The sequence below is a fragment of the Phyllobates terribilis genome, unplaced genomic scaffold (genome assembly GCF_046119375.1).
Source record: "Phyllobates terribilis strain yellow unplaced genomic scaffold, ASM4611937v1 Scaffold_10__3_contigs__length_209671492, whole genome shotgun sequence".
Classification (NCBI taxonomy): Eukaryota; Metazoa; Chordata; class Amphibia; order Anura; family Dendrobatidae; genus Phyllobates; species Phyllobates terribilis.
This window is the reverse complement of record NW_027362770.1, coordinates 72,818,888-72,890,976: the sequence shown is the minus strand read 5'-3', so window position 1 is coordinate 72,890,976 and position 72,089 is coordinate 72,818,888. Positions and strand designations below refer to the sequence as shown.

At 47.0% G+C, this 72,089-nt stretch overlaps 2 protein-coding genes across 2 annotated transcripts; one reads left to right on the top strand and one right to left on the bottom strand.

The window, feature by feature from the left end:
* Positions 1 to 25,810: 25,810 nt before the first annotated feature.
* On the top strand, positions 25,811 to 35,817 carry CDKN2AIPNL (CDKN2A interacting protein N-terminal like). Its single transcript, XM_073649596.1, has 3 exons — positions 25,811 to 26,042; positions 35,387 to 35,486; positions 35,566 to 35,817. The coding sequence occupies exons 1-3, from the start codon at positions 25,870 to 25,872 to the stop codon at positions 35,572 to 35,574; spliced, it is 282 nt and encodes a 93-aa protein (XP_073505697.1). The 5' UTR covers positions 25,811 to 25,869; the 3' UTR covers positions 35,575 to 35,817.
* Positions 35,818 to 40,321: 4,504 nt separating this feature from the next.
* On the bottom strand, positions 40,322 to 60,243 carry UBE2B (ubiquitin conjugating enzyme E2 B). Its single transcript, XM_073649595.1, has 6 exons — positions 60,041 to 60,243; positions 48,273 to 48,353; positions 46,683 to 46,708; positions 43,201 to 43,290; positions 42,043 to 42,131; positions 40,322 to 40,764 (listed from the first exon to the last, which is right to left on the bottom strand). The coding sequence occupies exons 1-6, from the start codon at positions 60,082 to 60,084 to the stop codon at positions 40,636 to 40,638; spliced, it is 459 nt and encodes a 152-aa protein (XP_073505696.1). The 5' UTR covers positions 60,085 to 60,243; the 3' UTR covers positions 40,322 to 40,635.
* Between the last annotated feature and the right edge of the window lie 11,846 nt (positions 60,244 to 72,089).

Below are 72,089 nucleotides of genomic sequence, written 5' to 3'. Positions count from 1 at the left end.
AAAATGTTTTGGAATCGTTTTGAGTACCGAAATGTCGGTTGCATCAATTGCTGCTTCAATCCCCAAAACATGTTCGTGTATTCTTACTTTCAATTGTCTGGTTGTGAGTCCTACATATATCTTGGAACACGGGCATGTGGCATAATAAACCACAGATTTGGACGTGCAAGTAACAGATTTGGTGATCTGATAAGTTTTGGAATGCTGGGAATCCATAAAAGAGGAAACGTATTCTACATTTGGACACGCTACACATCTTCCGCAAGTTTGCACCCCATTACAGGAGAAGATCTTTCCAAAAAATTACAAGTTGACTCCGGATAGTAGTGACTCCTCGTGAGGTGATCACGAAGGTTTCTGGCTCTCCTGAACGTGATTTGTGGTCTTTCAGGTAAGTATTGAGTTAATATGGGATCGGCCTTCAATAAAAGCCAGGATTTGTAAATACATTCTCGTACCGCAGATGCTTGGGAATGGAAATCTGTGACAAACTGTAGTGTATTCAATTCTTTGATGGGTTGTGTGGAATATAGTGATTCATGACGTGTGGTATGTTTAGCTCTATGAAAAGCTTTCTTAATAGCATGATGGCTATATCTCCATTCTCTGAATCTCGATGTCAGATCTTTTGCTTGCATGAGAAAATCGGCCTCGGTGGAACCCTCCCAGTCGAAGAAACTGACCCACAGGGATGGTGTTCATCATATGCATTGGGTGTCCTGATGATGCATGTAGTAATGAATTCACCGCCGATGGTTTGAGGTGAATTGTACTTTGTAGTGTGTTAGTGGCATCTCTTGTTACACTAACATCCAAGAACTCAATTTTATGTGGGTCAGCCTGATATGTCAGATGAATATTAAACTCATTATCATTGAGTCTCATCATGAAAGAATTTAATGAGTCAAGGGTACCCTGCCAGATCAAAAAGATGTCGTCGATGTACCGCGCCCAGAAGAGGACGCGGTCCATCGACGGCATCCGATCAGACAGGAAGAGGTCCCTCTCCCACTGCCAGGAACAGGTTAGCATAGGATGGGGCTAAAGGTGCACCCATCGCTGTTCCCTGGAGCTGCAGGAAGAAGAACCCCTTAAAAACAAAAAAATTGTGAGAAAGTGAAAATTCCAGTAGTTGAACAATAAAGGAAATCAATTGAGTCGGGTAATTAGATGTTTGTAAATAAAAATGAGTAGCCTTAATCCCATCAACATGTCTTATGTTGGTATAGAGTGACTCAATGTCACAAGTGACTAATAGAGTGTCATTCCCAACATGTATCCTGTAGCATCGGCGTCTCTGCCCCCTGACAGGCAGATACGCCGTCCCCCTTACAACCGCGCTCTGGGCCCGGCGTCTTCCGGCTCTCCTGCTGCTGCTGCCGGCGCGTGCAGCTTCCCGGGCACTGTGCTTAGGGCGCGCGCGCGCTCCCTCCCTCTTAAAGTGGTTGCGCGCGCCGACCTAAGGAGTCCCCGGCCAATGGCCAGGGACTTCTCATATAAAAGGCACCTCCTCCAAAATGGAGGTGCCCGTGCAAGGTTGTAGCTCTGTGTACTTACTCTGCTTCAGCCCTCAGGTCCCGCTGCCAGCCTGACTACAAGTCCAGTCCGCCAGCCTGACTACCAGTACAGTCCGCCAGCGTGACTACCAGTTCAGTCCGCCAGCCTGACTACCAGTCCAGTCCGCCAGCCTGACTACCTGTCTTTGCCAGCCAAGTACACTCTCCAGCCCAACGGTCTGCCTACGGTCCAAACCCGCCAGTCTGTCTATGGACCAGGCTTGCCTGCCTACCCGGAGAACGTACCAGTTACCTGCCGTGCCTACCAGCCAGCCTACCTGGAGGCTCCTGCCAATTACCCGTGGTGTCTGCCAGTCTGTCTATCTGGATCACCCGTCAGCCTGCCTGCTGTGCTCTTCTGCTGTACCTGTCAGTCCCTGCCTTCTGACTCGTGGGAGTCACCTGCTCTCATACAAGGACTGGTTCAGAGTAGCACCTGGTCCCTCTGCTCGGTCCTTCCCTGTTTCATGGAGTTGATTGAGCCGCCATGCGACCTTGGTCAGTCCGAGTTGATACCTAGTTACGCCCCTCTGGTCCCTCCTTGCACCGCAGCACAGAGGTTCCACCACACAGATCCGTAACAGTTTGCACGGGCCATGGAACCCGGTGGCCCCCAGGCTCCTTCGCTTGCTGACCTGTACCAGGAGGTTTCTCGTCAGAGATCCCAACAGGAAACCATCCTGACCTCCCTGCAGTCTGTCAGCTCTCGCCTGGACACGCTGTCCGTCCCACCTGTGTCCGCCTCGAGCCGAGCGACACCCGCTCCGGCGGCGCCTCTGCCTACCAGTACCACGGCATCCAGCTCTGGACCCCGGCTCTCGGCGCCTCCTCGTTTTGGGGGTGACCCCGTCTTATGTCGTGGTTTTCTGAACCAGTGCACGCTGCACTTTGAACTACTGCCACATTAGTTTCCCTCCGACCGGGCCAAGGTGGCGTTCATCATGTCTCACCTCACCGGGGAAGCATTGGCATGGCTAAACCCTCTATGGGAGAGAGGGGATCCCCTGGTGTCCGATCTTCCGGCTTTCCTCACTGCCTTCCGGAAGGTCTTCGATGAGCCCGGACGAAGGACTTCTACTGCCTCCTCATTGCTCCGTCTCTGCCAAGGGAGTCTCACCGTGGGCCAGTATGCTATACAGTTCCGTACCCTCATCGCTTCTGAGCTTGCCTGGAACAACGAGGCCCTGGTGTCCACCTTCTTGGAGGGTCTTTCCGGACGGATCAAGGACGAGCTAACCGGCCGGGACATTCCTACCACCCTGGATGACCTTGTGTCACTAACTACCTGGATTGACATCCGTTTCCTGGAACGAGCTAAGGAGACTACCCGGGAGAGAAGATTTCCTCGTCTTGCTCCTGTTTTCCAGAAACCTGCCTCCCAACCAGCAACTCCCTGGGCACACTCGCCCGAACCCATGCAGATTGTACCCCTTGTCGCTGGCCGAAACCCGGGCCATGTCGGAGTACATCGAAGAGACTCTGGCTAGGGGATTCATCCAGAAATCTACCTCCCCAGTTGGTGCTGGATTCTTCTTCGTAAAAAAGAAAGACGGTTCACTACGCCCCTGTATCGATTATAGGGGACTCAACCAGATTACTATCAAAAATAAATACCCCCTGCCGCTCATCTCAGAGCTGTTCGACCGCCTTAAAGGCGCGAAGATATTCACCAAGCTCGATCTTCATGGGGCGTATAACTTGGTCCGGATCCGCCAAGAAGACGAGTGGAAGACGGCATTCAATACCCGGGATGGCCACTATGAATACCATGTGATGCCCTTCGGCCTCTGTAATGCTCCAGCCATCTTTCAAGAACTAGTTAACGACATCTTCCGTGACCTCTTATATTCATGTGTGGTGGTATACCTGGATGACATCTTGGTCTTCTATCCGGATCTACCCACACACCGGAGGGATGTTCGTCAGGTCCTGCTTAGGCTCAGGCAGAATCACCTATACGCAAAATTTGAGAAATGCCTCTTCGAGCAGACCTCTCTTCCGTTCTTGGGCTATATTATCTCTAAGACTGGTCTACGGATGGACCCCGAGAAGGTCTCTGCCGTCTTAAAGTGGCCCCGACCGGAGGGGTTGAAGGCGATTCAGCGATTCCTGGGCTTTGCTAACTATTACCGCCTCATCATCCCCCATTTCTCTTCCCGGACTGCACCCATCTCTGCGCTCACCCGTAAGGGAGCAAATCCTAAGGAATAGACGTCCGAAGCGGAGGAGGCCTTCCTCTCCTTAAAACAAGCCTTCTCTTCTGCCCCGATGCTGCACCATCCGGATTGCAACAAACAGTTCTTTCTGGAGGTTGATGCTTCCTCTTCCGGAGCCGGAGCGGTGCTCATCCAGAAATCTCCGTCTGGGAGAATGGTAACCTGCGGCTTCTTCTCCAAACTTTTCTCCTCGTCCGAGCGCAACTAATCCATAGGAGACCGAGAACTGCTAGCCATCAAATTGGCGCTGGAGGAGTGGCTTTACCTGCTAGAGGGGGCTCTGCACCCGGTGGTCATCTACACTGACCACAAAAACCTGGCATATCTACAAGATGCCCAAAGACTCAATCCGCGTCAGGCCCGGTGGTCTTTGTTATTCGCCCGTTTCAACTTTACCCTACATTACCGCCCTGCGGACAAGAACCTTAAAGCCGACGCTTTGTCTCAATCATTCCTCTCTTCCGATCAAGAGGAGGAGCCTATGCATATCATCGATCCCTCCAAAGTGACGAATGTGGCTCCCTTGGGCTTGTCTCGTCTCCCACCCATTAAGACGTTCGTAGCGGTTCCGGATCGTAAGAAGGTTCTTCACTGGGGTCATTCATCTAAACTAGCCAGCCATGCTGGCCAGAGGAAGACCATCCTGCTCATTACCCAGCATTACTGGTGGCCTTCCCTGCGCAAGGATGCTGTAGACTTCGTCACGGCCTGTTCATCCTGTGCCCACAATAAGGTTCCCAGACATCTTCCAGCCGGCCATCTCCTGCCTCTTCCCATACCTGCTGCCCCGTGGCAACACATTGCTATGGACTTTATTACTGATCTCCCTGTTTCTGCCGGTTGTACTGTCATTTGTGTGGTCGCTGACCTCTTTTCTAAAATGGCCCACTTTATCCCTCTGCCTGGTCTCCCATCTGCATCTGTGCTGGCTAAGGACTTCATCCATCACATCTTTCGTCTCCACGGCCTACCCCTCCACATTGTGTCTGATCGAGGGGTCCAGTTCACTTCGCGCTTCTGGAGAGCTACGTGTAAGCTGCTGGATGTCTCCCTGGATTTCTCCTCTGCTTATCATCCTCAGTCCAATGGCCAAGTGGAGCATATCAACCAGATCCTTACCAGCTTCCTCCGGCACTTTGTCAACGCTCACCATACCGATTGGGTAGAGCTCCTACCATGGGCCGAGTTCTCCTATAACAACCATGAGAGCGAATCTTCTTCCAAGTCCCCGTTCTTTGTGGTTTACGGTCAACATCCCCGGATTCCGTTTCCCATCTCCGCTTCAGTGGACAATCCTGCCGTGGAGTCTCTGGTCAGCGAATTTTCCACCATTTGGGAGGACACTAGATCCGCACTTTTTCAATCCTCCGAGCGGATGAAAAGACATGCCGACAAGAGACGTCTGGACCCACCTCAATTCCATCCGGGAGACAAGGTATGGCTCTCCTCCAAACATGTTCGTCTCAAAATACCCTCCTATAAGTTGGGTACACGGTTCATCGGTCCATTTGAAGTCCTCAAGCAAATCAATCCAGTGGCCTACAAGTTAAAATTCCCATCCACCTTACGGATTCCGAACTCCTTCCATGTATACCTCCTCAAACCGGTTGTTCTTAATTCTTTTTCCGACGAGCCAGGTACCTCCCCAGCTCCGGTCTCCGCTGAGGACATCTATGAGGTAGAGAACATTCTGGCCACCAAGTGGGTAAGAGGAAAAACCTTTTTTCTGGTTGATTGGAAGGGGATTGGCCCAGAGGAGAGAACTTAGGAACTCAGGGAGAACATCCATGCCCTGCTTCTTCTTAAAAAAAAAATTTCAGGCCTAAAGAAGAGCGGGCGTAAAGGGGGGGTACTGTAGCATCAGCGTCTCTACCCCCTGACAGGCAGAGACGCCGTCCCCCTTACCACCGTGCTCCTGGCCCGGCGTCTTCCGGCTCTGCTGCTGCTGCTGCCGGCGCGTGCAGCTTCCCGGGCACTGTGCTTAGGGCGCGCTCCCTCCCTCTTAAAGGGGCCACGCACGCCGTCCTAAGGAGTCCCGGGCCAATGGCCGGAGGACTTCTCATATAAAAGGCACCTCCTCCAAAATGGAGGTGCCCGTGCAAGGTTGTAGATCTGTGTGCTTACTCTGCTTCAGCCCTCAGGTCCCGCTGCCAGCCTGACTACCAGTCTAGCCCGCCAGCCTGACTACCAGTCCTGCCCGCCAGCCTGACTACAAGTCCAGTCTGCCAGCCTGACTACCAGTCCAGTCCGCCAGCCTAACTAACAGTCCAGTCCGCCAGCCTGACTACCCGTCCAGTCCGCCAGCCTGACTACCTGTCTCCGCCAGCCAAGTACACTCTCCAGCCCGACGGTCTGCCTACAGTCCAAACCCGCCAGTCTGTCTGTGGGCCAGGCTTGCCTGCCTACCCAGAGAACGTACCAGTTACCTGCCGTGCCTACCAGCCAGCCTACCTGGAGGCTCCTGCCAGTTACCCGTGGTGTCTGCCAGTCCGTCTATCCGGATCACCCGTCAGCCTGCCTGCTGTGCTCTTCTGCTGTACCTGTCAGTCCCTGCATTCTGACCCGTGGGAGTCACCTGCTCTCATACAAGGACTGGTCCAGAGTAGCACCTGGTCCCTCTGTTCGGTCCTTCCCTGTTTCACGGAGTCGTTTGAGCCGCTGTGCGACCTTGGTCAGTCCGAGTTGATACCTAGTTACGCCCCTCTGGTCCCTCCTTGCACCGCAGTACAGAGGTTCCACCACCCGGATCCGTAACATAACCCATCAATTTTTCTAAGCAAGTCACCTTAAGTTAATTATTAAGTCTGCACTTTACCCATATAAATTCTATTCAGCAGCTTACATTGATGGATGTCTAATGAACTTGTATATATTATACCTGATGTTATTTATTGCACCTTCTCCACTGGTGCCCCTCCACTGCTTTGTTTTTAACATTTCCTGTGTTCTGTGATTCATCACCTGTGCTTGTCAAAACGTAATAAATATATTTCCATGATATACTTGACCATATTTCGAAGTGTGTTTCTCTCGTTCCTCAGATCTAAGTATCTGTACATACAGACACTGCTCAGTACCACTTCTCCTGTCCTGTATATATACACTGCAAAGTACCACTTCTCCTGCCCTGTATATATACACTGCACAGTACTACTTCTCCTGCCCTGTGTATATACACTGCACAGTACCACTTCTCCTGTCCTGTATATATACACTGCACAGTACCACTTCTCCTGTCCTGTATATATACACCGCAGAGTACCACTCCTCCTGTCCTGTATATATACACTGCACAGTACCACTCCTCCTGTCCAGTATATACACTGCACAGTACCACTTTTCCAGTCCTGTTGTCGGAGAGGCATTAATATTGGTTTGGTATTTTCAATATTACTATGGCCAAATAAAAATAAATTTTGGAAAACCTGTTTAAATTGATTATCCCAAGTAATCTCCTCTCCTCGTCCAATCGCTGGAGATCCGACTGTTGGGACCCCCATGATCCCGATAATCGGAGCTCTGTAGAGCACCATGTAAATGGAGCTGTGTCTGATCATACGCACTGTGGCGCCATTCACATGCGGCTCTTCAAATAACTCCTTTTAGGAGAGTGAGTGACACGACAAAGTAAAGCAAAATTTACAGAACGGGGGTAATGAGTGTTAGGGTGCATGCACACGATCAGTAATTGCTGCGGATTGCATGCAGCGCACATGTTAGAGCATAGTGGATGGGATTTGTAGAAGTCCCATGTCCACTATGCGTCTCCGATCACCTGTGGACACGGATATGTGGAGCGTCTTTCCAGACCGCAGCATGTCAACTTCTCTTGCGGAGACGCTAGTTTCCACAAGAGAAATTATATCAGTGCAATGTATAAGATGCGGTAACTCCGCATGGTTCAATGAACACATGTGGATTCACCTGCCTGCAGCCCTTTGGACACAGCATAAAGTATGCTGCGTTAAAAGCGCTGCCAATACCGACCGTGTGCACATACCCTTACATTATGTGGGCTGGTGGGGTTTGTGTGGCAGGGCTGCTTTTTTGACCCAGTCCAGCCCTGACTCCCACCACCCAAGTGTAAGGGCTCATTTAGACATCAGTGATTTTTCTCATACATTACAAAAAAAACATTCTGAGTTTCATCAGCGTTTTTGATCAAAGTGTCATCAGTGACAGCGCTCTCCTCAAGCGACGCCAGTCGCACACACAAGCGTGTTTTTCTGGGAGTTCCATATCTAAAGCATTCAGGTACTCTCCCTTCCCACCCCCTCCCACCACTCTGGAAATCCCCCGGAGATCTCCATGACTGAAACTTGGGACGTCTTGTGACGCTCACAGCCCTCCCTGGGAGATGGGGGTACTCGGAGCCGGGTCAGATGTTTGGTGGGTTGTAGCCGTGGCCTGGACCCGTTCCGTGCCCAGGGCCATCACATTAAAAGGGTGGAATGGGCTTTCAGAGTTGGTCTTAATCGAGTGGTTGTATTGACTACGCCACCTGTGGTTTCCGGTGATCCTCCACCAGCACTGCGTTCAGCCCTCTGAGGCGGGATGTAGCGGCAGCAGCAGATGGTACTACTCCCCACAGGCGGAGCAGGGCCTCAGGGCAGAGAGAACAGGAGGATGGGAATAGTAGCGGGAGATGTGGTGCGGTGTTGTGCGGTGCCGCGTTGCAATAAGAAACCGGAGGCCATAGGGGTAGTCTTCCAAGCTTTACTCACGGTAGAATGCACAGCTGCAAGGCTTCTCCCTGCTCCTCACGGCGTGCTGCGGCCACCAGGACCAGGGGTCCGACAATCCTCCGGGTAGTTCAGGTGCTTCAGTCAGGACCCCGCACCAGAGTGTTCCTAGACTTTCCCACTAGGTCCACTCCTGTCCGTATGTGGTGCGTGTACTAAGGCCGGGTCTCCCTCTGGACTATGCACAGAAAAAGGGTATGGGTGGCGACTCCGCTCCGTCCGTTGCCCGGTGGGATCCACTGAGCCTCCGGGCTTCTCCGACTAAGACTTGAAGTGACAGAGTCAGATATCGGGGGCCGGTACCCCTCTCGCAGCAGGAATCCCTCTGACTAGGCCAGAATAGTGAGGACAGGTGGCGTATACCGCTCCGTATGCATCCCCCTGGGATCCTTTTGCCTGCGGAGCTTTACTCCTCCTCTCCCCTCCAGGCCCTCTTAAGTAAGGACCTTGACCGGGTAGAGACAGCCGTTAACTCTTGCCCGTTCCTCGACCAAGAGTACGAGGACCGTGTCCCCATCAGCTGCAGGTTCACACAGAAAACCAAGTTGAAGATCACAATCAAAGACCTTGAACTTAAGATGGCTGGCTATTAAATATGAATTTTGTTGTGTAACCTAAATGTGCGTCCTCCACCCTCACCCACTACTAGGTTCCCCCTTACTTTGCTTCCCCCATCTCCACTTATCCTGGCTGGGGCAGCACCCTCGTGCATATAAGCCCCCCTCAGGTGGGAGAGGTGTAGTGTTGGATGCAGAGGTGGAGTCCTGACAGATACACCATCCTTACCTCGAAGGAGAGATACCACACCTCATTAAAGAGATGCAGTACCCCTGTGGTGACCGAACCCTCAGGGGCCCCACATTCCCCCCTGGTGAAACACAGCACGTCCGCGGGCTGCAAAGAGAGCAAAACATGGTACAGACTTTTTAAATTTTTGCATAACAACATAACAATCTTCCCATTATGGGAGGCACTTCTTCTTAAACGTTGCAAACTTTAAATAGTACAAAAGTATACAAAAGTATAAAAACACCACAGAGACATTATGCATATAGACAGACCGATTAAAGTGCAGCACGAAAGAGTCAGTTCAGAAGCAAGAGGGACCAGTCCCAAACCCTCAACGTAGGCCCTGGGGTGGCTGCAGGGCACGAAGATCCTGAGTTGGACCTCCAGGAGAGCCACTCCAGACAGGTTTTTCTTCTGAGGTCTGAGGTAGTAGTAGAGCGGTTTTACATAAAACCAATAGGGAGCACCTAAATAGATGCATAACTATATACAATGGAAGAGTCTGTCTACCGCCAGTCCACAGGGACAAATGTCTCTATAATCCGGGAGGAAAACATGGGGTTAACATAAAACAATAACAAGTAAACTGCAAAGAAAGGTTACAGCCGCCGGGGCCGCTTATTCCATATATATATCCCCACTGAGGAAAAGGTTCATTCCTCCCGACGGAGGCTGGTCGGTCCTCGACTGTCGAGCGCGAGGGGGCGTCACTCCTGGACACTTTATGAACATCCAGGGCGTACCACCCCCACACCCCGTGGTGGCGGGTGTACGACACAAGGTCACCCGGGAAGAGGTTCCGGCCAGGGTGTCTCTTCTTCAGCCGCGGCTCGACGTCCCGCCGGCTGACAAAGACGTCTTGCTCGAACTGGGGACTCCTAATGAAGCCCCATCCCGCCTTCTAGTGGAGGCGGACAACTTGCCCTTGCTCCCGGGGGCTTGGACAGGCTGCCTCCTCCTGTCGGGCCTTGGATTTGGCGGCTTTGGCGCGCACCTCCAGGCGCTCGCAGCGGATCTCCCTCTGCCATTGCTCCCTGTCAAGCTGGAGGATTTGCTGCCTACACAGCTCGCTCCTCCTCCGCCCTCCAGCCCGAGTCTCCTGGGGGAAGCCCATTAGGTCCCCCCCCTGGTTGTCCCAGGCCATCTCCTCCGCCGCCGGCCAGGCAACTGGAGGTGCGGGTAGCGGTTACAGCAGGGGTTGCTGCAGGTCCTCGGTCAGTGTGGACCAGTCCGGGTTGGGGTCGGTGGACTCCCCAGCAGGCACAAGTTCCTCCGAGACGGGAGGCGGAAGGCATTGCAGGCCTCCGGTGATGGCGGAGGCTTCCAGCTCCGGGGCAAAGACTTGCTCCCAGGTTACCGCACCAGGTAGCAGGTACTCCGTCATCAGATCCAGGAGGTGCACGGTGGGCTTAGCAGCCGGGACGGGGGTATCACTCTTACCCGATCCTGGGCTGCACGCGACCTCCGTTGCTTCTTCCTCCTGGGTTGCTGCTCCTTGGCGGCGGGCCCGGATATTTTGCAACATCTCTTTCTGCCACGCGGCGGACGCTGCTTGCTGGGCCTCAGCAACCCTTCGGGCAAGGTCCGGAGATTCCCTACGGAGGAATTCAGTATCTGCCAGGGTCAGGAACATGCCTCCCTCCTCTCCGACAGGAGTAGGACTTGGGCCGACTTCGGAAGGCTCTGGTGGACTTCCCTCAGTAGCGTCCATGACTGCTCCTGAGTATGGTGAGTCTCGGACTGTTATGGACGCACCTTATGGTCTCCTTCGTTCCCTCCTCTTTTGGGGCGGCTCCAGGGCAGTAGGCTGACAGGCACTCCTCTAGACATCCCATCCGCTTTGACGGACACTACCCCGCGGACAGTCTCTAATGGAAGGGGCGGTCTGCTCTTTTGGCGCCATGGGGGAGCCAGGCTCACGATAGGAGGTGCTAGGAAGCTGTCCTTTCTGCACATTATGGCGTCCGTTCTTCTTGGGCGGGCGCCATTTTAAGTGGAAAATGACAGTCTAAGGTAAAAAGGTGCACAGTACCCGGTAGCAATGGGCAATCTCCTTCCGTTGCTGCGGGCACGCAATCCTGCCGACTACGCCAAGTATGTGACGCTCACAGCCCTCCCTGGGAAATGGGGGTAATCGGAGCCGGGTCAGATGTTTGGTGGGTTGTAGCCGTGGCCTGGACCCGTTCCGTGCCCAGGGCCGTCACATTAAAAGGGTGGAATGGGCTTTCAGAGTTGGTGTTAATCGAGTGGTTGTATTGACTACGCCACCTGTGGTTTCTGGTGATCCTCCACCAGCGCTGCGTTCAGTCCTCTGAGGCGGGATGTAGTGGAAGCAGCAGATGGTACTACTCCCCACAGGCGGGGCAGGGCCTCAGGGCAGAGAGAACAGGAGGATGGGAATAGTAGCGGGAGATGTGGTGCGGTGTCGTGCGGTGCCGCGTTGCAATAAGAAACCGGAGGCCATAGGGGTAGTCTTCCAAGCTTTACTCACGGTAGAATGCACAGCTGTAAGGCTTCTCCCTGCTCCTCACGGCGCGCTGCGGCCACCAGGACTGGGGGTCCGACAATCCTCCGGATAGTTCAGGTGCTTCGGTCAGGACCCCGCACCAGAGTGTTCCTAGACTTTCCCACTAGGTCTTCTCCTGTCCGTATGTGGTGCGTGTACTAAGGCCGGGTCTCCCTCTGGACTATGCACAGAAAAAGGGTATGGGTGGCGACTCCGCTCCGTCCGTTACCCGATGGGATCCACTGAGCCTCCGGGCTTCTCCGACTAAGACTTGAAGTAACAGAGTCAGATATCGGGGGCCGGTACCCCTCTTGCAGCAGGAATCCCTCTGACTAGGCCAGAATAGTGAGGACAGGTGGCGTATACCGCTCCGTATGCATCCCCCTGGGATCCTTTTGCCTGTGGAGCTTTACTCCTCCGCTCCCCTCCAGGCCTTCTTAAGTAAGGACCATGACCGGGTAGAGACAGCCGTTAACTCTTGCCCATTCCTCGACTCAAGGCCAGAGTACGAGGACCGTGTCCCCATCAGCTGCAGGTTCACACAGAAAACCACGTTCAGTGATGAAGATCACAATCAAAGACCTTGAACTTAAGATGGCTGGCTATTAAATATGAATTTTGTTGTGTAACCTAAATGTGCGTCCTCCACCCTCACCCACTACTAGGCTCCCCCTTACTTTGCTTCCCCCATCTCCACTTATACTGGCTGGGGCAGCACCCTGGTGCATATAAGCCCCCCTCAGGTGAGAGAGGTGTAGTGTTGAATGCAGAGGTGGGGTCCTGACAGATACACCATCCTTACCTCGAAGGAGAGATACCACACCTCATTAAAGAGATGCAGTACCCCTGTGGCGACCGAACCCTCAGGGGCGCCACAGTCTCACTCCATCTAGTAATAAATCAGTGACCTATGCCTGGATCCCTCCCCACTTCTCATATGGAAGTTCCTGTATTCTTTTCTCCCACCTTGATTACATCAGCTTTTCTGATGAAGATCTGTACCAGGACCAAAAACGTTTAACAATTCTATATATATGCAAATAAAAGGAATTTATTTTCAAAGAGTGACAAGTTTTTTTTGCTATATGTCATCAGTGTTTGGTCAGTGTCCGTTTCTACCATCTGAGTTTGGTCAGAGTTTCATCAGTTTGAAAAAAACGATGATTAGAGTTACTCAACCTTCTCTTATCAAACACTCTATAAAAATGCACAAGGATGGCATAAAAGTGCTGTCCAAGTATTTCACATGAACATAGACTAGTACTGATAACATTGATCCGAGACTTGGATCAAAGTCAGACATGTCTCTGAGATTTTGAGCGAACCACTCGATCCGAGGAAAAAATAGGACATGTGAACAGCCCCATAGGCTATAATGGGAACTTATCGCATGTGGTGAACACCTTAACAATAGGTTCACACGACAGTATAAGAAATCATTCAGAGTTACATCCTGAAATGTGGGACGATTTTTTCTTGCTTGTCATCCGTGTGCTTTCTGTATACAATCCTTCTTTTACAGCAACAGCTATTAATATTTTAGAATACCATTTAGAGTTTCCTATGTTACAGAGTTGCAATGTATCCGTAAAAATCAGATGCTATACTGTGCCTCCGTATGGCATCCAATTTTTTCTTCTCACACTCACATACTTGAATAGGTGAGTCTCATCCGATTTTCGGAGGAAAATCATGCATGTTCCGTTTTTTTTTTTGTACACACGCAGATTCAGTCAGTAAAAAAAATCGCTCATCTGCACTTGCCCCATTGAATAACATTGGTCCGAGTGTGATCCGTTTTTTTAATGAATACCACTCGGACTGAAAATACGGTTGTGTGCATGAGCCCTTACAGAAAGAAAATCATAGTGGAGGAATTGATTTTTTACACCTCTCCCACAAAATGGAACAAATAGAGATCAAAAAATCATAAAACTTCAAAATGGTACCAAAAAACTATAGCTCGTCAAGCAAAAAGCTAGCCATCATGCCACACTATCGACCAAAAAAATAAAATATTATGGCTCTCAGAATATAGCAAATGAAGATATATATATCTAATACTGTATATATTTTTTGCAAGGTCTCTTATGTTTTTCAAGTAGTAAAACAATAAAAACCAATATAACCATTGTATCACTATATATTACTTATAGAACAAAGTTATCAAGGCAAATATCAAGGCCAGCACACCTATTAGGCTGTCTGCAGTCCTTCTCACCCATGATCTTCATCCCTATATCCACCTAGTGCAACGGCTGCATGGACCTGAAAGCCCGAGTCTCTGAGAGTCTCTGCAGCCCTCTATCTCCGGCGTTAACACGCCATCTGAACCCATTTTCTGCAATACTCACGGCTTGTTCTACAGACTCCAGCACTTGTCCATCACCTCTAGTTGCAGTTGTGACTTCTTCAAAGGAACCCTGGAAGCTGCACGAGTATATCTACATTTGGGCTACCTTTTTCTCTAACACAGGTAGGCATCACTCTTTTTGTATTTTATGAGTGGTTTGCAGCGCATCTCTTTTCTTTTAATCAAAGTTATCAAGGCATTTTTAAAGAAAAGTGAACGGCGAAAAAACAACTATAAAATTGTTGCTTTTTTCACCGCACTTTGAATTTCTTTTCATGTTTTTCAGTCCATTGGGGGTGATTTATCAAACTAAATGTGACAAAATGTTATTTATACACTTTTGGGCCGGGCCAATTCCTCAAAAGTTTTTTGTCAGAGTTGTCAAAAAACTATCACAAAATGTTTGTGCAGATTGTACGTAATTGCACAAAAATTTTGCAATTTTTGGCATTTTCACGTCTGTCGCAAATAGCTTTGCCCATGTTTTGTGAAGTGGGCAGAGCTCAGTCAAGACGGGGTGTAACTTAGCATGGCTGACAAATTCATCATAATTTATGCTGTAAATTTTGATTGTAATCCCAGCGTTTTACTCCAGTAGTGTTGACCACGGACGTCATGCATAACGCCAGTCTTCATGAATTGACGCCTTTCTCTGAGGATGTGGCTCATTGGAAAAGGCTTCTTTGGGAGCATCATGCTATGTGGACAGACTGTGGGGGCATCATTTTGTGTGTGGGGACACTGGGGGGAAGCATACTGTGTGGGTGTGATGTTGGGGTCATCATAATGTGTGTGAGGGTACATTCCCGCACATAGTATGATGGCCCCACATTAGCTTGATTACAGTATAAGGGCACTGTTCATGGACCCTGTATGGTAGCACTCAAATTCTCTAAGGGTGAATAATAAAGACATGTAGGTGTTAGGAATTTTGGTTCTGTGCTCTCAGCTGGGAATGGAGCAGGTTCAATGCTGCGCTGCTCTGATCGCAGGCGTGACCATTGTCAGAGTACAACGCATGCAGGGAAACAGTCCCAATCTTATGGAGTGTCATGTTCTGGAGTGGTGGGATGTGTGTATCTCCCACAGATTTCACTGCCCAGGGAACCTGGGACGCTGTATTTCCCGGTTGCCAGGCAATGCAGGACGCTGCTGTGTCTGGCACTAGGCTGTGGTGGGATTGTGTCCATTCTGCTGTGCAAGTTAGCATCGAGTGGTTGTCTGGGAATGACTGGGAGGTATTCAACACCTGATCATTTAATTCAGCATTTGGAGGGCCATTTAACCCTGTTCCCTGCTTACTCCTTTGCTGGTTATCGCAGTTCCTATGTGCTGTGGTTGTGAGTGGTGCTAGCATTATTGGCTGTTATTTTTCTAGGGTTTTTCTTAGGGGTCTTCTCCTTCCCTCTTCTATCTGCCTATGTGGTTTTGCAAGGTTCCCACCTGGTTATTGGCTAGGCACCGGCAGCGTCACCAGATGCCAGCTGACTGGTAACAGTGGGCCTGGGAAGGGCTCTGCCAAAGTCCCCCTTCCATTACTGGGAGCTGGGTGAAGAGTATTCCCGGGCTCGCCTAACAGGGCAGTTTGCGCCAAGTGTGTCTGTGGCTGTGCCTTTGCTGGTTTGCTGCCAGTCTTGCTGGGTTTTCCTGCGTTAGCGCATAACAGTAGGTAGTCTGTGTGCCATAGTGAAGGAGACTATATAGGGCATTATACTGTCTAGGGCATTGTACTTTGTGTGGGGGCTTTATACTGTGTGTGGAGGATACTGTAGTTGGGGCAACATACAGTGTGGGGAATATACTGTAGGGGCATCATACTGTGTGTGGGGAGAGGGTGAATGAGCATGATACTATGTGGATTGGCGGGCTGAGGGGCATCATATTGTGTATGGTGGGCAAGGGACATCATACTCTTTGGGTGACCACAGTGGTCAACATACTGTATGTGGCGGGCTCTGTGGGGTAATTATACTGTTTGTGGTGATAGCGGGAGCATCATACTTTAGTTGAAGTGTACTATGGCGGCAATATTCTTTTTGGCGAATGTATTATAAAGACATCATGAACTGTGGAGGAATGTAGTGCAGGGGCATCAAACTGTGGGGGGGGCTGAGGGGGAATCATACTGTGTGTGGGGGTAGGACTGAGGGGCGTTATACTGTGTGTGGGGGTAGGACTGAGGGGCATCATACTGTGTGCGGGGGTAGGACAGAGGGGCATTAAACTATGTGTGGGTGTAGTACTGATGTTCGGGATACCACTGATATTTTAACTAAGATTGATGGCATCTGTTTGGAGCATGATATATGGTTGGTCACAGCTGATATTGAATCTCTTTATACTTGTATCTCACATGAGGATGGGATTAATGCTGTCCACTTTTTCCTGGGGACTTCCAACTGGGACGGCCCTTTATGTGAATTAATTTTGGAATTATTGAGGTTCATTCTCTCACATAATATGTTTGTATTCAAGGATCGGTTCTTCCTGCAGAAACGGGGAACAGCTATGGGGGCAGTTTGTGCCCCATCCTATGCCAACCTGTTTCTGGGCCTCTGGGAGAGATCCATTTTTCATACAGATGGGATTTCGACCATTGACCGGGTGCTGTGTTGGCATAGGTATATTGATGACACTTTGTTTATATGGAAGGGAACTGAACTTGAATTGTCATCTTTTATGGAGGAATTGAACAATAATTCATTGAATATAAAATTGACCAATAAAGCACATCAAAGGAGAATTGAGTTCCTGGATGTGCGATTGGAGGTTGACAGCATGGGCATGATCCAGACAGACGTATATAGGAAAGACACCTCGGTAAATGCATTATTACATGCGGTTGCTTTCCCTGCAATGACTGTGTGGCATGTAGGGAAAAGAATATCATTAGGAGTAATAAATTTGAATCTGCTGATGGAAGTAAGACCTTTGACATTGTCCATTATATTTCATGTACTAGTACACATGTTATATATTATGCCACTTGTCCTTGTCGGAAAATTTATGTGGGGCTTATGTGGCGCCCCTGAGGGTTCAGTCGCCACAGGGGTACTACAACTGGTGGTGCCTCACTCTCTGGTAAGGAAAGGAGTGAAGCCCGGGACCCCAACACCTGCATCCACTACACTGCTCCAGGCCGGCTGGAAGGGCAAGATGCGCTGTGTTCTGCTGAGCCCTGTCCCTGGCTGTAGTGGGGGGAACCTGAGTGAGGGGGAACCAAGTAGTGGGTGTGGGTGGAGGAAGCAGTTTAGGGGAGCATTTGTTAGGAGTATAAATAGGGGATCCATCTTAGTTAGAGAGAGAGTGTAAAGTAGTGAGTAAGAGAAAGTAGGCAAGAAGAAGAGGAGCAGGTGCTCTACAGGAGCTCTACTCAAGAGTGGGCCTAGTAAATGAGGCCCAGCGGAGGAGAGAAGAGGAGGGGAGCAGAGGAGGAAGGCTCCAGTAACTGAAGGGGTCCCAGGGGTACGGAAGGAGCAGGAAGCCACCCGTACGCTCTAATCTGTCAAGTGTCAGAGGGACCAGGCCGCAAGAAGGGAACCGGTCCCTGGGCTAGTCATGTCGCTTCAAGCCTCGGCTAGGAAACCGGAGGCTTCTGACTTTTATGGTGCAGTTGCCATACTCGCATCCGAGTAGCCAAGAAAGGTAGCCTTGTAGTGTGGTGCCCTGCTGCGCATTGGTGCCACAGATCCCAGAGGGGTGCATGGACAGATTCCTCCACAAGAGGCCCTCATAGCATTCACACACCTCCACCTTCCACCTCAGACCACCAGAGGGAGCCCGGATAGAGATATAAAAAGGGGAGGTGGAGCTAGGCAGCCAGTCTAGTCTGGAGTCCACAGAGAGTGCAGTCTGTGAGAAAGTCAGTCCAGCTCAGACTCAGGAAGTTCAGTTAGTGAGCCTAAGGCGTGCCGACGCCGTAAGAGCGTTGAAGAGTAGCGAGGCCTACTGCCAATGTGAAGCCTAGTGAGGGCCTGAGCATGGCCGAAGGCAAGTGGAGTAAGCAAACTACATAGGGGGCAGAGGAGCTTAGTCTGCTCACCCCAAGACCATATACCGGACACCGGGTCCACGTCTGCAGAGATCTCTACGACCAGCAGAAACTACCGGAACCCCTGGCAAACTATATGTCCCAGGAACACCAAAAGCTGACTATTATACGAGGGTCAGGAGTCACGGAGGCCCAGGAGACCAGGGAGTGTGATCTCAAACAGAAGGCCCCACCACCTGGTCAGCCGGTGCAAGACAGAGACCAAGTTAGGCCTAGCTCCAGGCAGGTCATAAACTTATCAGGAAAAGGCAAGAAACAGGAGGCCCCACACCCGCTCACTGGGGAGAGTCCTGATATGCACCCTTCACCCTACAGTGCCCTGGATCGTGCCTGAAACACCACCAGTAAAGGTACTGAAGTGAACTGTTGTGAGTCTGCCTATTCTTCCTCTGACCCGGCTGGGTCCCCTCTGTCCTGCATCCTTTTTCCTACGCTGCCCTTAGGTCCCGCTCCACCTGTGGGGAGCCGCACCAACTAAGCTGCCTGACCACCGGCCTCAGAGGACTGTAGCAGTGCTGGTGATCCTTACCAGACACCACGGGTGGCGTCACGAACATTCCCCCTTTCCCATACACCTTTCCCCCACCATTCCTTTCTTTTTAAGAGTGACCCCAGGGAACGGGCCCGGGAGTCGGCCACCGCGACATCCCCCAAAGCTAACAGCAAGTCCCGGGCTCCGAGTCGTCTCCATCCCCTGGGCGCGTCATCTCGAACAGGGAACTCCAGGTGTCCCTGAAGGATCCAAGGACGCCATCTTGGGGCTCAGTTTGTGAGGCACAGGGCAGGAGGGAGAGACCCAGCGCGGAAAGTCGGCTGAGGAAAGGAACATATAGAAAGGGGGTCCCGATAAGTACTCTCCAATTGCCGGAGGGACTTCTGAACCCCAGCTTGGTGAACGCAGTGCGACGCGGGAAGCCGTAACCTGTACAGTGTACCCGAGGATTCTAAAAAGAACTGTGAGTAAAATCGGACGACTGCACTCCACTGTCTCTGTCGGTTATTGCCACTGCGCCATCATCCCTCCTACGTTACAACACCCTACATCCCTGCTATCAACTCTGCCCCAGGGGCCCGCTCCACCTGTGGGGAGCAGAATCATCCCAGCTGCCATCCCATCACCCCCGGAGGTCTGCAGCAGCGCTGGTAACTATTACCAGAAACCACAGGTGGCGTCACGAAACAAACTGTTAAACAACACTAAAATCCCTTTTAAAGAGTGACCCAGAGGACGGGCCCGGGAGCCGACTGCCGTGACATCCCACAGAAGGTATAGGCCCGGGTACCGAGTTTCCCACGTATATCCCCCCCTGGGCGAGACACTTACAACTAGGCAACTTCGTGTTCGTGTCCGGGAACACGTTCGTGATATCCTCAGTGCACAAAAAACTGAGGACGTGTCAAAGTTGAAGACTCTGCCCAAACATTTTTATATCCATCATGGTTGTGAGCCAAGATTGTTGAAGGTTAGAGGTATTGATCGCCTACACTGTGGCATCAGGGGTGGGAATTTGAGACGTACCCTAGCACAGAAGGGGTGCAGGTGGATTGCTATTTTAGACACCATGTCCCCTAAAGGATTAAATTAGAAACTTAGTTTTGCTCCATTTTTGTAAGAAGTGGTTGTATTATTTTGTTGTTTTTAATGTTTATGTATTAAGTATGTCTCTGTTTATTTTGATTTTTAGTGGTGCTTATCAAGCATTGTTCTTTGTGGAGATTGTTCATTTGGCCACATGATGAGATCTGAGGTGATGGAAAAATCTTTTTCTGAACATATTGGAAGGCACTTTATAATGAGGGACATATAATAATAATCTTTATTTTTATATAGCGCTAACATATTCCGCACGCCTTACATACATTATCGTTGCTGTCCCCATCGGGGTTCACAATCTAGATTCCCTTTCAGCATGTCTTTGGAGTGTGGGAGGAAACCGGAGAAGCAAGATGAATCAATTTATCTGAGAAAGGACTTTGCGTACCCCATAATCTATTATTATCTCCGTACCTTCCTGTTCTTTTAACATATATGTTTGTGATAAATGATTATCTGACTTTTCTCAGATTTTTTACTGGTATCTGTTGCGACATATTTGGGGGGGAGCTGTTTAGAAGGGGTTAATTGATGCATATGTGACACCCAGCTGCGCTTGGTATCACAGATCCTAGAAGAGTGCATTGATGGATTCCTCCACAAGAGGCCCCCATAAACATTCACACATCTCCACCTTCCACCTTAGACCACCAGAGGGAGCCCGTTAGGGATATAAATAGGGAAGGTGGAGCCAGGCAGTTCAGTCTAGCCAAAACAGAGTTCCTGCTCACAGTCAGAGAGGGACAGAGTTCTCAGTTCGGTTCCTGCAGAAATCAGTCTGCAGAGGTAAGCCCAGTCTAGACTCAGTTGAAGCTCAGAATAGGGAGCTTAAGGTGTGCCAGCGCCATAAGATCGGTGAAACGCGGCAAGCTGCCGTTGGTATGTATAGCCTAGTGAGGGCCCGAGTAGGCCGAAGGCGAGTGGAGAGTTAGTACATAGGGGGCAGAGGAGCTTAACTAGCTCACCCCGAAGCAGTTACCGGACACCGAGTCCGAGCTTACCGGGATCTCTATGACCCAGTAAGGCATAACCAGAATCCCTGGAGAACTACAAGTCCCAGGATCGCTAAAGTGCTGATACGTAACAGAGCTGGGAAACACATAGGCCCCGTAAGCTGAGGAGTGTGTATTCCAAGAGAAGGCCCTACCACAAAGTCAGCCAGCCCAGGACAGAGACAAAGTTAGGCCTAGCTCCAGGCAGGTCAGAAACTTACTACGCAGAGGCAAGAAACAGGAGGCCCTACACCCGCTCATTGGGGAGGATCCTGATATGCACCCTTCACCCTACAGTGCTCCGGGATGTGCCTGAATTTCCATCAGTAAAAGGTACTGAAGTGACTATCGTGTCTGTCCCTGTTCTCGCTCTGACCCGGGTGGGTCTCACCTGTCCTGCATCCCCCTCTTCGTACGCTGCCCTGAGGCCCAGCTCCACCTGTGGGGAGCTATACCATCGAGCTGCCTTATCATCGGCCTCAGTGGACTGCGCAGCGCTGGTGATTCTCACCAGAAGCCACAGGTGGCGTCACGAACTTTTATAAAATGAACAATTATCCACCCTTTTAAAGAGTGACCCCAGAGTACGGGCCCGGGAGCCGACCACCGCGACATCCCCAAGGCCAGGCAAAGGCCCGGGTACCGAGTCATCCCCATCCCCTGGGCTGGTCACATATATTAAGAAATGGGAGATATATATGTACATATATTGTACACATTTTCAGTGGGATTATATTCCATTTTTATGATGGCCTTAAAATCATGAATATTGGGTTGTAGGCCTTTTTAAACTGGGGATGTACACATATTATACTTGTTTTGTATATTATTTATTGGGGTATACAACACATCGTTTTGTTTTTCTTTCTTGTTTTTGTTTTTGTCACCTTCCCTTCGTATATTGAATTTTTATGAAGGCTTAAAATTGTCACATTTTTTAATAATTTCTTTCACGTTATTTTTTTCACTATTTTGGATTATTATTATTCATATTATATGAATTTATCCTCGTAGGGGGGTTGTGTCTTTGGTCAATTGCCCGGAGCATTTTAGTAGTAGTATCACTTTAAATGTGTCTTTTTGAATATATATGTACCTTCCCACTATCCATTAAATTGGTATGTGATATGACCCTGATTGATTAATAAGCATTATATTGGTAGTCCTGCTATATCCGGATAAAAAATAGTGTTACCATCAATCGAAAAGTATTTAGGTAGGGTGTAATATCTTACCAGGATTATACTTGTGTATGGATATGTAACATCCTCTCCCCCTCCTATGGTGTAAATTGCACTGGGCACCGGTGACTAGTCAGCGCATGCGCCTCACGGTTTCACGGGGGGAATCCACTGACGGCTTCAGTATAGTTAGTGTGCATGTCAGTGATGTCAATGAGGGATTTCCCTATGACGTGCGCGCTATGTGAATGCCGGAAGTGGATTTCTTCTTCCGTGGCTATAGGGCGATGCGCATGCGCAATTGAGACCAGTTCATGATAGCTCCACTATATAAAAGCGGCACAGCATAACGGGGTCAGTACATCCTTGTTGACAAAGCTAACGCGAAACGCGCGTTCAAGGGTGTCTCCCGGGTGTGAGTATCACCATTGTGATGGGTAAGTCACTATATTGAAATTTTATGTACATAATTGCCGCATGATTCGTGTTTCCTATGTTTGGTGCAAGGATTAACTTGATGTGTGGCTGTATAAACAGCATATCGCATATATGGAGACATTTATGGGAGTAATGCTGTTCATGACTAGATATTAAAGACATGTGCATATACTTAAATATACGAATATATCCTTAAGTGACTTGCTGTATAATTTGTGTTGCTGCTCACCCTACAGGAACTATAATCTGAGTCCTTCTGATTACACCTCCATGTATTTTTAAACAATCTAATTGTGGTATGTGTATTTATGTTTATCTAATAAATTTCATGATTTTAGAAGTGTATGACTCCGGTTGTTGTTTGTAGGTATTATATTTATGATGGAGTTCACTTTCCATAAATATTGTGTTCCGATTGGGACAAATGGTGGGAGATCACTGTGATTTACTATTAAGATTCCCCAATATGTGGTTTTCTGTGAATTTAATAATAAACTGTGGGGGGGGGCTGAGGGGGCATCATACTGTGTGTGGGGGTAGGACTGAGGGGCATTATACTGTGTGTGGGGGTAGAACTGAGGGGCATTAAACTATGTGTGGGTGCAGTACTGAGGGGGTATCATACTGTGTGTGGGGGTAGGACTGAGGGGCATTATACTGTGTGTGGGGGTAGAACTGAGGGGCATTAAACTATGTGTGGGTGTAGTACTGAGGGGGTATCATACTGTATGTGGGGGTAGGACTTAGGGGCATCATACTGTGTGTGGGGGAAGGACTGAGGGGCATTATACTGTGTGTGGGGGTAGGACTGAGGGGCATCATACTGTGTGTGGGGGTAGGACTGAGGGGCATTAAACTATGTGTGGGTGTAAGACTGAGGGTGTATCATACTGTGTGTGGAGGTAGGACTGACAGGGCATCATACTGTGTGTGGGGGTAGGACTGAGGGGCATTATAATGTGTGTGGGGGTAGGACTGAGGGGCATCATACTGTGTGTGTGGGTAGGACTGAGGGGCATCATACTGTGTGTGGGGGTAGGACTGAGGGGCATTATACTGTGTGTGGGGGTAGGAGTGAGGGGCATTAAACTATGTGTGGGTGTAGGACTGAGGGGGTATCATACTGTGTGCGGGGGTAGGACTGAGGGGCATCATACTGTGTGTGGGGGTAGGACTGAAGGGCATCATACTGTGTGTAGGGGTAGGACTGAGGGGCATCATACTGTGTGTGGGGGTAGGACTGAGGGGCATTATACTGTGTGTGGGGGTAGGACTGAGGGGCATACTGTATGTGGGGGTAGGACTGAGGGGCATCATACTGTGTGTGAGGGTAAGACTGAGTGGCATCATACTGTGTGGGGGGTAGGACTGAGGGACATCATACTGTGTGTGGGGGTAGGACTGAAGGGCATCATACTGTGTGTAGGGGTAGGACTGAGGGGCATCATACTGTGTGTGGGGGTAGGACTGAGGGGCATTAAACTATGTGTGGGTGTAAGACTGAGGGTGTATCATACTGTGTGTGGAGGTAGGACTGACAGGGCATCATACTGTGTGTGGGGGTAGGACTGAGGGGCATTAAACTATGTGTGGGTGTAAGACTGAGGGTGTATCATACTGTGTGTGGAGGTAGGACTGACAGGGCATCATACTGTGTGTGGGGGTAGGACTGAGGGGCATTATACTGTGTGTGGGGGTAGGACTGAGGGGCATCATACTGTGTGTGGGGGTAGGACTGAGGGGCATCATACTGTGTGTGGGGGTAGGACTGAGGGGCATTATACTGTGTGTGGGAGTAGGAGTGAGGGGCATTAAACTATGTGTGGGTGTAGGACTGAGGGGGTATCATACTGTGTGTGGGGGTAGGACTGAGGGGCATCATACTGTGTGTGGGGGTAGGACTGAGGGGCATTATACTGTGTGTGGGGGTAGGAGTGAGGGGCATTAAACTATGTGTGGGTGTAGGACTGAGGGGCATCATACTGTGTGTGGGGGTAGGACTGAGGGGCATCATACTGTGTGTGGGGGTAGGACTGAAGGGCATCATACTGTGTGTGGGGGTAGGACTGAGGGGCATACGGTGTGTGGGGGTAGGACTGAGGGGCATCATACTGTGTGTGGGGGTAAGACTGAGTGGCATCATACTGTGTGTGAGGGTAAGACTGAGGGGCATACTGTGTGTGGGGGTAGGACTGAGGGGTATAATACTGTGTGTGGGGGTAGGACTGAGGGACATTATACTGTGTGTGGAGGGAGGACTGAGGGGCATCATACTGTGTGGGGGGGTAAGACTGAGGGGCATACTGTGTGTGGGGGTAGGACTGAGGGGCATCATACTGTGTGGGGGGGTAAGACTGAGGGGCATCATACTGTGTGGGGGGGTAAGACTGAGGGGCATCATACTGTGTGTGGGGGTAGGACTGAGGGGCATCATACTGTGTGGGGGGGTAAGACTGAGGGGCATACTGTGTGTGGGGGTAGGACTGAGGGGTATAATACTGTGTGTGGGGGTAGGACTGAGGGACATTATACTGTGTGTGGAGGGAGGACTGAGGGGCATCATACTGTGTGGGGGGGTAAGACTGAGGGGCATACTGTGTGTGGGGGTAGGACTGAGGGGCATCATACTGTGTGGGGGGGTAAGACTGAGGGGCATCATACTGTGTGGGGGGTAAGACTGAGGGGCATACTGTGTGTGGGGGTAGGACTGAGGGGCATCATACTGTGTGGGGGAGTAAGACTGAGGGGCATACTGTGTGTGGGGGTAGGACTGAGGGGGCGGCTCGGTAATGGCCATAAATGGTGTATTGCACTGTGTGGGAACACTATTTGGGGGCATATAAAAGAGTTAGGGAAGTGGTAAGTAGAAATTGCAGCAGAATGTGTCCCTCTTCCCCATCTTTCTACATTGGGCAGTAAAGTGATCCTATAATCTTAGACCAGACAGTTACACCACATTTATCAAGCAGCACAAACCTTTGTGATAATTCTCCCCCATTATTTGGTAAAACGAGCAAGCCTTCAGACCACTATGTGGACAGCGAATGAAGAAAGTTATGGCTCTCAGAAAAGGGGGGAAAAAAAGTGCAAAAATGTAAACTAGTTGGTTCCTTGAGGTGATAAAGTAAGAACACCCTACTACAAGCTGCATGCAAATATGTGACTATGTATTAGTGGGGAGATATGAGATAAGTAGATGGATGTTACATGGTAGACTGGAATCATAGACAGAATAATGATAGACTATAGACAAAATACATCGCACTGCAGAAGGTTACAGCAAGTGGAACAGTTTACAACATTGACCACTAGATGGTGCCAGCACAGCAAATGCGACCTCAACGTCATCATACCATAGAGAGGTGGCCGAGCACTGAGCAGAGTGTCGCCACCCTAGAGAAGAAACCGGAAGTAGATTGTCGTTTCCGATTCCGTGGCCACAACATAGAAGATGGCGGCGGAGTTCGTGAGGGGCTTCCAGAGCTTCTGTGAGAGTGACAAGCAGTGGCGAGCTAGGAAGGAGTTCTTGTTACAGAACCTCGAACATTTCCAGGGAGAAAATGAGATGGACAAGCTGCTCGCCCTGTCTATGGTGTGGGCCAACCATGTCTTCATGGGCTGCAGGTAGACGCGACCTCTACGGGGCAGCTACGGTGCCCGTGTGTTACCAGAGCTTCCCTTTAAGGGCCAGTCCATTATGTTTATGCTCGTGTGTTCTCTGTTATCAGCCATTTCCGATCGGGGAGAGGGGGGATGCAATGGTAAAAAAAAAACACAATTTCACCTTAGTTCTTTGGTCATTTTTGCGGTGAATTTTCCAGGTCAGTAGGATTACGGTGATACCACAATTCTGTAGTTATATATATATATATTATATAAATTTTTATTTTAGTTTTGTGGCACCATTGTCTGATCCCTGTAATTACTGTTGGGTGGATTTCGCTCGTCCTCCGAGTGGCGAGTGATATTCTGGTGCTTTGGTCTCTTTTTGTGCTGGGAAAAGAAGCTACAATTAAGAAATGGCAATTCTTTTTTCTTCTTTACAGTGTTTACCGTAGGGTTAATGAAATATATTGATCGGCTGTATGCGGATGCAGTGGTGCCAATTTTGTCTTTTTAATCATTCTTTCTTCTGTTGGGAAAGCATTTTTATTTTTTTTTAATCCCTCTCTCGCTGCATTATGATTTTTTTGTTCTTCACCTTCTTCCAAGAGTCCAAACATTTTTCAGTGAGATAGCGGAGATACAAAACTTGTATAGGTTGTTTGTTTGTTTTTTTTTGTTTGTTTTTTTTTAAGTTGTGAATAAAAAATTTAATATTGGTTTGTGCCACCATATTCTGAGATCTGTAAAATATTTCCATTGATGGAGCTGTGTGAGGACTTTATTTTATCATTGTGAGCTGTTTTTATTGACAGTATTTTAGGACACATGTCATGTTGATCTCTTTTTTTTTTTTTTTTTTTTAAAGGGAATCTGGCAGTAGAATCATCCCTCCTATCCTTAGCCGTCTATATGGGCATGTAGGTGATGGGAAGCTGAATAAAATAATTAGTTGATCTCTGCGATCCGATGTGTTATTCCAGAGAAATCCACATGTAAATGACCTGTTCACGACTATAGGCCAGACACTGATCTGTATGAGAATCTGCCTTCAGGGATTATTTTAGATCTATAGAAGAAGGAAATACCACAGGTTTCAAAGAAGTATATAACAAAATACCTCAAACCATACAAAGTAAACCAACAAAGAGGTATAAAGAACTACAATATAGACAATTATTAATACATAATTTTTATTGAATACATAAAGAAATAAAACAGACAACAAGACTAAAATTAAAAATGAATATAAAACACAATTAAAATAAGACTCAAGAGGGGGAAAGGGGATGCTCACAAAAAAAAAAAGAATATTTTTATATCATAAAATGGGTCTATCACATAGATTCAATTACTAGATAAATTTTTCATAGTCACCATTTCAACAAACATACTCATCTAGATGTGGCGGTATGGTGTGAATATATATCAAGAATATAAAAAATATATATAATATAAAGTGCCAGTGCACAGAATATATTTATCAATTTATCCCAACTTAGAAAAAGGAATCCCACTTTATTATAAATTTGGCATCCGTAGTAATATTTATAATAAAGTGGGATTCCTTTGGGCTAATTTGTGTGCTTCTCTTTATATGGCGGTGTTTATAGCAATAAATTAACACATATTGTCTGCTATTTTTACTTAATTTTTCTAAGTTGGGATAAATTGATAAATATATTCTGTGCACTGGCACTTTATATTATATATATTTTTTATATTCTTGATATATATTCACACCATACCGCCACATCTAGATGAGTATGTTTGTTGAAATGGTGACTATGAAAAATTTATCTAGTAATTGAATCTATGTGATAGACCCATTTTATGATATAAAAATATTCTTTTTTTTTTTGTGAGCATCCCCTTTCCCCCTCTTGAGTCTTATTTTAATTGTGTTTTATATTCATTTTTAATTTTAGTCTTGTTGTCTGTTTTTATTTCTTTATGTATTCAATAAAAATTATGTATTAATAATTGTCTATATTGTAGTTCTTTATACCTCTTTGTTGGTTTACTTCAGGGATTATTTTAACCCCTTCCCGATATGCGCTGGACATATACTGCGCTGCGGGAGCTGTGTTCCCGCAAAGAGCAAAATATATATATTCTCAAAAGTTTGGACACACCTTCTCATTTATAGATTTTTCTGTATTTTCATGACTGTGAAAATTGTACATTCACACTGAAGGCATCAAAGCTATGAATTAGCACATGTGGAATTATATACTTAACAAAAAAAACGTGTAACAACTGAAAATATGTCTTATATTCTAGGTTCTTCAAAGTAGCCACCTTTTTCTTTGGTGACTGCTTTGCACACTCTTGGCATTCTCTTGATGAGCTTCAAGAGGTAGTCACCAGATGTGGTCTTCCAACAATCTTGAAGGAGTTCCCAGAGATGCTTAGCACTTGTTAGCCCTTTTGCCTTCACTCTGCGGTCCAACTCACCCTGAACCATCTCGATTGGGTTCAGGTCTGGTGACTGGAGGCCAGGTCATCTGGCGTAGCACCCCATCACTCTCCCTCTTGGTCAAATAGCCCTTACACAGCCTGGAGGTGTGTTTGGGGTCATTGTCCTGTTGAAAAATAAATGATGGTCCAACTAAACACAAACCGGATGGAATAGCATGCCGCTGCAAGATGCTGTGGTAGCCATGCTGGTTCAGTATGCCTTCAATTTTGAATAAATCCCCAACAGTGTCACCAGCAAAGCACCCCCACACCATCACACCTCCTCCTCCATGCTTCACGGTGGGAACCAGGCATGTAGAGTCCATCCGTTCACCTTTTCTGCGTTGCACAAAGACACGGTGGTTGGAACCAAAGATCTCAAATTTGGACTCATCAGACCAAAGAACAGATTTCCACTGGTCTAATGTCTATTCCTTGTGTTCTTTAGCCCAAACAAGTCTCTTCTGCTTGTTGCATGTCCTTAGCAGTGGTTACCTAGCAGCTATTTTACCATGAAGGCCTGCTGCACAAAGTCTCCTCTTAACAGTTGTTGAAGAGATGTGTCTGCTGCTAGAACTCTGTGGCATTGACCTGGTCTCTAATCTGAGCTGCTGTTAACCTGCGATTTCTGAGGCTGGTGACTCGGATAAACTTATCCTCAGAAGCAGAGGTGACTCTTGGTCTTCCTTTCTTGGGGCGGTCCTCATGTGAGCCAGTTTCTTTGTAGCGCTTGATGGTTTTTGCAACTGCACTTGGGGATACATTCAAAGGTTGCCCAATTTTTCGGACTGACTGACCTTCATTTCTTAAAGTAATGATGGCCACTCGTTTTTCTTTACTTAGCTGCTTTTTTTTTCTTGCCATAATACAAATTCTAACAGTCTGTTCAGTAGGACTATCAGCTGTGTATCCACCAGACTTCTGCACAACACAACTGATGGTCCCAACCACATTTATAAGGCAAGAAATCCCACTTATTAAACCTGACAGGGCACACCTGTGAAGTGAAGACCATTTCCGGTGACTACCTCTTGAAGCTCATCAAGAGAATGCCAAGAGTGTGCAAAGCAGTCATCAAAGCAAAAGGTGGCTACTTTGAAGAACCTAGAATATAAGACATATTTTCAGTTGTTTCACACTTTTTTGTTAAGTATATAATTCCACATGTGTTAATTCATAGTTTTGATGCCTTCAGTGTGAATGCACAATTTTCATAGTCATGAAAATACAGAAAAATCTTTAAATGAGGTGTGTCCAAACTTTTGGTCTGTACTGTGTGTATATACACACACACACACACACACACACACACACACACACACACACACACACACACACACACACACACACACACACACACACACACACACACACACCGTGTGCAGAATTATTAGGCAAATGAGTATTTTGATCACATGATACTTTTTATACATGTTGTCCTACTCCAAGCTGCATAGGCTTGAGAGCCAACTACCAATTAAGTAAGTCTGGTGATGTGCATCTCTGTAATGAGGAGGGGTGTTGTCTAATGACATCAACACCCTATATAAGGTGTGCTTAATTATTAAGCAACTTTCTTTCCTTTGGCAAAATGGGTCAGAAGAGAGATTTGACTGGCTCTGAAAGTCCAAAATTGTGAGATGTCTTGCAGAGGGATGCAGCAGCCTTGAAATTTCCAAACTTTTGAAGCGTGATCACTGAACAATCAAGCGTTTCATGGCAAATAGCCAACAGGGTCGCAAGAAGCGTGTTGGCCAATAAAAGGCGCAAAATAACTGCCGATGAATTGAGGAAAATCAAGCGTGAAGCTGCCAAAATGCCATTCGCCACCAGTTTTGCCATATTTCAGAGCTGCAACATTACTGGAGTATCAAAAAGCACAAGGTGTGCGATACTCAGGGACATGGCCAAGGTAAGGAAGGCTGAAAAACGACCACCTTTGAACAAGAAACATAAGATAAAACGTCAAGAATGGGCCAAGAAATATCTTAAGACTGATTTTTCAAAGGTTTTATGGACTGATGAAATGAGAGTGACTCTTGATGGGCCAGATGGATGGGCCAGAGGCTGGATCAGTAAAGGGCAGAGAGCTCCACTCCGACTCAGACGCCAGCAAGGTGGAGGTGGGGTACTGGTATGGGCTGGTATCAAAGATGAACTTGTGGGACCTTTTCGGGTTGAGGATGGATGAAGCTCAACTCCCAGACTTACTGCCAGTTTCTGGAAGACAACTTCTTCAAGCAGTGGTACAGGAAGAAGTCGGTATCATTCAAGAAAAACATGATTTTCATGCAGGACAATGCTCCATCACATGCATCCAACTACTCCACAGCGTGGCTGGCCAGTAAAGGTCCAAAAGAAGAAAAAATAATGACATGGCCCCCTTGTTCACCTGATCTGAACCCCATAGAGAACCTGTGGTCCATCATAAAATGTGAGATCTAGAGGGAGGGAAAACAGTACACCTCTCGGAACAGTGTCTGGGAGGCTGTGGTGGCTGCTGCACGCAATGTTGATCGAAAACAGATCAAGCAACTGACAGAATCTATGGATAGAAGGCTGTTGAGTGTCATCATAAAGAAAGGTGGCTATATTGATCACTAATTTTTTTGGTTTTTGCATGTCAAAAATGTTTATTTCTAAATTTTGTGCACTGATATTGGTTTACCTAGTGAAAATAAACAAGTGAGATGGTATTCTATTTGGTTTTTATTAAGTTGCCTAATAATTCTGCACAGTAATAGTTACCTGCACAAACAGATATCCTCCTAAGATAGCCAAATCTAAAAAAACCCACTCCAACTTCCAAAAATATTAAGCTTGGATATTTGAGTCTTTTGGGTTGAGAACATAGATGTTGATCAATAATTAAAATAATCATCTAAAATACAACTTTCCTAATAATTCTGCACACAGTGTATGTGTATATATATATATATATATATATAAAATTTTTTTTTTTTTTTTTTTTTAAGTTTTGGGGTCCATTTTCTCCTCTTACCTTTGTGAAAATAAAACATTTGGGGCTAAAAGATCATTTTTGTGGAAAATGTGTTGTTTTTTTTTCCCCATGGCTCTACGTTCTAAACTTCTGTGAAGCACCTTGGGGTTCAAGGTGCTCACCACACATCTAGATAAGTTCCCTGATGGGTCTAGTTTGCAAAGTGGTGTCACTTGTGGGGGGTTTCCACTGTTTAGGCACATCAGGGGCTCTCCAAACGTGACATGGCGTCCGCTAATTATTCAAGCAAATTTTACGTTCAAAAAGTCAAATGGCGCTCCTTCCCTTCCTAACCAAGCCATGCGCCTAAACAGTAGTTTTCCTTCACATATTGGGTATCTGCGTACTCAGGAGAAATTGCATAACAAATGGTACGGTGCAATTTTTCCTGTTACCCTAGCGAAAATGCAAAACTTGAGGTTAAAAAAAAAAAAAAACATTTTTGTGCGAAAAATGTAATTTCTTTATTTTCACAGCTCAATATTATAAACTTCTGTGAAGCACCTGAGGGTTCAAGGTGCTCACCACACATCTAGATAAGGTGTCACTTGTGGGGGGTTTCCACTGTTTAGGCACATCAGAGGCTCCCCAAATGTGATATGGTGTCCGTTAATTATTCAAACAAATTTTACATTAAAAAAGCCCAATAGCGCTTGTTCCCTTCTGAGCCCTGCCGTGCGCCCCCCAAAAAAATGTTTTTGTAAATTTTGTTGTAAAAAAATGAGAAATTGCTGCTCAACTTTTAACCCTTATAACTATCTTAACAAAAAAAAGTTTCCAAAATTGTGCTGATGTAGAGTAGACATGTGGGAAATGTTATTTATTAACTATTTTGTGTGACATAGCTCTCTGATATAAACACATAAAGACGAAAAGTTTGAAAATTGCAAAATTTTCTAAATTTTTGCCAATTTCTGATCCCCCCCCCCCCACCCCACAAATAAACGTTTAAGTCACATCAAATAAATGTTACCACTATCATGAAGTACAATATGTCACGAAAAAACATTCTCAGAATCACTGGGGTCCGTTGAAGCGTTCCAGAGGTATTCCTCTAAGTGACAGTGGTCAGAATTGTAAAAATTGGCTCGGTCATTAACAGCCTTTGGGGGTAAAGGGGAGTTACCTGTGTGAGACATGTAAGTAACACAGAACAGGAGACATTAAATTGCAAACACATTTTTTTGCTTCTCTCTGAGCTCTGCTGTATTGTAACAATATCACAACCCTGGCTGTCTGTGATATTGAAGCTGAGAGGAACCTGCAGATGTCAGTTAAGGTATGTGCCCCCGATCCGGAGCCGCTGTGGCCCTGCCGCACGGCTTCTGCCCTCATTTTATGCAAATGAGCAACGCAATTTTTTTTTTTCCACATGTGGACTATCCTCATAGATGTTAATCTATGGGTAAAGTCCACTAGCGGACTCGCAAGAGAAATTGACACACCGCATGTCCGTGGGTGATCAGCAGGTGCTAGAAATTCTAGAAATCCTATCCACTAAGCTGTAGCATCTGGCTGCTGCGGGTTTGACGCTGCATGGACACGCCACGTCAAACCCACACCGGCTTCTGATTGTGGGCACGCACCCTTATAATCACACACAGCTCTGCAGTGAGATCAGGAGAGCACAGAGCGGCCATTACACATCACACTGGGAACTCTTCTTCATGTATAATAATCTCTGGAGGCAAATTCTCTTCCAGACAACGTCCTCCCCAGAGCCTGGAAGACGTTATTCATATAAAGTGGATAGGTCAAATGTGGTGACAGATTCCCTTTGAGAAGGTGCATCGACCAAAAAATACTGCATGTAAGGTTTTTCAATGTTTTTCTTTCTTTAGTTTTTATCATAAGGGTTTAATATTTTCATAGAATAGGACTTTTATTGATGCAGTGTTGCCAAATACCTTTTTTTTTTGTATTTCTTTTCATAACTTTAGTTTTAATCTGGAAAAAATGGGAGTGGGAACTTAGGGGACTCAAATGTGTGATTGTTTGATTGCTTAAAGTATATACTGCACTATATACAGTGAAAATGACATTGTTATATGAAGCCAGCGGCTGAGCTTCATAGGGGAATTAGTTGCATGATGAGTCCCAGTCGATCAAGTATAAGATTTGGATATGCAGTCCATGTCTCCTTTCCCCCCCCTACAGGTGTGGCGACTGTCATGCCAAGCCATTATAACCAAGGCATTTTTTTTTTCCCACTGACACATACTTGCAATGGTCAAATTGATCCAACTATCGGATCAATATCTCCATAAACAACAAAGAATAAAAGGAAAAACTTATCTGAAAAGGAACAACCCCTTTAACTGACCTTTTGTGAAGTAAATAATCTATGAAATCCAGAAACAGAGCTGAGCCGGCACCAGTCAAGGCAGATAGCAGCGGCAGCCAACTCCGATTTGAAGCTGTTGAATCATTTAAATACAGCTGTCAATCACTGACGGAAGAACTTAAACAGCGCACTCTCCATAGACTATTTTCAGTAGTTACACAAGAACGACCAGTGTTGGCTTTAATTGCTGCTGTTGGAGGCATGTGGCTGGCTGTATAACACAGCGGGCATCTGCTATGTATGGTGCAGGCTCATCTCCTGAGCATGCTTTTACATGCACACCTGACATCCACATGTACATGTTTGGCAGATGTTGGCAGTACATCAGATATATTAAACACTAATTTAGGTCTATGCTAATCTTGGTGACTGACTGCTTAGGAGAGGACCTATTGTATGTACATACAAGTAGTAGATATACAGGTTATGAAAAAAAAAATGTCAAGTGACCAAGTTTGACTGTCCATCTGGCTTCTGCGATCAGTCCAGCTTTAGGCCATGTTCACACGTTGAGTATTTCTGAGCCAAAGCTAGGCGTGGGTGAAAAATACAGAAGTGGTGACGTGTTTCTGTTATATCTTTCCTCTGACTGTTCCACTCCTGGTTTTGGCTTACACATACTGAGGTAAAGTACTGAACCTGGCCTTGGGGTATATCAAAGTGCAGCAGAGTTGTTGCCGAGGCTTAGATCTCATTCAGATAGCAGGGATTCTTCTCATAGGTCTGAGTTTCATCAGTGTTTTTGATCAGTGTCATCCGGTTTTTACTGTCAGAGTTGTGATCGGAGTTCCATCAGAAAAAATCAACTGATGGATGTTTCTCCAGCTCCTCATATCAAACAGTCCATGAACAATGGACATATCAGAGATGACATCCCTGTGCTATCAGATTTTTTTTTCACTGACACACAGACTTGCAATGATCAAATTGATCCAATTATCGGATCAATATTGGACAAGTCTCTGTAATTTTGTGCAATTCACTCAAGTCTACAAAAATACATGGATAAGTGAGTTAAAGGGACTCTTCAGCACAGAATGACTGTTCAAACTAAGTCCGGCTGCTCGGTGCATCATGGTGGGGCCCATCATTTAGATACATCTTACCACCCCTTGTTTTCCTTCAATCTTTCCTCAATAGATGGGAAAACAAGCAGGTGTGAAGATGTATTTAAATGATTGGCCACGCCATGATGCATTGATTGAGTGATGGGACTTGGTTTGAACAGTCATTCTCTGCCGACAGTCCCTTTTAATAGGTATGAGTTCTAGCTGTGGGAAACACAGAACTCGTATGAGTAAAACTGCCATCTGAACGAGCCCTCTGTCGTCATGCCTCAAACCATCCTCAAGCTGCCAAGACGTTATTCAGATGATAGAGCTGATGCTGCAGTGTGTGAATTTGCCATCAGGCTTGGTGGCTTCTTACTTCATTCCCCCAATTTTCATTTCTGTTTTTGTTTTTTCAGAAATCCTGGCCAGATGTAAAATGTTGAAACTTCTACAAGGGTCTTTGCTACAAATTAAATACCTATATCTTTTTTTTTTTTTCTTCTCATAGATACAGTGATGAACTTCTGGAAAGGGTGCAGAGTATGGCAGAAGGGATTGAGATAGAAGACGCGCCACACTTTACCACTAGAGATGAGATAATGAAGCGGGTATGTTACCTGATTAACTTGATGCTAATAATAAATTCTCCCTTGGTGGTTGTGATTGATGTTTTCTCCTTTTCTTCAGAATCACTGACATCTGGATCCCTAGAACTGATCTTTTTTACTACGACTGCTGCGATCACACTATTTATTTGTGGGGAACCTGATGAGAAGCAGACCAGTGCTTTTAATTTCTTTGGAAACTGAATACTGATGTGTAACGCTGGAGCCAGATACTGTCTTTTTTTTTTAAATGATTTTTAACATTTTAGACTGAAATTGTGTATTGGTTGGGCAAAGGAAAATTAATTAAACTGGTTTTATACTGTTTTTTACATATGCTTTGTCAAGTTTTGATTTGCATTCACACACTGTGGATGAAGTTACCAATATAGTAGACAAACATGCATCATTTCTTAGACAAATCCTCAGAAACTTAGAACATATCTTCAAAAATACATGTGTTTTTTCATGGTGGATTATGCCAGTAGGTATGGGCTAAAACCACGTTCTTTCCAGAGGCTGGCGTAGAAGTTTGTGACCTTCCCCAATATACCTGGTAAGAGAGATCCTAGCACTTGAGTGTCAGCTGCAGAAAATCTATTAGGGAAAAACTTTACTGCTCTTGCCATACATATTAAAATAATCTTTTAGGGAAAGGCTGATATCTGCCAGAGTGATGTTACATAGTGTTTTCTTCTAGTTCAGACTATGCATTGACACATGGACATGTTCTGTAACTGCCTCATTCAGAGAAACATGGTTTGCCCATATGTGTCTGCTGCCAAATAACCCCATTTCTGCATCAGAATAGTAACTATACCATAAGACTCGCTGCACCAACAGGAAAACATTTCCGAAGGGTATGCTTACACACTATATCTAGGCAAAGCAGCTTCTTCAGAGCATGCCCGCTGTCTTTTTTGTGAAGCAGCTTTGTCGTTGACTTTTTCATCAGCTCCGCAACCGATGTCTCTCTCTGTATTTTTCACTATAGGGGTGAGCAGCCTCTTAGCTGAAGCCATCTAACTTATAAGTGTGCTGCTGCTTTTAACTGCTTCACTGTTTCCAAACCCTAAAGTGACTAAAAGTTGTGGCACTTTTTCAGGTAGCTGCCGGGCAGAATGTGCCTGAAATAAGTTGTGCTCACATGCATACATTTGAGGTGTTTATAGATGTTCTGGATCTGCACTTTTGTGAAGTGTTTGGAGTACATTGCACTACAGTGTCTGACTATATTCCATGAAGACATACAATCTAGGAAACTTCAAGCAGTGACTGGATGATGCAATATTATAGTCCTGTAGAACCCATGGTCAGGAGATGAAACAATACACACAGGATTAGACAAGGTTTTCCGCCCCATGAACAGTACAACTCTTCGTAAACTGTGTCTAGTGCAAGAAATTAAAATGTTTTCCAGGATTTAGATTGATGATCCTTGTACAGCAAAGAACATCAATATTAGAGATTCCTCTCTCCTCCCCCCCCCCCCACTGATCAGTGGCTGCAGAGGCTGCTGTAAGTACAGGTCACACTGTACGAGCAGTTCTCAGATTCTGCTGCTCAACTCCCATTTACATCAATAGGAGCCCAACTGCAGTACCTGTGAATGGTCACTACACCATGCAATGGGCCAACCGTAGGATCAAAATTCACAGGATAACTATGTATTCTGTGAAGACAGATTGTTACATTATGGAGATGACAGTTGCTACTGATAAGATTCTCTACGGCAAGAAGGGAGGAGCTAGAAGCAGAGCTTCTCCCCTCCACATAGGTATCTCAGTAATGTAATATTCTTTATTCACTGAATACAGATTTTACCCAAGAACAGAGAGCGAGTGCCCAGATCCGGAGATCTGGGCCAAAGATTATTTTTCTGAGACTAGTTTTTTTCCGTGTACTACTGATTTCTGAAGTTAAAACGACGGTTATTCTTTAACCCCTTCCTGACCTTGGACGTACCCCGTACGTCATGGAAGGGAATAACTTCCCAACCTTGGACATACGTGATACGTCCTGGCGATTTTGCGTGCTCATGAGCTGTGCACACGCGATTGCCGCAAGGTGACAGCTAACATTATAGCTCACAACCGGCTCTTACTGCCAGAAGTGGTGCCAGCACCGCTCCCTGTAGTTTAACCCCCTAAATGCGATTAATATAGAAAAAAAAAAAAAATGAATGAACCCGATTCTACACCTGCTATGGATTTGTTCATTCTGCCTCCCAAAGATCACAGTAAAGCTCAGCTCACATTTATCCTGCGCTGAGTGCTTGCAGCTGGGTTCCCATGTAAGTCTCTGAAATACGTGATTGAGATGGAACCCCCGGCAGAAGATTCCATATGATGCGGATGGAGGCACTGTGGATGCAGTCTGGCCTGTGATCTGGCAGTGTCTGTCTTCTTAGACGTGCGTAAAAGCACGGTCCGACAGTTTTGTGCACTTCTGAAAAGGACAACGCTGAACAAAGGCCAGACGGAGTCCAGAGTAACTCTGCTGCCTCATTATAGTGAATGGATCCCTCGGTGGTTTCAACTGAATCACTTCACTCGGACATTTAGATGGAACAGCGCAAGAAAAATGTTATGTAAAATGTTCCCAACAAAAGTTTCAAATCAATCCACCAAAAAAAGCAAGTCCCCACTCAAGTCTGTCATATGCTAATGGAAATATAGGGGCTTCCATGTTACTGGTATTACAAAAGCTATGGAAAAGCACTATGGCTCCTTGCCCTCCAAAAGAAATTCAGCAATCCCAAGTCCAAATGCCCCTCTCCCTTCTGATTGTGTCTCAACCACATTTAACAACCACGTTTGGCATTTCTGCAGCGATGAGAGCCTGTCTAATTTACGGGTGCATGTGCACGGATGAGTTCATTAAGAAGTGTAGTTTAAAAAAATGGGATCACTTCTGGGAGGGGGGGGTTGGTTGCTTTTCTTGCAGCTCTGGGGCTCTCCCAGTGGGTCATAGCACCCACAAACCATAACAGTAAAATCTGCACAATATGGCGCTTCTCCCCTTCTGACCTCTGCACTATACCTCCAAAAGTAGTTTTCGATCACATCTAGGGTAGCGGTGTACTCAGAAGAAATTGCACAACATATTTTGGGTTCCATTTTCTCCTGTTATCCTTGTGAAAATAAAATAGTTGGGGCTAAAAACACTTGTGGGGAAAGTTTACATTATAAACTTCTGTGAAGCACTTGTGTGGTGAGCACCTTGAACCCACATCTATATACATTCCTTGAGGGGTCTAGTTTCCAAAATGGCATCACTTGTGTGGGTTTCCACTGTTAAAGCACATCTGGGGCTCTCCAAACGCAACATGGCATCCACACTCTATTCCAGACATTTTTGCGTTCAAAGGGTCAAATGGTGCTCCTTCCGAGCCCTACAATGCTCACAAGCAGTATTTTTCCTCCACAGATAGGGTATCGGCGTACTCAGGAGAAATTGCACAACAAATTTTGGGATCCATTTTCTTCTGTTACTCTTATGAAAATTAAAAATTCAGGGCTAAAGTAAAATTTGTGAAAAAGTAATGCATTTTTTTTCCTTCCACATTGCTTCAGTTCCTGTAAAGCACCTGAAGGGCTAAAACTCTTTGAATGTGGTCTTGAGCACCTTGAGGGGTGCAGTTTCTAGAATGGTGTCACTTTTGGGTATTTTCTGTCATTAAGCCCCCCCCCCCCCCCCTCACCCCAAAGTCACTTCAAATGCGATGTGGTCCTTAAAAATGGTTTTGTAAGTTTTGTTGGAAAAATGAGAAATTGCTGGTCAACTTTTAAACTAACTTCCTAACACAGATGTTTAAAAATGATGCTGATGTAAAGTAGACATGTGGGAAATACTAGGAGTTATTATGTGACATAACTGATTTAAGGGCATAAGAATTAAAAGTTAGAAAAGCGCAGATTTTTTGCCTTATTTCCTATATTTTCACAAACTTGTCATATCGAATAAATTGTACCAGTAGCATGAAGTACAATGTCACTGGAAAAAAAAAAAACAGTTACTAACCCTGGAACACTTCTGGAACAAAGTGACACTGGTCAATTATAAAATTTGGCCTGGTCATGAAGGTGAAAACAGGCTTTAGGGGTTTAAGGTGCATTCATATTAAACAGTCACAAATGGGTGCCGAATGGCTACATGCAAGACGATCAGAGTAGTTTAATTATCTGTTTAGGTCAGGATGAGCGCACTTTCCTGCTCACAGAAGGATTGATAAGATGCTTCTGTGTGCTACAAATGATTATTTCTAAGGAAGCTCAAAGATCACTGCACTCAAATGAACATTTTGTTTGATGGGAGATTGGTAGCCTGTGTAGATTAACCAATTTATTGGAAACGAGCAATCCCTGGACCACCTTCCATTGTTTCCACACTCCTTTTCTGAAAGTCAATCAGTGTAAATGCCAACACAGAACATGTGCATGACAGGTGTCTGGTATGAAGCTCGCCAGTCATGTCGGATAGCTTTATACGAGGACCCTGCTCTCCAGCTGCCACTTTCCCGGAGCTGTAGTCTTGCTACAGCTGGATGGCAGATCAGCCTAATATTTCATAAGTGTCAATGGTGAAAGTCGTGCCTTCCCATGTATGTCCGGTATTGTTCAATGATTGTTGGTAAGAACTGATCTTCTGATAAAACAAGTGAAGAAACAAGAACACCCGGAAACAGTTTAGTCAACTCTATTGTGAGAAGATTAACAGCTTACCTTAAAATATTTAAAAAAAAAAAAAAAAAAACCTGCAAGTGCTCTCCTATAAAAAAAAAAAAAAAAGTTACAGAACTAACTGAAGCATTCAAATATCATCAAGAAAAGAAAGTGTACGGATTTACAAAATGTGTATTTGCATGAAAACTCCATGCCAACCTTTTACATTAAAGTAGGGGTAATAAACAGGATATATTACAAATGTAGCAATAACTTATTCTCAAACCATGCACAACATGCAATAAAAAATACACTAAGATACACAAGCGTTTACACTTTCCAAACAGGAGTATAATGGGGCAGGAGAACCGAAAAGATATTCTGAAAATCTCTAAAACTTGAGGCATTTGTAGTAGTTCTCAATTCTGTCTCTTCCAATGTTAAGACGTTCACAAAGGAGAAGAACCAATGCTGGTAAGTGTGAGCACTTAGGAATCGTTCCAGCTTTGCTCTACAATTGCCGATACCCTCTTTTCATATTCTCGTTTGTTTTCCTGATAAAGTTGTGCTGCTTGACTGTTTGCAGGGCTGTTTGGGTTTGGTTCATCAAGTAAAGACTGAAGGAAAAAAAAAATAAAATAAGGTTTTATATATCGAAAGTAGTAGAAACAACAATTATCACACTGTGCTGTATTAATCGCCTCCTTTGCCCAAATGACTTTGTTACATTTTGGTTAATAGGGGAATAAACATGTACCTATTATGTTGCTCTCACATTTTAGGACAGATTCGCTTCAAAGCATCTGTTATGTGAACCTTAAGGCTACGTCCACACGATCCGGAGCAGACTGTCGCCCTGAGCCTGCGGACGAGCCGCCTCCGGCTTCCGCTCATTATGCAAATGAGCCGCTGCTGGGTTTTTTTTTTCTCTCACAAGCAGGCTTTCCCCATAGAGATTAGGTCTATGGGGAAAGCCCACATGCGGACCCACAGGAGAAATAGACATGCTGCGGTTTGGAAAGACGCACAACATGTCAGTTTCTGCGGGTGTGCCGCAGATGCATAGTGGACATGGGATTTGTATAAATCCCATCCACTATGCCGTAACATCTGGCCGCTGTGGATTGCATGCAGTGCGCTTGCGCTGCATCCAATATGCAGTGAACACTGATCGTCTGCACATACCCTTGTTAATACAGGTCATACCTCTGGAGCTTCATGGATCTTACAACTACATTATGTGTGCACCTTCATAACTCCACAAAGGAAGCCATCTCATCCAGCTCTGCATCACAACTGTGTGCAGAAAGGAGAGGTACAGTGGCACAATGCTCTATGGTAACATTTCCAACCTATGGTGCCATCCCACAGTGTAGGCATGCTGCTAATATCTGTCTTCTGCCGAAAAAAAAAAAAAAAAATCTGACTACTAGGGTATATACTTTGTGCCCAATTAATGAAAGTGTTCTCACCAGTTCTGGCATTCAACACCATCAAATGTTGTGAAGTATTTGCACAGCAAGGAGATGCACAAAGAATTGTAACTGAATTTTCACACCCGTTTTGGCCAGCTCTGCCAAAGTGGGCACACAGCTGAGGTGGGGCATAGTAAAGCCCGCTACATAAATTAATCCAAATCCAAACTTGCAGTGTAACTTACGCCAAAAATGTTAGCACACCAGCATTCGCAGAATTTATTAGGTGGCGTGCGGTTATTAATATAGGTGCATCTTACTCCTGCATGCCCATCATGGAGACTGGTGTACGAAACAATAGTCTTGATAATTGAGATTGGCTTTGTGTGGCTTTACCATGAAGGTCATTGTGGGGGTCCTGTGTGTGCAACATAATTAAGGAACCTAGGCCCCCACTAGTGGAACCCTGCAGGGTCTCACCTGAATGGATGTTAATATGGAAGAGACATCATAAGTTGGGCTCCAGCGGTTCTGAAGGATGTCTAAACATATGCTGCCATCAGCATAAACTGCAAGAGAGAATAAAGCAAATGCTGTACTTTTCAATGTAGATTGAGAAATGCACATACCTGACACCATTCATTAAAACCACAGAATCACAATTATTTGGCTTGTTTGAAGGCTACTTAAGAGAAACTACATTTTTTTTAAAACATTTTTTTGTCCTGCATGAAAAGTCAACTTATTAGGTAACAAAAAGCTGCATGTAGGTGCCTTCCAAATCCCTGCTTCACTCCCAGCCCTCAGCTGCATGGAGATCAGAATGCACTGTGGCGTACTGATGCTGGCAGTGAAGGGGTCAGCATCTGTGTCCTCTGAAAATGGGGCTTGTGGAAGCAAATCCAATGCATCCATTACAGTATCCAGGGTGCGGGGAGGCTCTGCTTATTGGCATTAGTTATCCTACTGGAGACCAGTAGATATAGCGGTGGGTTAGACCAGCCACATAATGTGACAGGAGCTGCTGCAGGAGACTGCTGGTAAGCACAGCTTCAGAGGAGGGGACAGAGGGGAGCCTTTCACTGCCAGCATCTGTACTCCAAATGAGTACGGTCTGATATTAACGCAGCTGATGGCTGGAAAAATGGGTTTGAAACCCACTCGTGCATTTTTTTTGCAAATCCCCTATTAAAAAGATTTCCAGAGTTTCAGATCTTATTTTTTTTTTTTTTTTTTTTATAATTAGTCCGTCATGAAAAATTTAGTTAACTCTTTAAATGTTCAATACAACATACAAATAACCTTTTTGGTTACTGCACATACCAGGTAGATTTTACCCTGTGCTTTGCAAATTATGTAAGAACATTTCTGAGCAAACAATGCCTGTAGATACGAAAATTCTCATCCCCCTTGGCTGCTACAGTATCATACACCAAATCAGCCTGATGTGCATTTACTACTAGAGCCATAAGGAACATCAGTAATCCCAGCTTGTGATTGTCCTGTTGTAGAACTACAACTCCCAGCATGTCCAAGGATCCCAATAAGTAGAAGATCACAAGATGGCAACTTCTGCTCTATAGAATAGGGCAGTAATCTACCATTAGGAAAGAATAACATTTTACTTCATCCACTTACCATTAGGATGAAACATTTTTGAGGCAAATCTAACAGTTGGAGGTTTATTTGGATATTCTTCGGAAAATTCTATCAAGAGTTTAAATGTACCTTAAGAAACAGAAAAATAAGCCATTCAGTAAATTGTAGTCTCCAATAAGCGTCCAATACAAATAAGTATAGATCACAACACCAGTGGTATTACTGGAGACAGGAGGAACTGGGGGCGGCAACAGAATCAGTGTTCACAAAATCCCATATATTGTTTATTTGCTTTTTTTTCCCCTATTTCTTGCCATTACATATTTCTTTAAACCCAATTACATTTCTGCATTAGCATTAAACGCTACATTGCTACACAACTGGATTTGGATGCAGGATCTCTTGCATACCCATTGTATTGCCATGGCGTGACCTGCCTCCAGATCAATGTAATGGCAAGTGAGCTGTATAAAAGATTTTTTTTCTGAAGTTCTTTGTCAGACTTCGCTTATTTTAGTGCATGTAATTTTAATTAGGAGATGGAATAAAAGGCCAGTTACATGTCTCAATGTGCAGCGTTAAGTATGTTTACCGGTCAGCTGTCGTTTAATATCCCGTTTACACAGGCATAACGGAGCGATCTGTAATAATTCACTCAGTGTACGTAGGCTCCCATTGTTCTCGGCAGCACATGCCCTGTTTACACAGAATGATGTGCTGCTGAGAAGGATGATTTTTATGCAAAACCAAAAGATAGGCAGCAGCTTCTCTCACAGATGCCGCAAACTAACACAGAGGTTTTCTGTCCCCCGACAGTAGGGTCTCCCCCACACACATTAGTCGGCTGGTTCTGCTTGCATCTACAATTCTTATGGGCATCTTTATGTTTGGGACATCGCCGGCCTCAGATTGTCAGCAGACATAGCCAAAAGGTAGCTACATCTGTTAGTAGCCTGCAGGTAAATATCTTTATATATGGCTAGCTTTAACCCATTCACGACTGAGCAATTTTCCTCCCCTTCTTCCAAGGTTCCCAGATTCCAAGATGTGTTGTGAAACGTCTTAACAGTAAATGCTGAGAAAACGGCACCAAATCCCACAGATTGTGATGCAGAGATATGGATTTTTTTTGCATACTTCCTTGACCTCCCCTGGCAGTTGTGCCATGGTCCCCTGCTGGTCTCTGTATCCTGGCCATAAGCCATGCCATGTTGCATCAGCTATCAAAAATAAGAAGCATTATGACCATACTAATCATAACATTTATGCAGGCAGAGAATACAAAAAAAAAAAAAATGTGATGTTCCAACTTACACAGACACTGTCAGACTTTATAAAGACTTCCGTGTAAGCAATGCGGTTTTGTATCTCTTGCCTGAATAAGGCAGATTATGCAGACTTCTGGCTTTCCATTTGACTGTCCTATGACAGGTGGACTGATCGCTGAAGGAATTTTGTATTTCTGTTAGGACTGTCTTTATTTTACGACTTCGGTGCTGCTCCTACTTATTTCTATTTGGAGCGCACTATATCAATACATTTTTTTCTCATTAAAGTACACTTTGCACCCAATCTTGATTGAAAAAAACAAATGTAGAAATTTTTGCAAATTAAAAAAGAAAAACTGAAATATCACATTTTCATAAGTATTCAGACCCTTTGCTCAGACACTCATATTTAAGTCACATGCTGTCCATTTCCTTGTGATCCTCCTTGAGATGGTTCTACTCCTTCATTGGAGTCCAGTTGTGTTTAATTAAACTGATAGGACTTGATTTGGAAAGGCGCACACCTGTCTATATAAGACCTCACAGCTCACAGTGCATGCTAGACCAAATGGGAATCATGAGCTCAAAGGAACGGCCCAAGGAGCTCAGAGACAGAATTGTGGCAAGGCACAGATCTGGCCAAGGTTACAAAAGAATTTCTGCATTACTCAAGGTTCCTAAGAGCACAGTGGCCTCCATAATCCTTAAATGGAAGAAGTTTGGGACCACCAGAAGTCTTCCTAGACCTGGCCGTCCAGCCAAACTGAGCAATCGTGGGAGAAGAGCTTGGTGAGAGAGGTAAAGAAGAACCCCAAGATCACTGTGGCTGAGCTCAAGAGATGCAGTAGGGAGATGGGATAAAGTTCCACAAAGTCAACTATCACTGCAGCGCTTCACCAGTCGGGCCTTTATGGCAGAGTGACCCAACGGAAACCTCTCCTCAGTGCAAGACATATGAAAGCCCGCATAGAGTTTGCTCAAAAACACATGAAGGACTCCCAGACTATGAGAAATAAGATTCTCTGGTCTGATGAGACGAAGATAGAATTATCACCAAAAAGTTCTAAGTGGTATGTGTGGAGAAAAACAGGCACTGCTCATCACCTGTCCAATACAATCCCAACAGTGAAACATGGTGGTGGCAGCATCATGCTATGGGGGTGCTTTTCAGCTGCAGGGACAGGACAACTGGTTGCAATTGAAGGTAACATGAATGCGGCCAAGTACAGAGATATCCTGGATGAAAACCTATTTTTATGCAGCGTCAAAACCGCAGCGGACAGATGTTACAGCATAGTGGATGGGATTTTTTGGACTCCCATGCCCACTATACGTTTTTGTGCACCTGCGGATCACCTGCGGAAACGGACATTGGGTGCGTTTTTCAGATCTGCAGCATGTCTATTTCTATTGCGAAAACACATGCGGATTTCCCCATAGACTTGCATTAGATGAAGAAAATCCGCATGCAGCCAAACCGCAAGTAACCTAATTTGCATATTAGGTACAGAAATGGTGCAGAAATTCTGCAGCGTCAAATCCGCAGCAAATCCGCATCGTGTGCACATACCCTTACAATCTGGTGCAGCTGCAGTTTTCCTAAGTGAAGCCGATTCAAAAAAATACCAGCAATCGTTCTCCAGAAGTGGCTTCACCGGTGGTGTTGCCATCGTTCTTACAACAGTGACCCACCAGAAGAGCAGAAGCCGCATGGAGTATGAGCAAGCCACTTCTTTTAATGACCTCAGGGATTCCCTATTCTTTTGACGTTGCTGTGCATTATGTATGTGGGGCACTTTTTCAAGCAGATTCCGGGTGGAATCCATTTGAAAAAGTAGTGTGCACACAGCCATATGGACGTTAAAATCCAACATGCCCAATTCTTTTTTTCTCCAGCTGAGACTTGGGGACCACCATATAATTTGATAGCTGTCATGCATAAATCATCATGTTCAGCCAGCATTTACCAAATATCTGTAGGCACCATATTTAAAATGGGTTTTGCAGAAATCATTCGCATCCTGCAGAAACAAACCCATCCAATAATGGGCCAGATTTCTTGCAGGCATTTTTCTGCCATGTGAATAAGGTCCAAAATGTTAAGGTACCTAATAATTGACCAGCATTACAGACAATTCCTGAGACAAAGAACTGTGGTCCCAGTTGTATTTATCACGTTTTTTTTTAGCAGGACATTTCATGACATGCACGCCAGGAATACAAGTCTCAGGGTTATGCAAGAATTGAACTTACCATCCTCAAATGGTGTTCCTTCTGGCCTAAAGAAAAAAGCAAAATATGACAGCAGCTCAGTCACATCCAAACTATTTTCGCTTTAAGTACAAACAAAATACTATAATAAAATAAACGTATAAAAATACAGTGGTTATAATATCTAAGATCAGTAAAAGTTCAGGGTTGCAATCACTTAGCAGATATTGTAGCAGTTAAGACTTGTAGGTCTATAGCTTCTATGCAGATCTATACCATTGGTTACATGGTTTTAGGAAACAGTCCCTGTAGTCTAAACCAGAGGTCCCCAACCGCCGGTCCGCGGACCAGGACCGGGCCGTTGGGGTTTTTCAGGCGGTCCGCGGCACCGCTGACAGCTAGCTCCGCGGCCCTGCGCCTGGTCAGAGCTCGCTCTGTGTGGATTTATAATGTTTTCTGCTATAGCCGTGACAGCTCGCAGCTCCCGGCAGAGAACATTATGCAGGACGGGGTGGGGCGTCGGGCGGGTCTTAGTGACGCAGCCCTCCACAGCACAGCATGGTACCTGTTGTACGTCACGGGTCGGGTCTTAGTGACGCAGCCCTCCACAGCACAGCATGGTACCTGTTGTACGTCACGGGGCGGGTCTTAGTGACGCGGCCCTCCTGCACAGCATGGTGTGTTCCTGACGGGGTGGGGCGGCAGGCTCTCCTCACTGACACGCCCCCGGCAGAACATGTTATGTGGGGCGTGCTGGGGCAGCAGACTGGCTTCAGTGACGCGGCTCCCGGTACCGGTGTTCATTGTGTAGCGCTGCTAAGCAGCAGCGCTGTATACACTGACGCTCAATGTACAATGCTGCTACTTAGCAGCGCTGTACACCGAAGTCCCGCCAGCATCCTCCCCATACAGCTCCACCCCTCCATAACCCCACCCCCATATGACCAAAGCCCCGCCCCCACCCCCACCGGGCCATGGAAAACTGGTCTTGCTTAAAGCCGGTCCCTGGTGCAAAAAAGGTTGGGGACCTCTGGTCTAAACAAACCATGACATTTTTTGTCTGATATTTCTTGCCAATATCGCATGTATTGGTAGCAGAATATAACTTATGAGTTACTGTGCATACACTCCTACCCATTGAAATTTCAACAAGAAGGAAAAGTCATGGCAGTATGGAAATCACACAATCACGTTACGGATATGTAATTATCATATGTGCACTTACACACTTTGGCATGCAATTAATGAGAATATTATGGTTGTCTGCAGAATGTTCTGCAATGGTGAATGCATGCAAATCGTCATGATCCGCTGCTGGCAGCTCCCTGTGCAATTGCCTATCAATGACATGCCAGATGTGCTGGAAGGGAGGCAAGTCTGGAGACATTGCAGGCCATGGTAGCACAATTAGGCCATGCAGGCTGTTCACAGAAGCACGAGCAACATGCACATTTGCAGGTCCATAAATATCGATCCTGTGATTTCTATAATTTGACAACGTTTCCTTCCTGGTGTTGTAAAGTGTACATTTAAATAGATCCTCAATACACATCCACACCATTCAGAAGTTTTGATTGCAAGTACAGTATTGTATAATACAGTTAGGTAATAAAGCCATATTTCTAAACTTACCCAAATATAACTGCATTCCAGACCATAATATTGTTCTCAGACGGTGCACCACTGACTCCAACAGGGGGATCTTCCTGTAACCTAAGATTTGGATAGCAAATACTGAGACTATAATATCTGGATGCACATACAAGCTATTAAATAAATACAGGATTCATATCAACAGTAATCCTGCCAGAGAGTTATACAGGTTATAGGGGAATGTAACCAAAATCCCTAACTTAATAGCTAGACAGAAACTGATCCATGTGTACATTACAGAGGAGGAAACCCTAATACAGTTTGCAATGGAGAATAGAAAATCAGGCGCAGTAGGGGACAACTTGGGCCCCTAAACTTCTGCAGGGGCCGTCCATGTGAAGAGCTAAGTTCTACTGAATGAGCTAGACACAAACAATGATCATTTTAGTAACCACTTATGCCAACAGGATCTCAAATCTTTATCTCAAAAGGGCCTTATATCTCAGAATCAAAAGAACATGCCATCATCTTATAAGGGAGATCAGCCTCTGGGACCCCCCATAATAGTGGGAATACACAGCGCCAAATCCCCTTCAAGTTTCTATCTTCATACTGAAGCTTAAATAGGACCACATGCTCCTGAAGGTCAATAGGTTGGACCAGTGGCATGGTTATGTAGATGGTCTAAAGGGAGTCCTCCACCAAGCTGCTAGCAGTGGCAGCGTTACCTCTGCAGCATTGTAGAAGCATAGAGGCTGGTCGTATACAGCCAGCTTCAGAGAGGTATGAGCAGGCTCGAGTGCACAGATCCTGCTAGTGACGCATGCCCCTTACCTAGGTAACCGACCACTCACACTGCAGAGTGGCTGGTAATCTAGGCAACGAGCATTACACTAGACAATTAAAAATCCCTCCATTCAGATTTTAGTAAGAAGTAAATTGCAAAGTTGTGTTTTTGTTTTTAACAAGCACTTTGCAATTTTTACAACATAAAAACTCCTTTACATAAGAACTCCTTTAGGATGTATCTAATATGTCCCTGCAGGATGGCAACTCTGTAACCAAGGACATAGTGAGATACCTACTGGCTACTGATAGCCATTTCTCAGCGAGATTCGCAGATACAACAGATCATCAGCTTAAGGCCTCATTCTGACATCCGTTTTTCATGTACCCATTATAATATGGTTACTCTTCATAGGTGAGTATTTTGCGGATCCTTTGCGCACACAAAAAAGAATCAGAGACATGTTCAGACATCACAAAGAATCAGTGTACAATCCATGTGCTGCCTGTGATTAACATTGTAATGGATAGTTGAAGTTGTCACAGGACTGTCTACACAAAGCGCATAACCTCTAGGTATTTTGATTACAGAAACCCTGCACCAACGTTTTATTTTTTTCCACAGACTACAGAGAGGTCAATCGTGACAGATCAGCCTGGTGAGCCAAGCTTCAAAGAGTGGGCTGATGGTTATTATAACCAGGCTGGATATTTCCCATTTACTATATGGAGGCGGGGAGGGGTAGGACTGGAGACGATCTGAGTCTGTGGAAATCAGACTGCACTCAGATCTCATCCGAGTGCTGTCCAATGTTTTCCACACACTCAGACTTGAATGGGTGTTTTCTAATTTCGGAGTGAAATCGCACCATACTAAAATTTCTACTAAAAAAAAAATAAAAAATCGTTCATTAGAACTGCCCCAGTCCTATCCGATAAAACATGATAACACTCGTTCCATGAATATGCTTGTGTGACCATGGCCTAAAAAGGTATACAAAATTGTATAAGACCGGGCTAAATTGTATGTTTGGACTCTGCACACAACCAAGTAACTTCTTAGTAAACTCTGTTGGAATCTATTCAAAATCGACACTGTCCAATGAAAAGGCTGGAAAAACACTTCACAGAAAAAAAAATTATAATGTCTCTTCAGCTATGTGTACATTAAGTTTTTCAAGGAGTTTTTGGAGCAGGAACTGAGTAGAAACTCTCCAAATCCTCCACCAAAACATTAAGTTTCTGCTCAACTCCTGCTCTGAAAACTCAGTAAAAAGACTTGGTGTGCACATAGCCTCCCACAAGTCTTCAATACCTCTTCAGGAACAAGAAAAACTGCTATAGAATAGAAACAACAAAAAAAATATCCGTTTCTCAAAGTGTTTTCTGCTTGATGAACTGGTAATCGCCTCAAAAAGGTCATTGTGAACTAAGCCTTGGGCTATGGGTATTTATAGTTAGTTGCAGATTTTCTGCACCTATCAAAAATTACTAGGCAAATTAGGTTACTTTGTTTTGTATTTTTCATTGTGCTATTTTTACATGTGTTTTTTTCTCTTTTTTGGATATGTCATGAAAACCTGCACACTGCACTCCGCATATTAACAAGATTAATTGATATGTCCCATCCATTTTGCCGAAACAGTAAGGCGCTGTGGGTTTTTTTGCCTAGCAGTAATACGCAGCATGGAAAACGGAGCAAAAACTCATTGTGGGAACATAACCTCAAGGTACATTGCAGATAGAGGGCTGCGATTCACTGCACATGTCACCCATTGCATTACAATGACATCCCCTTATCTGCACTGTGTGAATGAGAAGCTCATCCACAACGCTGGCACTCTTATATGGATAGGGAAAATCTGCTGCAAATACACCATGTGGGAACATACCTAAAGTTGTCTCTTGGGCATGCTGCTACAGATGCAACGCAAAGCTCATAACAGGTTTAGCACAAAAGCACAGCACTAACATCCTGCAAAACTACATATTAAAGAATCACTAAACATAACTTGTCTTCACTGGACAACCACCTTAAATATCAACACCTATCCAGTTTATGGGTGGGTGTTCGACCATTGGAACCCACACAGATCGGCAGAATGGAGACATTTTAATCCCAGTTACAAAATGACATGACAGATCTGACGCCCAACCATGGGCCTATTTATTCTATATGGGGTTGCCAGTAAAAGCAGAGCTCAGCAGCCACATAGGGAACGACTGGAGCGGTGGGTGAGCATGTACAATGTCGCTCTATTCTAATGAGGAAAAAAAAGTTTGCCGATCACTGTGGGTCCAGATGGCCTGATACTCACCGAACATCAAGATATCACCTATCCTGTGAATAGGAGATACATTCTTTTTCTCCAGAGAACCATTTTGAACTATGGAGGGGGAAAAAAAAAAAAAAAAAACTAAAATCCTTGTTTTGTCTAATTGCACAATTCGAGAAGCGGTGAATACTTCCCAGAAGCAGCCATGTTTCCTTCCTCTCTAATGCGCGTACCTTTTGTCTACACAGTAAGTATACACAGCGATCTCCTACCAATAGTGGTAACAGTACCAGAAGCAGTACACATACTGGCACCAGAGGGCTGTGCCTGACAGGCAGAAGCAAACCTCAATCACTGACAGCTCATACAATAAGCCTTTGTCCCAATACTACATTTTATACACACATACATATATCTCAATATTACAAGATCAGCCACCCATCTTCAATAATAGATGTGCCAGAATTGTGACTCACGGTAAGCATTTAGGAACTCTACGTGCCTCATCTGATAAGTGGGTGTGGCTTAGCGGGAAATGGGCGTGACCTATCAAAAAGGAATTGGGGGTGATCATAAGTTATACATTCTGCACTAAAACTGTGGTGCAAAATATTGGCATAATAAATCAGTAGTGCTACAAAAAGTGTGTGTAACCCTAGTCTTACCATCATGTCGCTCAGTTTTCAACCACATCATGCAGACATGACAAGCCAGCCAAAGTATACCACACCTAGAACATGCTGCATTAGGTGATAAATACAGAAGTGGTGACGTGTTTCTATTATACTTTTCCTCTGATGCTTCCACTCCTGGTTTTGGCTTACACATACTGATGGAAAATACTGAACATGGCCTCATAGAAAGAAAAGCAGAACTAAAACAAATGAAAAGCAACCAGTATGAGAACCCCCACAGGTTCCACGGCTCCCACATTGCAGTAACATATCAGGATTAGAAGTCATTCTGACATCTTTTTCCTTGTACGTGAAGAGAACATACTGCTTCTCATCAGTGTGCTGCATCACATATTCATCCATTTTTGTTCAATCTGTTGGTTTTTACAATAAGTGTGCCACCTGTTTTTCTCGTATATTTAAGGAAAAAAAAAAAAGTTTCCAAGGTTCTGCTACCAATGAAAGGGATATATATTGTCAACATGTGTCTTCATCAGCACACAGCTCTCCAGTCTCTTCACTTCCTTCTTGCTGGAGGAGGGGTTGAGGGGCAGGAACTCCTCCTAAGGGGACCGTTCTGGCCAGTATCTGCACCAGTAATGCCACAGTCTGACTCCACTTCACTGCTTGTGTGGAGCATGTACACAAATTACTCAGATGGTTTTTTGTTTTGTTTTTTTACACAATGCAGTAAGCTATGCCTAATTTATTAAGAGGTGCATGGTTTTAAAGGGAACCTGACATGCTGTCCAATCCACGAGCAGCATGTATCGGAGGCTGGCTGTATTATCGCAGCCAGGTATGCTTAGCTCTGTAACACTGCGGCATTTCAGAAAAATACATACTCGGCCGCTGCTGCTCTGGATTGGCGTTATCTGCCTATGGCTTTTAAAGTACGCTTTGCAGTGTTTTTCAGAGTCAAGGATACCTGGCAGAGATCGGGTTCTCTAACAAATGCTGTACATGTCACTTTCTGGTGGAAATTAAGATAAGTTTCTCGGGCCACAGGCAGAACATCTGCAAGAAATGCATCTGATGCCTTCTTTGGCACCAGCTTACTGAACTTTAGTTACTTTTTGGGAAAAAATAAATAATAATAATAATAATACGCACCAATCAGCCCTAGCTGCATACACTCCATATACACTCTGTGTGAAAAGGTTGTCCAGCCACAAAACATCAGCCCCTTGAAAAATAATCTAATTACATGACTGTCAAGTGTAAAATAGTAAGCGGCACCAATCCATTGCTGATGACCACTCACCCTTAATGGAATCTGTCACCCTGAGAGATATCAGACCTCTACTATGGCCATACAGGTTATAGGAAAGTAAATCATACATACCTGTATGGCCCATAGTAGAGGTTTGATTGCAGAGAAAAGTGTTTTTATCCACTCTGATTTCCACAGACTTGGCATCCCCCGGATGCTAAGAAATCCCCACCTATCTGTTTATTATTCCCCTAAATCCCCGCCTATATGCTTAGTTACCATATCCTCCCCCCTCCCCTGCACGTCACAGGGCCCTGTGATGTGACTGTGCTCCCTGACTTCCGGGCATGCGCAAAGCGCCGCTCACATAGAGCGCGCTTTGCTTCATTCCGGCCCAGTCCGCCTGCGCGCTGCAGGTTTCTATTGCGCAGGGCCGGGGAGTCACTGTCATTTCCCGGCGCCTGCGCAATAGAAACCTGCAGCGCAGTGCACAGGCAGACGTGGCTGGGATGAAGCAAAGCGCCGCTCTGTGAGCGGCACTTTGCGCATGCCTGGAAGTCAGGGAGCAGTCACATCACAGGGCCCTGTGACGTGCAGGGGGGGAATATGATAATTAAGCATATAGGCGGGGATTTAGGGGAATAATAAACAGATAGACGGGGATTGCTTGGCATCCGGGGGATGCCAAGTCTGGAAAACAGAGTGGATAAAAAAAAACACTTTTCTCTGCAATCAGACCTGTACTATGGGCCATACAGGTATGTATAGATTTACTTTTATATATCCTGTATGCCCATAGTAGACTGATATTTCCCAGGGGTGACAGATTCCCTTTAAATGAACTTATGGTGCTTCAGAGCAAAAAAGACAAAATTGTTGACAGAGAGAGAGAGAAAGAACAGCAGAACTCACCATTGCCCATTATAGAGCACAACATGTTGGCGGTGTGCGGGGGAATCAAAGGACGACGGCCATTTCTCGTCTGCTCTGACGCTTCCACAGGTCCAAGTGAGGACTAACGTGAAACTGCTTCCTTTTAGGGCAGTGCAGCAGTATACTTCAATAAAATCCCAATGTTAATAAATAAAATTATCAAACTGTTTGACAAAAAGACGGACAGATCTAATCTGTCATGTAGAGTTAATGGGCCTTGGGCTCCTGCTTTTTTGATCCATTTGGCTTCTCTTAATAGTAATTTATTATAGTCACCTCTTGAGGAGGATATTTGACCTGTTCTATACCTGCAAAGCGTAATACCTTAGGATCTGCTCCATGGTACTCTTGAATATGTTGAATTAGTTTAGGGGAACCTAGATTAGTAGCAATAGATTGGAAATATTCACGAAAGTGTACAAATAGAGGACGAACAGTTTTTCCAATGTAGTAAAAATGACATGGATAGAAAAGAACGTATACTACATACTTGGTTCTGCATGAGATAAAGTCAGTTACTTTGTGAATAATAGGGCCTATTTTTATTGGATTACTACTGTTTTACTGACAAAAAGAGCAGTGACCACATTTGTAATTACCTTCAGGTTTATGTATTTCCAACCAATTATTTGTAACCACTGGCATTCTATGCCTAATTAGTATATCACCTAGACTATGGCATATTCTGTATGAGAAAAGGTGACAGAAGATGTCATAGTCTAGGTGACATACTACATTGGAAAAACTATTCGTCCTCTATTTGTAAACTTTCGTGAACATTTCCAATCTATTACTACTAATCTAGGTTCCTCTAAACTAATTCAACAGTCCCATGGAGCAGATCCTAAGGTATTACGCTTTGCAGGTATAGAACAGGTTAAATATCCTCCTCAAGGAGGCGACCATAATAAATTACTATTAAGAGAGGAGCCCAAGGCCCATTAGGTCTACATGACAGATTAGATCTGTCCGTCTTTTTGTCAAACAGTTTGATAATTTATTAACATTGGGATTTTATTGAAGTATACTGCTGCACCGCCCTAAAAGGAAGCAGTTTCACGTCGTTCCTCACCTGGACCCGTGGAAGCGTCACAGCAGACGAGAAATGGCGGTCGTCCCTTGATTCTCCCGCACGCCACCAGCATGTCTTGCTCACTGCAATAAAGAACTCTATAATTGGCAATGGTGAGTGCTGCTTTTCATTTTCTCTCATATGAACAATTACATGACTGCATTTGTCTTTTAAAGTTCATTATAGGCAACTCCACTGTGTGGTACATGTTTATAGAATATAAAGATACTCACTTTAAGAAACTTATTTCATCACACATTGAAAATGTTCAGACTAGTCGGAAGGTGGGCAACTCCACGCTGACCAGTCCCGACCATCTGCCAATAGCACGCCTACTGAGGTGTGACCGATCCCTGAGCCGTCCATACATTCTCCTCCTGGAACTTTTAATCCCACCGCTTTGGACATGTGCAGCGGACCTTTCGCTGTGTGTCAGAGGCTTGTTGTCCACGGCTTATACCCAAAGTCACAGTATTCACACACAGCCATGGGATTCAGTTCTAGGAGGAGAATGTGAAGAGGGTTCAGGGATGTCAGTCACACCACAGTAAGGATGCAGAGCAGCGAGGAGTGCACACTTTCCAGCTAGTCTAGACATTTGAATGTGCTGCAAAATAAGTTTCTTAAAGTGAGTATCACTATATACCAGGGGTGCACAACTTGTGGCCCCCAACAATCTGGTCATAGCCATGCTTGTCTGGTGGATTCTGTCACAGAAGAGGTCGGGTGTAGTGAAGCACAAGGATAAATACCTATCGTTCGCAATGTATCCCCATATAGAACCCCCAAATATTAGCAGAATATGGGTCTCCTGCTCCCATGTAGTACTTCAGAAAGAAGTAGATGACGTGGGAAAGTGGCCATACATGAATGAGGTGCTCCTCAATGTAGTTTTATTGCAAGAGCGACACACATTTTAGCACAAGTTACAATAAGAACAGTAGAAGGCATGCTCTCTGCCTTTCTAGCACCCAAACGGGCGAGAAGGTGACGCCTCATTGTCGTCCAGGAACTGTTAGTTGCAGCTGACATTTATCTCATTTAATTACAATATTCTATAAATGGCCCAGATCATAATACTGCTTTAGGCTTTACTGCGGCCTTTGGAAATAGTTCAATCTGACAATGTGGCCCTTGGCCCAAAAAAGGTTGTGCACCCCCGATATGTACTGTAAACTTATCCCACACAATGGGGTTGTCTGTAATCTATTTTTAAGGACAAACGCAGCCATGTAATTAGGCGTTAATACTGCTGTTAGCTTCCTTTAAAGCAACCCACCCGCAGATACATGATGCCCGAACCACTTGAACACGTATCAGACACTGTATGTTTTCAGATATACATGTATAACTCTGAAATGCGATTAAAAGCTGCCAGGCACCAAGCAGACAGGTGACTAGCTGAGAAGGGGAGTCCCCGGCAGCTTCTCCCCACCTACTGATAATGACTGACAAGTCTCTCCCAATACACAGAGGGACTGACATCACTCAAGGGTAGCAGGAGGGAGAAGCTACCCGTGCGGCTTTCTCCCCAGCATCTTTTAAAGTATGCTTTCTGCTGTGTTTCAGAGCCCAACATACCTGGCTGAAATCATACAACCTGGCAGTTTGGCCAGCACATACTGTATCACCTGTCAGGCTCCCTTTTATGATATCACTTCATCTGCAGGGCCGCTAGCTTCATAGGCAATTACTGTTTTGTTGTGTCTCTAAAGACTACAACTGCACATCCTCTATGGGGCATTATTACATTGCAAATAAGGGGGGCATGATTACTATGTTGGGGCAGAAAGGAGTCTTTATAAATGTGTAAGCCACATTTTTTCTGTATAGGGACACACCGGTGGCCATTATTATTATGTGGGAATACAAAAGGGGCATTAGGGAGGGCATGAATATTATGCACAATCTATGCATGTGGTCTAACACTTACAGTATTACAAGCTATGTAATCCTCCTCGGCTAAGAATACTCCAAAAAGTTTCTAGAGGAGTATTTTTACACTGCTGTAAAATATGTAGTGCAGCCTCTGCCTGCGATGGAAATACAAGTCATTCAGTGTTAAGAGGTTAATGGGATGAGACGCAACTGTATAATTATATACAAGAGGCGAGCAAACATATGAACTAACCTGGTACGGGTCCAGGACAGTGCTCTGTTGCTGACGGACCAGGGCTTCATTCACTTGTGCACTGTCATGACTTAAGTCATGCCGTAACATCATGAAGTCCTAGTAAGTAGAAGATGTGCCCAGGAAAATACATTTCAGAGAAGCGAACTCTGCCCCAGTCCAGCTGCCATGGAAAACTGCACGGGACCAGTGTAGTCTGCTGTACACTTGGCGGACCATGTCACATAGCCCCATCGCTTGTGCACATCAGTATCAGTGAATATCTGAACCTTCACAATGTATATCTGCATGCAGGGAGAAGAAATGTCCAGGGGTCAAGCTCCAGGCACCGAGCGCTGTTCTGAGGGGGATATGCCCGCATGACAAATGCCCTTTGTAACTGGAGCACAGCTCTGTAATTGCACAATATACAGCACATAACTCATATCTTAGTTTTCTAGGAACTGCTGCTCACAGATTTATGTTATGCTGACTCATGAGAGGGGGTCACACCCTCGCCCCATAGTTTAACAGGCTGTTTACATACAAGGTCCTTTTTGGCTCATCTGCATTTTTCCTGCTTTGTTTAGATTACAGTTCACTTAGACTGAGGCTTAACCCCTGTCCCCAATCACAGCTTGTTTAAAAAAAAAAAAAAAATATTCACCCTCCCCAGGCCAAGGCTGAGTCTTCACCACTGCTCCTGATGTCTGTAGCGCTGACATCACATGGTCAGCACTGCAGCCAATCAATAAGCTCAGCGACTCTGCCCAAGTAGAAGGGATAAGCCACTCAGAGCCATCATCAGCGCTGCAGAAGTGGAGACTCAGTGGTGGACCTGGGAAAGTTAAGTAGAGCAGGGTTTGTATTTTTAAAACAAACACGGGTTTTCTCATCCTGGAAACCGCTTTAAGGCTATGTGCCCACGTTGCAGAAATGAAGCAGAAAATTTCCGCAGCATGTGCATAGAACTTGCGGAATCCCCTTGGGGACCATGGGGTGCGGATTACCAAGCGTTTTACAAGCGTTTACGCTGCGGAAATTCCGCATCAAAAACGCTTGTAATCCGCAACGTGGGCACACAGCCTAAATCACAAATCACTGCTCCATATGGAGAAAAGATTTATTAAAAAAAAATCACCTTGTAGTAAGGAAATGATCACAGCAGATCAGTGGATAGATCCTATTTAATTTTATGGGACTGATACAAGAGACTTTGTCAAACTTTGGCTATGGCTACACGAAGTCCCTGAGATCAGAGTGTGAAGTTGTGACATCACACTTATTGATTTCCTATGATGTCACATAGCGACCTGCCACCAATGCATCACAAAAAATTCCAATTGTGTTTGACTTTCACCAGACTCACTTGCCATTGACTTCAGTAGAGGTTGTATGAGACTCGTCTGATCTGGCTGTTTATTTATTTAGTATTTATTTATGTACAGCAAAAGTCAAAGCAGTAAAATAGACTTGTATGAGAATTGCCATAATGTGTCACAGAGCAGTCGCGGCCCAAGAGTGCGTCCACACAGAACTGATACTTTCCACATCATCAAAATCTGAACCAAATTGTGCAGATTTGGTTGGAGTTGATATAAAAGATTTGGAGGATGAAACGCTGCAGTGAATGTCCGCAGTATAAAATGACATGCCGTAAGTCCAAATCCACAGTACAGGTGAGAATTCAGCCACATGTAGAGGAGGATTCCTATAATCATATAGACAATGCTGGTCTGTAATATGCAGAGGATTGTCCCACCCAGAAAAATACACTGCTATCCAACCAGGGGGGACGCTGTACAAATCTCTGGCAGCGAGCATGCTGGGAATTGTAGTTCTGCAGCATCAACTGTGCAGCCTAGACACCGGGCCCAGGCTACACAACTGGCCTAATGGGCACTGTTCCCTTCATAAGTGCATGGTCACACATGGCAGGTTTCTGGCAGTTTTCAGCTGAGGGTTAGTTCTGTGACAGCCCCATGTCTCTGAACCGATCCCATTCATATTGGAGAAATTTAAGTCTGCAGTTGGTAATTCCCCCGAAATAGGGCGGCTGCGACAGCACGTACTCCAACGTCCAGAAACCGAGGGCATTTCTGCAGCGGGCAATACGCCCTGTTACCCGGCTTTGAGAAAACTTTATTGATACAGCCATGTGCAGGTTACATGCGCTTTACTGTAATTCCGAGGCAGAAACGCACTAAAGGCGCATATGTTTTGTCTGTGGATTTTCCTCACCTCATTCACATCTATGTGGAAAATCCACAAGTAAAACAAATACGCCCCACAAAGGATCTGTCACGGTGCAGGCTCCGCACCTCCGCTTACCCCGAGAAAAGAAGGAAAACACAATGGCTTGTGAGGTTCCTAGAAACCCCAGCGACTTGGCTGGAACTGTAAGAAGTGCCCTATTTTACACAGTGCAAAAAAAGCAGCAAATTCTCATAGTGTGAATTGAGCCCAAGACAGCGGCCAAAAAAGACGTACAGGTGTGCGGCAGATGTCACCGGACCTAAAGCTTCACTGAAGGGCCACAAAGGGGAAAGAGTGGCCCCGCTCTCATCTCAGGAAGCCACAGGGGAGACTACAGAAACCCCAGGGGCAACGTGGGGCACAGGACGTCACCAGGGTCTTCACAGATCACTGGGCGGGCGGCTGGAGGGCTAGGTCCTACTCCCCAGGACCAGCATGGCACCTCGAGGCCTGGGCACTACACAGGGAAAGTCCGTGCCCTACTCACCTCTTGAAGTCCCTCATAAGCCTCCTCCTGGCCGGGGTGGACATGGCCTTCGCTGAGGCGGACGGAGGAACAGACGAGGAGAGCGGGTGTCGGGAGCCCAGGCCCGGCCGCCGCCGCTGCTCGCTCTGTAGCCCTGGCACAAACAAGCCTCGATGACGTTTACAGCGCCCCAAAAAGGGCAGCACAGAACGTTCCACGGAGCGCACCACTCGTGCAGTCACAGAGGGGTGCTCAAACTTCTCCCACTCCTTCCCAGGTTGGGAAACGCGCTCATTGCATTGCTGGAAACAGGAACAATCTTTTTCCATAATTCTGTGCGTACTAAATGTGGCGTTCTACGACACCCAGCCGACGAATTGTATGTTACCATTACCCCCCTCCTGGTGGAACACATGGAACATTCCAAGAGTGACAACCGAAAAGTTCCTGGAGAAAGGTTGCGTCAGATCATGTGACCCGTGATGCTCCGTGTGTACATCGCGTGTCACTGTCACTGTAAAATGGGGTCATTACTGTCCCAGGCTGACATTGCGCCATACGTGCGCCTAGCATGTAACACCCACATTCTGCCGTGTGTGAGTCATCTGCATGGGGGTCCTCACCTCACACCTGCTGGAGCCTCACAGAGGAACATGCTGCAGGGCGTCCATGGGAGCTGCCCTCATCGGGGGACCATGTCATTGGTGTAGCCTGTGCGGCCACACAGGGGCCACATCTACCGCCACTATTCATTATAATGAGCTATGGCCAGGGACGTATATAGGAAAAATGGGGCTCCATAGCAGAAGTTCTAATACGGCCCCCCACCCCTAAAAAAATGTAAATAATTGGGGTCACAGAAGAGCAGATCTCACAACCTTTCAGCCTTTACATAGTAATTTTCCTCCTGCTGACGTCCTAGATTCCTCTTTCATTGTCCCATAAAGTGTAATACCAACAAAAGTGTCCCCCAAACACAGTATGATACCCCCATGGTGAATTCCTCCACATGCACAGTATAATGACCCTACTGTACCCCACCTCAACTCCCAGGGCAAAGTATGCTGACCCCAAGACAGTATGATCCCCCAACTGTAAGCCCTAGAGCTAAAGAGGATGGTACATAATAAGGGAGGCTGCTATACATAATAAAAGAGGAAACTGTAACAAAGGATGGCGCTATACATAATAAGTACATTATATACCAAGGGACTGTGCTATACATAATAAGGCTACATTCCTGCATCAGTGTGCAGTGTCGGTGTGCTGCCCTGTTTTACTGACGCATTGAGCATGTCCTATTCTAATCCTCAAAATCGGATCAGAACAGGACAGTCTCTGACCCTCACAGATCTCATTCTCAGATCCGTGATTTTCATGGATGTGTGAATGGATCTATAAAACTGTACGAGTCCGTGGACCATCCGATAAAAAAATCTGTCAGCACACGGACAAAATGTGAGAATGCAGCCTAAGGGATTTTACAGATAACATTATCACTCCAAGTCACACAGTGCAGATACAGAGTAATATTTACATCCAGGAACTTACCGCTGATGTCTCATCTGATCAGAGTCGGTTTCTGCTGTTTCTTCTCCATCTGGTCAGACCTTCATGTCGACATCTCCCAGCCTCGACTCATCTTGTCACGATGATCTCCAGCCTACAAAAATAACAAGGTCAAATATATATTGTATAGATTCATGTGTCTCCCCCACACTGCACCCCTGACTACAGATATGTACCCCACCATTAATATACTATTAGCCACTTAGTAATCAAAATATAAAGTGACAAGCAGCACTGTGCCCCCCATTGACTATAATCTCCACCGGCCAATAATATAAATTATTCAGTCTCTGTGACTCTCCCCAATTAACTGTAAGGCTATGTGCACACGGAAAACATACAAGGCTTTACAGTACAAGCAAAATGAAACCCTTATCATTGCTCTCTCCCAGCATCCCCATCATTGTTCTTGACCAGCACCCCATCACTGCTCTCTCCCAGCACCCCCATCACTGCTCTCTCCCAGCACTCCCATCACTGCTCTCTCCCCGCACCCCCATCACTGCTCTCTCCCAGTACCCCCATCACTGCTCTCTCCCAGCACCACCATCATTGCTCTGTCCCAGCACCTCCATCATTGCTCTCTCCCAGCACCCCCCGTCATTGCTCACTCCCACAACCTCCATCATTGCTCTCTCCATCCTCATCATTGCTCTCCCCATCCCCACCATCCCCATCATTGCTCTTCCCATCCTCATCATTGCTCTCCCCATCCCCATCATTGCTCTCCCCAACCCCATCATTGTTCTCCCCAGCCCCATCATTGCTCTCCCCAGCCCCACCATTCCCATCATTGCTCTCTCCAGCCCCATCATTGCACTCCCCATCCCCATCATTGCTCTCCCCATCCCCATCATTGCTCTCCCCATCATTGCTCTCCCCATTCCCATCATTGCTCTCCCCAGCCCCATCATTGCTCTCACCATCCTCACCATCCCCATGATTGCTCTCCTCATCCCCCCATCATTGCTCTCCCCATCCCCATCATTGCTCTCCTCAGCTCCACCAACCCCATCATTGCTCTGCCCATCCCCATCATTGATCTCCCCTGCTCCATCAGCCCCATCATTGCTCTCCCCAGCCCCATTGTCCCCATCATTGCTCTCCCCAGCCCCATCATTGCTCTTCCCAGCCCCATCATTGCTCTCCCCATCGCCACTATCCCCATCATTGCTCTCCCTATCATTGCTCTCCCCATCATTGCTCTCCCCAGCCCAACTATCCCGATCATCCCCAGCCCCATCATTGCTCTCCCTATCATTGCTCTCCCCATCCCCATCATTGCTCTCCCCAGCCCCATCATTGCTCTCACCATCCCCATCATTGCTCTCACCAGCCCCCCCCCCATTGCTCTCCACATCCACCCCATATCCATCATAGCTCTCCCCAGCTCCACCAGCCCCATCATTGCTCTGCCCATCCCCATCATTGATCTCCCTAGCCCCACCATCCCCATCATTGCTCTCCCCAGCCCCACCATCCCCATCATTGCTCTCCCCAGCCCCACCATCCCCATCATTGCTCTCCTTTTACCTCCCCTCATTCTCCTGTTCCTCTCCCCAGCATTTCAGTAAAAAAAAAAAAAAACTTACCTCTCAGCACGCTCCCCTGCAGCATCCTCCTCATAGCAGGCAACTTTCTACCTAACCCAGGCGCTCGCAGCATGATGACGTCATCAAGCTGCGCGTGTCTGTGTCAGGGAGGAAGCAGAGGACGGATCCATCTAGCTCTGCTTCTAAAATAGAAGCAGAGCTGCAGGGATCACTCCCTGCCCGCCGTGTGCAGGGAGCAGCGGCACCAGTGGGTCCCCCGGTGCAGCTGCACCAGCGGCAGCATGTCCGCCCCTGGACTGCTATGGGGCCCCCCCCCCAGCTCACGGGCCCCATAGCAGTCGCGAGGCCTGCCGCCATTGGCGACAATGCTGGGACGCCACTGGCTATGGCCCTAGAGCATCTTAGAACAGGCTTTTTCTTGTAAGACATGTAATGACACACAGGCCTGCTTTCCTCACAGATCTCGCTGCTGGCTTTTACTGTGTATAGTAGCGCAGAGCTACGTGTCATTGCAAACACCACTTGCAGATCTCTCACAGTCAGTGTAGGGAAAAGAGAACAGCAGAGATAAGAGCACTTTGTTTTTGTAATGACACATAGCTCTGCTCTACTCCCCCATCCACTCCACACTGGCTACCATGAGATGAGAACTGTAAGAGATGTTTGTAATGACACATAGCTCTGCTCTACTCCCCCTCCACCCCACACTGACTCCGATGAGATGAGAACTGTAACAGGTGTTTGTAATGACACATAACTCTGCTCTACTCCCCCCTCCATTCCTCAAGGACTGCCATGAGATGAGAGCTGTAAGAGGTGTTTGTAATGACACATAGCTCTGCTCTACTTCCCCTCCACCCATACTGACTGCCATTAGATGAGAACTGTAGGAGGTGTTTGTAATGACACATAGCTCTGCTCTACTCCCCCGACACTGACTGCCATGAGATGACAACTATAAGAGGTGTTTGCCATAACACATAGCTCTGCTCTACTCCCCCTCCACCCCACACTGGCTGCTATTATGTTACGGGTCCGGATGGTTGAACCACTGTGCCATGGTACAAGGAGGGACCAGAGGGGCGTAACTAAATGCCCACCCGGACCGACCCTGGCTACACGGCGGCTTAGTCCACTCCGTGAACCAAGGAGGGACCGGGAGGGTGGACCAGGTGCCACTCTGGGACCGACCTCGTGCGAGAGCAGGTGACTCCCACGGAGCTGACAGCCGAAGCTGACAGGCATGGCGGTGTACTGGCAGCGCAGGAAGACAGACACGCGGTAACAGATGGTAGTCCGGCAGCCGGGCACGGCTGGTAGTCAAACTGGCGGGCACAGCTGGTAGACGGGCTAGCGGGCACGGCTGATAGACAGGCTAGCGGGCATGGCTGTTAGATAGGTTGGCGGGCATAGCGGATAGACAAGCTGGCAGGCACGACTGATAGGCTGGCGGGCACGGCTGGTAGCCAGGCTGGCGGGCAGCACGAGGACCTGAGAACTGGAGAGGCAGTTTAATGCAAAAAAGCAACACCATTGCACAGGCACCTTGAATTTTGAGGAGGGGCCTTAAATATTAGCTGTCCTCTGGCCATTGGCCAGGGACATATTAGGACGGCGCTCGCGGCCCCTTTAAGAAGCAGGGAGCGAGCGCACCCTAAGCACAGTGCCCGGGATCTGCGCGCACCCAGGGTATGCGCCCCAGGCACGCGCAACCAGTGGAGAGGAGGACGCCGGAACAGGGCCGTGGCAGAAAGGGGATCTGTGTCTGCCGGGCAAGAGGCAGAGACACAGGCACTACAGTCCCCACCCTTTACGGCCCCTCTTCTTCAAGCCCACAAGAAATTTTTCCAGAAGAGGAGCATTAATGTTTGTTATCCCTGGGCTCCCATGACCTCTCTTCAGGACCAAACCCCTTCCAATCCACAAGAGAAAAGGTTTTTCCTCTTACCCTCTTGGTAGCCAAAATGTTCTCTACCTCAAAAACGTCCTCAGCGCTGACTGGAGCTGGAGCGGTACCCGGATCGTCAGAGAAAAGATTGAGGACAACAGGCTTGAGGAGAGATACATGGAAGGAATTGAGGATCTGTAACGAGGCAGGAAGTTTCAACTTGTACGCCACTGGATTAATTTGGCTCAGAATTTCGAACGGACCAATGAACCGCGGACCCAACTTGTAAGACGGCATCTTGAGACGAACACACTTGGAGGAAAGCCAGACCTTGTCCCCTGGACAAAATAGAAGCGTGTCCAGACGTCTCTTATCAGCGTGTCTCTTCATCCGCTCAGAGGATTGTAGCAATGCCATCTTAGTGTCCTCCTAAATCACTGAAAAGTCTCTGACGAGGGACTCCGCACCAGGCTTGTCAACAGAAGCAGAAACAGGAAACGGAATATTGGGATGCTGTAGCGCCGGCGTCCCTGCCCTCTGCTAGGCAGGGACGCTGCTCCCCTCACCGCTCTGCCCCGTGCCCGGCGTCCCTCTCCCGCTCTGCTGTCAGCGCGCGCTCCTTCCCGGCGTCCTCCTCCCGCTCTGCTCTCAGCGCGCGCTCCTTCCCGGCCCCTGTGCTTAGGGCGCTCGCGCGCGCGCTCCCCTCCTCTTAAAGGGGCCGCGCGCGTCGTCCTAAGGAGTCCCCGGCCAATGGCCGGAGGACTTCATCATATATAAGGCACCTCCTCCAAAATGGAGGTGCCCGAGCAATGTTGTTTGCACCTGTGTCTCACCTGTGCTTCAGCCCTCAGGTCCCGTTGCCAGTTACCTGCCAGTTACCTGTCAGATTCCTGCCTGATTACTTGCTACCTGTCTGCTAGTCTGAGGTCCGACGGTCTGCCTTACTACTCCTGTCAGTCTGTCTAAGGACCAGCCTGCCCGCTCACCTGGGAGCGCTTCTCCGCTACCTGCCTGCTTGCCTGCCCGGAGGCTCCGCTGTCACGTGCTGTGACCACCAGCTATTCCAGAGACTCTTGCCCGCTCACCTGGGAGCGCACATCAGCTACCTGCCTGCCTGCCTGAGGTCCGACGGTCTGCCTACCAACTCCTGTCAGTCTGTCTATGGACCAGCTTGCCCGCTCACCTGGGAGCGCACATCTGCTATCTGCCTGCTAGCCTACCTGGAGGCTCCGCCGTCACGTGCTGTGACCACCTGCCTGTCCAGTGACTCCTGCCCGCTCACCTGGGAGCGCTCATCTGCTACCTGTCTGTCTGCCTACCCGGAGGCTCTGCCGTCACGTGCTGTGACCACCCGCCTGTCCAGAGACTTCTGCCCGCTCACCTGGGAGCGCTCATCTGTCGCCTGTCCGCTGGTCTTCCTGGAGGCTTCGCCGTCACATGCTGTGACCACCTGTTCATCCAGAGACTCTCGCCTGCTCACCTGGGAGCTCTCGTCTATCTTCAGCCGCCACAGGTCGTACCAACCCTATACCTAGAGACTGCCCCGGTCACTTGCCGTGACCTCCAGCCCCGTTCACTCAGAGACTGTCCCGTTCACTCAGAGACTGTCCCGTTCACTCAGAGACTGTCCAGGTCACCTCCTGTGACTGCCTGCCTGGTCGCCACCCGCTCCCTTACAAGGACCGCCCCCTTGTATTGTAGCCCAGAGGTTCCGTCTCCCAGACCCGTTACAGATGCTGACCGTACACTACAAAAAATGGAGATTTGGCTAAGGATTCACGCACATGGTTATTGTAGGAAAATTCAACCCAAGGTAGGAGCTCCACCCAGTCGCTATGATGAGCATTGACAAAATGCTGAAGGATACTAGTGAGGATCTGATTGATACGCTCAACCTGACCATTGGATTGAGGATGATAGGCCGAAGAGAAGTCCAAAGCGACATTCAGCAGCTTACATCTGGCTCTCCAGAAGCGTGAAGTAAACTGAACGCCTCTATCTCAGACAATATGGAGAGGTAGGCCGTGGAGACGGAAGATGTGAAGGATGAAGTCTTTGGCTAACACTGGCATAGAAGGAAGACTAGGCAAGGGAATGAAGTGAGCCATCTTGGAGAAGCGGTCAGCGATCACCCAAATGACAGTACAACCGGCCGATACAGGAAGATCCGTGATGAAATCCATCGCGATATGTTGCCAAGGCATGGGAAGAGGAAGAAGTCGACCAGTCGGAAGTTGTCTAGGCATCTTTTTACAGGCACAGGAAGAGCAAGCAGAGACAAATTCCGCAATGTCCTTGCGCAGAGTTGGCCACCAATAATGTCAGGAAATTAGCAGAAAAGTCTTCCTCTGACCGGCATGTCCAGCCAGTTGGGACGAATGACCCCAGAGTAAGACCCTCCTCCTATCTGGAGCTGCCACAAAGGTCTTACCAGGAGGAAGATGAGGCAGGTCAAGCGGGGTGACAGTCATTATTCTGGAGGGGTCTGTTACGAGTCCAGGTGGTGGAACCTCTGTGCTTCGGTGCAAGGAGGGACCAGAGGGGCGTGACTAAGTGCCTACACGGCCTGACCAAGGTCGCACGGCGGCTCAATTGACTCCGTGAACCAGGGAGGGATCGGGCAGGTGGACCAGGTGCCACTCTGGGACCAACTTTGTGTGAGAGCAAGTGACTCCCACGGGTCAGATGGCAGGAACTGACCGATACAGCGGATGAGCACGGCAGGAAGGCTGACGGGTGGACCAGGTAGATAAGCAGGCTGTTTCGGCAGATAGCCAGATGGGTGCTCCGGGTAGGCGAGCAGGCGGGCACGGCAGGTAACTGGCAGGTGCTTCGGGTACACTGGCTGGCGGGCACGACAGGTAACAGGCAGGTGCTCCAGGTAAGCAGGCTGGCAGGCACGGCAGGTTACAGACAGGTGCTCCAGGTAAGCAGGCTGGCGGGAACAACTGTAGACAGACTGGAGAACAGAACTGTTAGACAGACTGGCAGGCTGGACTGACAGAAGGCTGGCAGGCAGGATTGACAGGCAGCGGGACATGAGGGCTGGAGCAAGTGTTTAGCACACGGAACAACAACCTTGCACAGGCACCTCCATATTGGAGGAGGTGCCTAATATAGGGGAAGTCCTCCGGCCATTGGCCGGGTACTCTATAGGACGGCACGCGCGGCCCCTTTAAGAGGGAGGGAGCGCACGCGTCCTAAGCACAAAGCCCGGGAAGCTGCGCGCAGAGTGTGCCACAGCAGCAGGGGAGAGGGAGGACACCGGACCTGGACCGCGGCGGTGAGGGGAACAGCGTCTCTGCCCAGCTAGAGGCAGAGACGCCGATGCTACAGTACCCCCCTCTTTTACGCCCCCTCTTCCTCAGGCCGCAATAATTTTTTTAAGAAGATGAGGGGCATGAATGTTCTCCCTGGGTTCCCAAGACCTCTCCTCAGGGCAAACCCCTTCCAATCCACAAGAAAGAAAGTCTTTCCTCTTACCCTCTTGGTGGCCAAAATGTTTTCTACCTCAAAGACGTCCTCAGGAGAGACAGGAGCTGGAGCGGTACCTGGATCGTCAGAGAAAGAATTAAGGACAACAGGTTTGAGGAGGGATACATGAAAGGATTTGGGAATCCGTAAGGTGACCGGGAGTTTCAGCTTGTAAGCCACGGGATTGATTTGGTTCAGAACCTCGAACGGGCCGATGAACCGTGGACCCAACTTATAGGAAGGTATCTTGAGACGAACATATTTGGAGGAAAGCCAGACCTTGTCTCCCGGATGGAATTGAGGCGGATGCAGGCGTCTCTTATCAGCATGTTTCCTCATCCACTCGGAGGACTGAAGAAGTGCAGATCTAGTGTCTTCCCAAATGGCTGAAAATTCGCTGACCAGAGACTCTGCGGCAGGAGGAGGAGATGGGAACCGGAATCCGGGGGTGTTGACCGTAGACCACAAAGAACGGGGATTTGGAAAAGGACTCGCTTTCATGGTTATTATAGGAGAACTCAGCCCAAGGCAGGAGCTCAACCCAATCGTTATGGTGAGCATTGACAAAGTGTCGAAGAAAGCTGGTAAGAACCTGGTTGATACGTTCCACTTGACCATTGGACTGAGGATGATACTGTAAGCAGAGGAGAAATCCAAGGAGACATCCAGCAGTTTACACGTAGCTCTCCAGAAGCGCGAAGTGAACTGAACCCCGTGATCAGACACAATGTGGAGGGGTAGGCCGTGGAGACGAAAAATGTGATGAATGAAGTCCTTAGCCAGCACAGATGTTGACGGAAGACCAGGCAGAGGGATGAAGTGGGCCATTTTAGAAAAGCGGTCAGCGACCACCCAAATAGCAGTACAACCGGCAGAAACAGGGAGATCCGTAATAAAGTCCATTGCAATGTGTTGCCACGGAGCAGAAGGCACGGAAAGAGGAAGAAGACGGCCGGATGGAAGGTGCCTGGGAACCTTGTTACGGGCACAGGTGGAACAAGCCGCGACGAAGTCCGCAACATCCTTGCGCAGGGAAGGCCACCAGTAATGTCGGGCGATGAGCAAAAAAGTCTTCTTCTGGCCAGCATGACCAGCTAGTTTGGATGAATGACCCCAGAGTAGAACTTTCTTACAATCCGGAACCGCTACAAAGGTCTTACCGGGTGGAAGATGAGACAGGTCAAACGGAGCCACAGTCACTACTTTGGAGGGGTCGATGATATGTAGAGGTTCCTCCTCTTGGTCGGAAGACAGGAATGAGCGGGATAGAGTGTCAGCTTTAATGTTCTTGTCTGCCGGGCGGTAATGCAGAGTGAAGCAGAATCGGGCAAAGAAAAGAGACCACTTGGCCTGGCGCAGATTTAATCTTTGGGCGTTCTGCAAATAAGCGAGGTTTTTGTGGTCAGTGTAGATGACCACCGGATGCAGAGCCCCTTCCAGCAAGTAGCGCCACTCCTCCAGAGCTAATTTGATGGCCAGCAGCTCACGATCTCCTATGGAGTAATTGGGCTCAGACGAGGAGAAGAGCTTGCAGAAGAAACCGCAGGTTACCATTCTCCCGGATGAGGACTTCTGGGTGAGCACCGCTCCGTCTCCGGAGGAGGATGCATCAACCTCCAGGAAGAACTGCTTGTTGCAATCCAGACAGTGTAGAACAGGAGCGGAAGAGAAGGCTTGTTTCAGGGAGACCAAGGCCTCCTCCGATTCGGAACTCCATTCCCTGGGATTTGCTCCTTTACGGGTGAGCGAGGAAACGGGAGCAGTCCGGGAGGCGAAATAAGGAATGAAGAGGCGGCAATAATTTGCGAAGCCCAGGAATCACTGAATCGCCTTCAACCCCTCTGGACGGGGCCACTTTAAGACGGCAGAGACCTTCTCGGGATCCATCCGCAGACCAGTCTCGGAGATAATATAGCCCAGGAATGGTAGAGAGGTCTGCTCAAAGAGGCATTTCTTGAACTTAGCGTATAGGCGATTCTGCCAGAGCCTTAGCAGAACCTGACGAACATCCCTCTGGTGTGAGGGCAGATCTGGAGAGAAGACCAAGATATCGTCCAGGTATTCCACTACGCTAGAATACAGAAGATCATGGAAGATGTCATTAACCAGCTCCTGGAAGACGGCTGGAGCATTGCAGAGACCAAAGGGCATCACACGGTACTTGTAGTGACCATCCCTGGTTTTGAATGCCGTCTTCCACTCGTCTCCCTGGCGGATCCGGATCAAATTATACGCCCCACGAAGATCGAGTTTAGTGAAGATCTTCGCGCCTTTAAGGCGGTCGAACAGCTCCGAGATGAGAGGCAGGGGGTACTTATTTTTGATGGTAATCTGGTTAAGACCCCTGTAATCGATACAGGGATGTAGGAAGCCATCTTTCTTCTTGACGAAGAGGTGGATGTCTGGATAAATCCCCAACAAGATTCTCCTCTATGTACTCAGACATGACCCGGGTCTCAGCCAGCAACAAGGGGTAGATATGCCCTGCGGGGAGGAGAAGCACCAGGTACCAGGTCGATGCGGCAATCATACGGCCCATGAGGTGGTAGTGTCTCTGCTTCCTTTTTGTCGAAGACGTCCGCATAGGACCAGTAGGGTGCCGGCAGACCAGGTAGATTAGCCAGAGTAGACGGGGGTCGAGCTGGACGAACCGGAACCAGACAGGACTCATGGCATTCCTGACCCCAATGGAGCACTTCACCAGATCTCCAATTCAGGTTGGGCTCATGTCTTTGTAACCAGGGTAGACCAAGCAAGAGGAGGTGAGAGAGACCACACAGCACATGAAAGGAGATCTTCTCCGAGTGCAGCATTCCCACCTGAAGGGTTACAGGCTCTGTGACGAGTAAGATGGTCTCCAGAAGAAGCCTCCCATCCATGGAGGCATCCACCAATGGTGCAGCCAGGCATACGGTAGGAATCTGAAACCGCTCCACAACAGCCTGTTGAATGAGATTCCCAGCGGCTACGGAATCCAGATGGGCAATCTCGAAGAAGCGGGTCTCACCACTGGAAATAGAAACAGACAGAGTCAAGGACGGAGAGGATTTATTCTAGCCTAGGATGACCTCTCCGAGCGATCCTAGACACTGGAGTTTCCCGGCCTCACAGGGCAGGAACGGATCAGATGCTCTTTGCTGACATAGTAGAAGCAACTCCCCTCGGCTCGGCGCGTCTCCTGGCGAGACTTAACCATCCTGGTTTGGTCAATTTGCATGGGCTCAGGCGAACATGCCCGGGGAATTGCTGGTTGCGAGGCTGGCTTTTGGAATACAGGAGCGAGACGCGGAAATCTTCTCTCCCGGGTAGTCTCCTTAGCACGTTCCAGAAAACGGATGTCAATCTAGGTAGCTAATGACACCAGATCGTCCAGGGTGGAAGGGATGTCACGACCGGCTAGCTCATCCTTGATCCGTCCGGAAAGACCCTCCCAGATGGTCTACACCAGGGTCTCGTTGTTCCAGGCAAGCTCAGATGTGAGGGTTCGGAACTGTATGGCATACTGGTCCACGGAGAGACTCCCTTGGCGGAGACGGAGAAGTGAGGAGGCAGTAGAATATTTTCGTCCTGGCTCATCGAAGACCTT

What these genes read in the sequence shown, in the direction of transcription:
- CDKN2AIPNL (XM_073649596.1), top strand. Translation starts at nt 25,870, where the DNA reads ATGGCGGCGGAGTTCGTGAGGGGCTTCCAGAGCTTCTGTGAGAGTGAC. An exon ending in CATGTCTTCATGGGCTGCAG is followed by an intron (nt 26,043 to 35,386) that starts GTAGACGCGACC and finishes TTCTTCTCATAG; the next exon opens with ATACAGTGATGAACTTCTGG.
- UBE2B (XM_073649595.1), bottom strand. Translation starts at nt 60,084, where the DNA reads ATGTCCACCCCGGCCAGGAGGAGGCTTATGAGGGACTTCAAGAG. An exon ending in TGGAATGCAGTTATATTTGG is followed by an intron (nt 46,709 to 48,272) that starts GTAAGTTTAGAA and finishes TTTTTTCTTTAG; the next exon opens with GCCAGAAGGAACACCATTTG. An exon ending in AAAAATGTTTCATCCTAATG is followed by an intron (nt 42,132 to 43,200) that starts GTAAGTGGATGA and finishes TCTCTCTTGCAG; the next exon opens with TTTATGCTGATGGCAGCATA.